Source organism: Watersipora subatra, chromosome 6, assembly GCF_963576615.1.
Source record: "Watersipora subatra chromosome 6, tzWatSuba1.1, whole genome shotgun sequence".
In the NCBI taxonomy this organism is placed as follows: Eukaryota; Metazoa; Bryozoa; class Gymnolaemata; order Cheilostomatida; family Watersiporidae; genus Watersipora; species Watersipora subatra.
In genome coordinates, this window is record NC_088713.1 from 60706490 (window position 1) to 60777875 (window position 71386).

The window sequence follows — 71386 nt, forward strand, 5'->3', positions numbered from 1 at the left end:
TACTCTACCGCTTAATCCCTTCCAGTCTAATAAACTTTCTGTTATATGCATTTGCTGCTAGAACCTTTCTAGAAGTACTCAAATCCTATTTATCATTCTGTAAACTCATCTGTTATAACTAGTACCTATTTATTTTTTCTCTGTCTGAGTAGTATTATTAGTCACATCCTATTCTCTTGTGAGAACAAAACTGCTGTTTTTAAATGGCATTCGTACAGCTAATGGCACTAGTAAAGCTAGTGGTGCTAGTACAGCTAATGGTGCTAATACAGCTAATGGTACTAGTACAGCTAATGGTACTAGTACAGCTAATGGTACTAGTAGAGGTAATGGTGCTAGTACAGCTAATGGTGCTAGTACAGCTAATGGCACAAGTACAGCTAATGTTACTAGTACAGCTAATGGTGCTAGTACAGCTAATTGTACTAGTACAGCTAATGGTACTAGTACAGCTAATGGTACTAGTACAGCTAGTGGTGATAGTACAGCTAATAGTACTAGTACAGCTAATGGTACTAGTACAGCTAATGGTACTAGTACAGCTAATGGAACTAGTACAGCTAATGGTACTAGTACAGCTAATGGTACTAGTACAGCTGATGGTGCTAGTACAGCTAATGGCACAAGTACAGCTAATGTTACTAGTACAGCTAATGGTGCTAGTACAGCTAATTGTACTAGTACAGCTAATGGTACTAGTACAGCTAATGGTACTAGTACAGCTAATGGTACTAGTACAGCTAATGGTACTAGTACAGCTAATGGTACTAGTACAGCTAATGGTACTAGTACAGCTAATGGTACTAGTACAGCTAATGGTACTAGTACAGCTAATGGTACTAGTACAGCTAATGGTACTAGTACAGCTAATGGTACTAGTACAGCATACGGTAATAAAAGTCAGAGTCCCTACCATGCTTGTATTTGTCAGGTCTGTCACAAAGACTGGATATGCAAGAAGCCCAACTTCGTGAACAAGGCAGACAAATGCTTAAGTACAAAAGAAAACATGATGACCAGAAAGACAAAATCGGTGAGCTAATTTCTTATGTCACAACAAATCAATATGAAACAAATAAAATACTTCATAAGTAAACAGTTTTAGGGTCTCTGATCATTCCTCGTTTATATTTTTCTTCCTTCTCAGTGAGATATGAAAAACAACTGGAAACGCTAGAGAAACAGCTGCAATCACAAAAGAAACTGCTGGATACACGGACAAAACAGCTGGATACGCAAGTGAAACAGCTAGATGCGCAGGTGAAACAGCTAGATACACAAGAGGTCTCTCCAACTAATCAGCAAGAAGCATCAGTAAGTCAGAGACCTGAGCAAAGAGAGGATATTCAGCAACTGACCAATCAAGTATCAGGTGAGTTTAGAGACATCAAGAGTATCTACCATGGAGTTCAACATTAGTGTGTTGCATGCTATCTACACCATCTATTGCTAAGCGTTAGCTGAGTTGAATGTGAGTGCTTGCATACATGTATCTCTGAATATGATAAGATTATATGCTATGTCATTGAACGTATATACTGAATATGCAGTCAATCAAATAAGCAGTGATGGCCACCGCAATAATGAGTCATCATATACAGTTTGCATTATAGAATGTGGTTTGGCACTTTCCTAGAAAAGCTTGCAATTAGCTTGAATGTACAATACTGCTTGTAATGTTAACATGTAAATATTCTCAGTCTGCGCACATGAATAGGTTCTTTCCAAAAGACACTTATTACTTACTTTTTTCAGCAGTTTACTTTATCATTTACTGCATTGTCAATAATGATGATGTTGTTACCAAAGAACACGAGCATTGAATGTTTAACTTTGATCAATAGCATTAGCCGCTGTTAATGGCTATGGAAATGTATGCAAGCCATGTCTAACAGAGCTGTTATTTCATGGCCTGTGTTGACACCTTTGTCAATGGGCTCTATGGCTATTGTACAATGTTAGTAGGTGTCTCTTATAGCAGTTGGATAACCATAACATAGATAATTTTAGTTGTAGTAGTAGTAACCAGAAACTGATTACAAGGCTAGTTTATGATAACACTGTAGTTCAAAGCAAATAAGCTAAAGCAAGAACCTGCCGACTTGTCTTGCAATCTTTTTATATATACATGTACATTGTCTTTCCTTTCAGACTTTTATCCTGAAGTTGAAGCTTTACAAAAAGATTTAGATGAACTCAAGAGCAAGTTGAATACTTCAGATGCACAACAAGAGTGGATACTAACAGAAGTCACAGAGATCAGGGGTGAATTAATACGTAAACTTAGTTTGCTTGTTTTTTATACACACTGTTGCAGTTCTGTACACGCTGTTGAAGTTCCAGACAAGTTGTTGAAGTTCCAGACAGATTGTTGAAGTTCCAGGCAGTTTGTTGAAGTTCCAGACAGATTGTTGAAGTTTCAGACAGGTTGTTGAAGTTCCAGACAGGTTGTTGAAGTTACAGACAGGTTGTTGAAGTTCCAGACAGGTTGTTGAAGTTCCAGACAGTTTGTTGAAGTTCCAGACAGGTTGTTGAAGTTTCAGACAGGTTGTTGAAGTTCCAGACAGGTTGTTGAAGTTCCAGACAGGTTGTTGAAGTTCCAGACAGGTTGTTGAAGTTCCAGACAGGCTGTTGAAGTTCCAGACAGGTTGTTGAAGTTTCAGACAGGTTGTTAAAGTTTCAGACAGGTTGTTAAAGTTCCAGACAGGTTGTTGAAGTTCCAGACAGGTTGTTGAAGTTCCAGGCAGGTTGTTGAAGTTCCAGACAGGTTGTTGAAGTTCCAGACAGGTTGTTGAAGTTCCAGGCAGGTTGTTGAAGTTCCAGACAGGTTGTTGAAGTTCCAGACAGGTTGTTGAAGTTTCAGACAGGTTGTTGAAGTTCCAGACAGGTTGTTGAAGTTTCAGACAGGTTGTTGAAGTTCCAGACAGGTTGTTGAAGTTCCAGACAGGTTGTTGAAGTTTCAGACAGGTTGTTGAAGTTCCTGACAGGTTGTTGAAGTTCCAGATAGGTCTTATATACTGGTTTTGTGTTTCTTATCTACAAACTAAAGTAAACATGCAGTGTTGTATAGGAGTGCACACCAGTTCACATGCTTGAGTTCCAAATTCAAGATTTGCTCTGTTGTTGTAGGTCGTCTCAGCAATACAGAGGTTCAGATTGAAGGTGAGGCTTTTTCAGAGCTTTCCAGAACTAGATGTTAGCATCCTTTATGTCTCCTTACAAGTATGGGTACACCATCACCTACCGAAAAAACCTCTATTTGTGCGGCACCTTTATTGGAACACCACCTGTATTTGACCGGCTCTATAAGTGAAGGGTTGAAAAATATAACGCCACCCTTTAATTCAAGGCCACTCTTTAATTCAATGCCATTTCTATATTCGCCCGTCACTTTGACATGCTTTGATCTTCACAAACACATAATAGAAAGTGATCGGTGGAACAGCATCTACAAAAATGTACTAATAATAACTCGGTTACATCAATAACAATTACACTATAAACTCGCATATATATCGATCTCATGTATAAATCGATAAGTGTTTTGAAGACAAAAATTACTCTACTATAGGTTTTACTTATGGATAAGTCGTCCCAGTTATTCCAGATTATTCTAGAATCATATCGATTCTGACTCAAGTTTTGCTATCTAGAATAAAAACATACCGGTAAGTTTCAAATGTTAAAGTTTTTATTTGATATGATAAATAGAGGTCTTCCAAATGTTTTAAACATGGTTTGGGTCGACTCGCTTTCGATAGTATTTGTTCAGCGACTGCTCGCTAAAAGTCGAGTCAAGCGTTGCCTGTTCTTAATGATGTTTTTGCTACTCTGTGGCTAGTAAACTAGCAAAAGCGATCAAATATATCACTAGTTAAATTTGAAACTGGTCGGTGGTAGTAATGTGCAGCAATGGCGGCTGTTACATGTACGTCTTGTATGAATTGCCAATTGAGAATGGCTGATGCTTGGAGTGTGTGTACATGTTTATTCCGTTGACCGCAGAATTGCAAAGCAAATGTACCTAATAAGTGCAGCTATACAGTAAGTAAATTAAACCCACACAACACCCAACAAACTACCATACATTATTTATAAACAGATGAAGCCTATTTACCTCTAGTTATCTGTCCATACAGATGAGAAAAATCTTTGATACCAACAGCGTAGTATGGGCGAGGACAAGTGTTTCCTCGATGAAGTTTGCCTTCATCCTGTTCACAACAGTACTAAAGTGGGCTTTTATACAGCATGGCAAAGATTAATCTTTTTGCTTGTGTTGTAAACCATAAGGTGCTTACTAGATAACGAGAGACGTAGCGTAAATAGTTTTAAAATATTTTTGAAAACAATTTTACAAATGAATTTTTATTATTCCTCACTGCTGGTTTATTGTAAAGTTTTTTCTGCTTACATGTGATATGTATCATAGCATTTCGTTTCCATATTTAACTCTATGAGTAGCTGAATGCTGAAGTAGTAAGTGGACCAGAGGTCACTGAAGGTCAAAAGGATGTATTGCAGAATATTAGTTTTATCAAATAAAGAAACATCGTTATTTGAAGCTTGACCGTTTTGCAACTACCACTTGACTTTAGAAACAGCCTGACTGCCCACCAGCATTGAACCTTATGCCAGCGTTATACCAAAAGGCAGAATAATAATTGGGTCGGTACAAATTCTGCTATTCCATGTCTATTATTGATCTTTGTTGGTCCCGGTTTGTGATTATATTTTACAATCATTTAATACAAATACATCAAATACATGTATAGGTTATAAGCTTAACCTGGCCGTTATAGTGCATAGACCTACTGGAAAAAATACTTTATGAGAGTTTTCATTTTCACAGAACTCAACAGAAGATGGCAAGAAAGAAGGCAAGAAGAGGGTTTCATTAGGGCAAAGCTGTCATCTTTGCAAGAACAAATCATTGGTATGAGTCAGTCATTTTTTTGGTGTCGTTCAGCTTTGTGATGAGTAACTCTATGATTGGCCTTTCCTATGTCTGTCGGCCTATTGAGCATGTCGAATTACTTCCCAGTAAAAGTTATTGGTTTTGGTTTACCGATTCGTGTCTACATGTAATTACTAGCAACCATATAACTCCATTTCCAGCTAGCAGGAGACCACAACTTCTACAGTTTATTTTCTTTTTGGCAAATTCATATATCTCTATTCAAAATCAATGGCTGAAAGACAATTATTTTAAAATTCTACATACTGGTTATAAATGAAGACTATAAAATATAAAACTTTAAGGTGTAAGGGGAGGAAATGTTTTGCCTAACACACTGGTTGAATGATTGCTCATACCTTTTTCTCAGCTGTTCCCCTGTAAAAGAAGTTAGATCTCATTGGACATATGTATGTTTTAGACTTATGTCACCTGCTCAGTCTAAATCCGCAAGAACTTTTGAGTGGAACTGCTGGCTCACGGTAGAAGGAACGCTGCCTAAGCTACCTGTATCAGGCTATGTTAGAATTTCAGAACAAAAGGAAACATGAAGTTTGTCTTATTTAAAATATGGCACTCAAAGACGCTGATAATTGGGTCGTCATTGGATCATTTAATTGAGCCATGTATAGGTAACTGGAAACCGTGGACTGACTTGTCAAAGCTTGTGTATATATTTGTGAAGAATTTTTATGTCATATATCTCATCGAGGAGACTGCCTTCAAGTAGTTTGGTTAATAACTGCTTGATTAAAATGTCAGGTGACTATATCACTTGTATATCCGTTGTCACATCTAATGGTTGTACAGCGGAAAGGACATGGAGGTGAACACTGGGAGTTATCAGACTTTAGTCTGATAACTCCCAGTTTTGTCAGACTAGTCTGAAAACTACTACTGTTCGCATTTTGGATGCGACATTTAGTAAACATTGTTAATTTTATGGAAGGATACATTAATTTTTTATTTCACTTTTTATGTTTTATACTCAGGTTGATATTGTAGCCCTCAGTAAAATGTAATTTAGTACACCGATTAGTAAAGCTAGACATATTTTTATGAATTTTCATATTTGAAATAGGGCATTTGTTATCTTGTTTATTATGCAAGTGTTTGCTTAATGATAACTGCTGTTTCATAATCGATAGGATATCATTACACTAATACGCAATATTTGTCAATAAAATATGGGCTCGTCTTTCAAAATTCAGTTTCACCGATCTTCAGTACATCTTAAAGGGACCATTTTAGGGTAGATTACATGTTCCTATTTCATAAAAAGATACATGATATGGTCACATGACCAGACGAATCTAGCAGTTGTTTTCAATAAAACACGAGTCACTCCAAGCTTCTGATGATTATAAAATGAGTCAAACTGGAATGAATCAATATATGATGCCAACCCGACACTTGTTAACAGGTGCTTGATTGATGAGAATATATATGATACAGACAATCCCTTATTTGTTTGGACTAATGTAGACTGGGCCATGTCTGGACATTAAAAAACTCGGACATTAAAAATTTAGTAGAGTGCGCCCTTGTGTTACGATGACCGTGTTATACGATTTTTTCACCTTCCCCATACAAATAAACAAAAATTTCTCTCGAAATCTAAATTGGGTAGTCGGCTGAATACGTCAGAATAATGAAGGTGCCAATATGTTATTTGCCAAAATCCTTACCACAACGCATGAAAGAAATTCAATGCTCACTCTTTTTCAGTTCATCATTATTAGTTATAGTAAAAAGGAAACCGAAAACAAATAAAATATTAGCTGATGTCAAAATATAAGTTTGTAAAATGCTTACTAAAACTGAGCGTTAAGAATGTGTTTAGTAAGCTAAATTCATCAAAGTTAAATTCAACATTTATGTTATATTGTCTGTCTTAAGTGCATGTCACACACATGCTCCTAGGCTACAATATGTATATACATGTACAGTATGCATGAGAGAGTAACATATGGTTATACCTGCAATAGGGTAGAGTGTAATATCAATAGCAGTAACAATAAAAGGCAAAACTTACAGTACAACACTCACCCCAATCCTAAAGTGCCGCAAGAGCCACCTATCAATCACTGTTGTCATTCTTCGGACAGACATGGCCACATCGAACAATCGTCTGAAGCCCAGACAATTGGAAGCCCGGAGAAGTGAAGTTTGAATAAGCGAGGGTCAGCTGTTTGCATGCATAGTTGAAGTTTGAGTTATGATCACACCAGAATAAACTCTCAGGCTATAGAACAAACCAACTCATTAAGAACACTAGGAAACAGCAGGGCCCTTGGTGAGTGTCTAGCAAGTGGACACTGCAAATTCATGAACTGAAAGTCCTAAGTGAGTTTAGTAACCTTGCTAGTGATGCCTTGGCCCAAAATCTCAAATTAAGCTGGCCTAGGATATGCTTTCTTAATGAACTATATTCTTATACTAGCTGTGCCACCCGGCGTTGCCGGTGTAATAGAAGAGTCTTTGGACACAAAATTGATTTGTATTTAACATATAACAACATTTGCCATTATAACTTTCAAAGTACATATCATTAGAGAAGTGTGTTGCGTAGTTGAAATAAATTAAGAGAAAAATAAAAACAACTGTAAAGGTTTTAAAACTTTGTCAAACAACTGTACCTTTCAAGCTAGTAGCCTGGCATACTGCCAATGGAAAATTCCACTAAGCTAGTTAATAAAGTTAGGCTTCCAATGAAGGTAAGCCATGACTTTGAGTCTGCATTGTTGTCCAGCTCAGCTGTTCAAATAATAGCTATAGCCGGATTTCCAACAGACGGACTATGAGAAATATATATATAGATTACGGTTTCTCAGTGACATCACCACTTATAGAAGACCTTGCTGGCACGAAGAGATGAGGCCTGGAATGGCTCAAACTTGAAGGACGGTGAAGGTGTTAAATAATGCACTGACTACCTTTTTGCGCTTGTAGCAGTATTTGGTGCTCTGGTAATGGGATTTCTTGACAATAATGTCATGGCATTAATCATAATAACATAATATAAGCCACCACATTCATTCATAGATGCATAAATCAATATTATCATTTATAGATGTATCAGCTACAATAAACTATGAATTTGACAGCTCTCTTCCTTTCCTTGAAAACAAACTGGAAAAATTAAGATACATTCAATGTGTCACTTCATGTTACAGAAACAGTACCTTTTACATACCGTATAGAAGAGGAATGGAAGACACTCCGTCATTTCTGGCTACAGGAAAAAAACAACAGGATATCCATGAAAAAAGAAATTACTTCCATATGATTCAAGGAAGTCAAAGTTGGCATTTTATATAGAAATTTATTTCAAATTTGAAGAAATTGTTTTTTCGTAAAATATGCCATGATAATATTTCAGGAAAAAGTTATCTTAAAATTAACGTATGACTTGCAAGGAAACTAACTAAAACTAAAGTTAGCCACCAAATGTGTAACAAAAAATGGTGCTAAGCAACAGGGTGAAAAAACTTCACAAAATATTATTATACATATAATGTGTATTATGGATAAATTTAAATTAAGTTATACAAAGTATCTTATAATCTCACCTTTCCTAGCTGAGACATAACAGATACAGATATCTAAAAAGGAGTAAAGAGATAAACCAAGATAATCCTCTTTGCAAGGTTTATTGTCAGTTTATAAAATCTGGATAGCTTGATATTATACTATTACTATATATAATAATTATTATATATTATATTATTATATTGTAATAGATAAAATCAAATCGTTCTTCACACAACTTTCCTAATAAGATGCCTTGAAACAGCCGACCACTCATTTACAATCAGGTCTAACTAAAATGGACAAACTACTAGTAATGTCACAAGAGTTGTCTTGCTCCGTACATAATGATGGCCAATAGGTCCAGGCATATACTTTTTCTGAATTGTCTCCCCTGTCGAACTGTTATTTTACTCCTTTGGGGCAAATACCAGCATCCACCTCCGCAGTACTCAAAGACTGGATGTTCTGTTAATAAGCAAAGAGAAGATTATTCTATAATCTTCTCTACATTTAACGTAAGCCATTACACAAAAACGAATTCAACTTCTTTGTGGCAGAAATCCCCAACTAGCAACAGATGCGAGTTTCTTATTTTGCCATCAACCAAAATCAGCAACATTGCAAAAGAAAACTATGATGTTTTACTCTTGCATGCACACACTAAATAATACAAACAATATATTGGGGATACAAAATGATTATGCATACATGTGGTTATCTGAAGTCGGAAAAAACTCCAGCCCAGCTTACTTTCATTTGTTTTTCTGTTGTTCCTCAAGGAGCTGAGCTAAGGCAGATTTGTCTCCCCATGTCCCCTGCGAAATATTAATGAATCTCAGTTTCAAAATAGATGATTATGCAAGGAGCTAGTTATAAATAGAAGCCATATGCAATGGATGAAGGCCATATACACAGGGTGTCGACCAAGATTGTACAATTCAAATGTTACATCCTGCGAAAACACATCTGTCAAAAAATGACAACTTGACACATGTAGACACACATTGTCAGGTGTTCCGCATAATGGCTAATGTTACCATATAAACGGTGAGCTGATTCTGTCATTACTGATACAGTAAGAACTACTTGCATTACAGAGTATCACAACTATATAGACCCAGAGAGCAATTAGCCATATATTACTTACAGGTGGAGGGGCGTGTGCATCAAGCCTTGATATATTATGTTGACTAGAGGAAGTTGGCCAGCCAATTGAATAACCTGCAGGGCGCTGTGGGAGGTTATCTTCACCTGATGAGAGTAGATAATTACCAATTAGCAAAGCAACATGCTTGTTAAGAAAACATTGCTAATATAATGGCATGGTGAAAAGTTTGTGCCATAAACTAAATTAATTTTAGAATAATTATAAATGAAATAACGCACTATGATACTAGAGAGACGTTATATTACATTGACAAGATTCAACAGTTATTGTAAATATAACATGAAGCCTGGAAAAACAACATGAATATGACATGACAGAACAAACCCACGAGTAGCCTTAAGCTGATCTAAAACAAACCTGATGTAGCCTCAGGTGCAAGAGCTGCAGAAGGAAAGGACGGGCTGAACAAGCTATACCCACTGCCATGTGTCAAAAAAATTGAAGAATCACTGGCCGAGAAGTTCATCATTGGCTAAAATATTTCAGATGTCTATGGTGAATTAAAACAACGACTTATACACAGAGGTCTTAGATTTCTATGGTGAATTGAACAAATGACAGATACACAGATGATATTGATAAGCAAAAAATTTAATGACTAAATATTCCACAAGTTAACAAGTTGAAACCATAAAATTGTATGTTGAGCAATATCTACTGGACAAGTGTGAAAATGTTATAGAATCAAACAAAACGGTTTCAAAATAAATGTTTGTGATTTTTAAATATCTCCGAATGGTATAGCGGTCCACTATCTACACCCAGTGTCCACTATCCATACCTAATGTCCACTATCTACATCCAGTGTCCACTATTTACACCCAGTGTCCACTATCTATACCTAGTGTCCACTATCTACACTTGGTGTCCACTACCAGTTGATACTAAGTGTAGATACTGACTGTAGATAGCGGACACCTAGTGTCCGCTATCTACACCCGCTGTACAGTATTTAAACTTAGTAATGCCTAGTATATTATTAGATGGCCACAGTGATCACAAAATGGAACTATTATTGATAAAGGTAGCTATGATCTCATAGACTGTAAACCCCACTTACGGGCTGTACAGGATCCGCTGTGCGGGTTGCATCAATCAGTTCTGCTAAAGTTCGAGACCTATTACTAAGCTCCGCCCCAATCGCATCCTGCTGATTTCCTGCTCCTAGAGAAGAATCTTGACTAGGAGTGCCTATCGGTGCCGCTGGACTGGCTCCACGAGATGACAACTCTTCTGCAGAGATAAAACAAAACAGAGCTTGTCATTTCCTCAAACAAACACCAAGTTTTGATGATTAGCAGAAATAGTAGCAGGAATGGCTATGTTAGTGATGGTAGGCTGCCTTAAGATAGGCCTCAAGCCGTTTCATGCCAGTTACTGCTTGATCGCTGAAGATGGTCAAATATTATAGTTAATTATAATGAATTGGTACATGAAAGGACATTAATTACAGTAATTCCATGTTATACAATAATATGGCCTACACAGATCGACCAAACTTTAGCTTGCATTTCTCAGTACTAGTTTTTATATTGAATGGAAGACAACTTTCGTTAAGTCATCCAAAAGTATTTACTGTTACCCCTTTGAGCTTGAGGTAAACCTAGATCAAGGTAGTGACAGTAATAAAATAATAATTCAAAGCCCAACTGGTGAGGTGACACCCATCCCCTGTTCTAGCTTATAGTTCACAGTCTAACAGGTGAGGTGACACACACCCCTGTTCTAGCTTATAGTTCACAGTCTAACAGGTGAGGTGACACACACCCCCGTTCTAGCTCATGATTAAAACCATTTTTACTTTTTATTTAAAATTAGTATTAAAAAATAAAAATACATTTAATGCTCAGAGATGATTAGTTGGTTGAGGGGGCGGTACGAACAACATCTAGGAACAATCAACTAAAACAGTAGAGGACAACTCCTCAGCTCCATATCAATTGGTCGCTGATGATCATTGCTACTTTTATCAACTTAACATGTGATCAGTTGATAATAGTTTTGTTGAGTTAATATTCTTTGCCACGCCATAACATTTATGATGAATCGTACTTTAGCTCTATAACTAAATTACACGATATTAGTAATGAGAAAACAAGAACAATGAAAAAACAACATTTAAAGAGTGTTAGGAGTTGTCACACCGTGCATGAAATATTACAAACACTGTTTTTTCTTTCGATATGTGACAAAAATCACAAAGGGTAAAAGCCATTAATGTTATTTGTATTACATGCAGAAATAACTCTTTAAAACCCAAAAGGTAATGACAGAGAGCTATATCATGGTTATTTATAGAAAAATACATTGAAATGGAGAGGTTATCAACTTCTTCACACTTTAAGAAAGTCATTGAGTTCCGACGGTATGTCAACCATAATAGAGTTGAGCAACATTAGGAGTTGTCATACCATGCATTAAAAGCAATAGACTTCTTAGTGATCTGGGTCTGTAACTGGATAGTGTAGATGCTCTTTTCTCCACGGGTGTGGCTAACCACACCATTAAAATGCATTATTTTCGTAGGCAGCAGCAGCATGTTAGCGATACATCACCAATGCAGTATTGATGCGTCGTTTCGAAATGATCATGTTGGTATATGTCAATAAAGAAGAAACCGATACATCTGTGACTGATCGAAGTAGCTTGTTACTAAGATCTTAATTCAATTAATTCATTAGGAGTTGTCTTAATATGAGTTAAGCCAACCTGCAGGATTGGTGCTGAGACCAAAAGATGTAACAGAAGGGCTGGCACCTCTTATCTCTGCAGAGGTAATGTCAGACTGGAAGGAGGAGTATGAGGAGACCTTCTCTGCAATCATTACAAATGATGATATATATAATGATATATATATTATATATATATATAATGATGACAGTAACAGAGATTACAGTCAATCATTTACATATCAAGTTAACTTGTTTCGAGCGTTGCTTCAAAATTATAGCAGATATTCCTACAGGAGTACGGGGTAGTTCATTTAATTCATTCTGTGACAAGCCCTATCAATAAACACTTAAGGAAAAACTACAGTCATACCTCAATTTTTAACTCTAACACCTAGTAGCATTAGTAGTTGTCATACCATGCATTAACCTACACTAAGCTACAATCTAAAAAGATTCAGTCATACCTCAGTTTTCAACCCTCTTCCCTTCCAAAATCCGGATGAAAAAGCGATTTGTTCAAAATCCAAGACTGTTTTTCTCATTATAATTAATGTAAACAACTTTAATTTGTTCCAAATCTAGAAAACAACTTTCTTATAGTATTTTTTTATTATTTTACACCATAAGCTGTACACACTTGTAATAAGAGAGCCAGTACTATATAAAATGAAGTGATTATCTTATAACAATCTACTAAAAGACTGGATTAGGGAATGTACTGATGCATCTGTATCCAACCATACACTAGCCTTGTTTATTCAAGAGTCTCGTGTACAGTATACAAAAGATATAAAAGTGTAAAATTAAACTGGTTGTTTTATTTTTATAAAAGATGTCCTATCTAAAATATTTGAAAACAAAAAAAAACTGTTTTCTTTTTACCAATTTTAAGATGAGCAAAAGATAAGAAAGTAGTGAAAGCCTATACTAGGTCACAATCTAAAAACATTCTTATGAAAGGGAACAGTATCCTAACAAAAAATTGTGTAAAATAAAAAAGTCCCACCAGAAATGTTTCTTGTCTTCAATTGTTGTTCTATTTCTATGTAACATGAAACTTTCTTCTATTTCTTGTAACATGAAAAATGAAAGTACGATAGGATATGGTTAATAGGATATGAAATAGTCGATGGTCAACCAATAGGATACAGTCAAAGCTGAATTTTTTGGTCGAAGTTCAAGGTGTCAAAATGTCGAACTGTACGATCAAAATTGGACTTGGTTGAGATCAAGAGCATTTAAAAGATGAAAAATATATAAAACTATTTAAAATAAAGGTTAAAAATAACCATGTATAAAAGCTAAATTAGCGAAAAAGTCCTAATCGATAATTATCAATAATCAAAGATGTTTGTTGTTTGTTACATAGAGACAGTAAAGTGGAAGTGTACAGTTGGGAATGATATGCTAGATACAATATGGCGGTAAAGGTGCGTAGTTTAACTTACTCTACATTAAATTAGGTCAAGTCTAAACTAGGTCAAGTCTAAACTAGGTCAAGTCTAAACTAGGTCAAGTCTAAACTAGGTCAAGTCTAAACTAGGTCAAGTCTAAACTAAGACAACTATAAAAGCAACAAAAATATTAATTATCACTGGCTGCTTTACTTTCACTTGCAACTTTTTGAGAAATTTTAAAATTAGCAAACTACTTACAGTAAAATATTTGCTGAAATTTTACAGGATACGTTAAAAAATGTGGGTTGAGGTAGCCGTAAGTAGAGGTTTAACTAGAGGCTTGACTGTAGATGTTTGACTGCAGAGGTTTGACTGTACAGGTTTGACTGGTGAGGTTTGACTGTAGAGGTTTGACAGTAGAGGTTTGACTGTACAGGTTTGACTGTAGAGGTTTGGCTAGAGCTTTGACAGTAGAAGTTTGACTGCAGAGGGTTTGACTGCAGAGGGTTTGACTGCAAAGGGTTTGACTGCAGAGGGTTTGACTGCAGAGGGTTTGACTGCAGAGGGTTTGACTGTAGATGACATCATACAGTGACTAAGAGGAACAGTAACAAGGCGCTTTTGCCAGAGTTTGATCTGTTCGAATTGTTTGTTGGGAAAAAGGATTTTTATACATCAAGCACAAAATGATTATTATATTATTATATAGTAGTAACTTGACACAATATCTTTAACACATTTGAAAGAAACGCTTCTGTAACACTGAGCTACTATGGCCTGCTGGTCTAGAACCCTGTACTGTGAACCGCGGGTTGGGGTTGAAGTCCCAAAGATGTGAGATGGTAAATGAAAAGGTGAGAGATTACTACCTAAGAAACGCTGCCTAAGACATTCTACTATTCTAAAAATCGCTCATATTCAGAATAACTAATAACTTCCATAGATTCTAGGGTGGCAGGATCCTACGCGTGCCTACCAAATCCTGAAGGGAACGAAAGATCTGAGGCTGATGTCAGACCAAGCGGACCTCCCAGCAGCCAAGGTGGTAAATCTTCCTGGGTGGCCTCAGTTGTAGCATTAGTGACAGTGCTAGAACTTGTCTCTTGTGACTTCAGAGCCTGTATCAGCAGATGAGAGGAAATGAGATGACAAACATCAACAAGTGGCAAATAGAAGTGACAAACATCAACAAGTGTGAGCGATTAGTGGCATCTGATAAGTTAGCCTGCATCAATTATTCTTCAAAAAGATTTCAACAAATTTAAATGACAAGAATTAATAAAAACTAGATCTATATATTTTACAGGATACGTTAAAAAATTATGACTGAAATTAAAAAGGTATGACTGAATCTTGCTTGGTAAAAATCATAAATGTGTAAAAAGATAATTCAAGGAGCGGTTAAAAAACTGTACAATGTTAGATTGCAACAAGTGCTGAAATTCTCAAAGTCATGATGAGGCAAGTAAATGGGAACAAATGTATGTATAAAAACTGCAGGCTTTCAAAATTCATTGTTTTTAGCACCTATAGTCACCTGCGATTAACAGAAGACCTACCTGTATAACAGCTATAGTCACCTGAGATAAACAGAAGACCCACCTGTATAACAGCTATAATCGCCTGAGATTAACAGAAGATCTACCTGTATAACAGCTATAATCACCTGAGATTAACAGAAGACCTACCTGTATAACAGCTATAATCACCTGAGATTAATAGAAGACCTACCTGTATAACAGTTATAGTCACCTGAGATGAACAGAAGATCTACCTGCATAACAGCTGAAGTCACCTGAGATGAACAGAAGACCTACCTGTATAGCAGCAATGGTTACCTGAGATGAATAAAGTCTACCTTCACAATAGCTGTCTACCTGAACAGAAGAGCTGCTTACATCATCACCCACTGAGATGGAATGATAACAGCAGCAGCCTTAGACTGAGAAAAAGAACTCACCTGTATAGCTACGTTTCTATTATTGGGGGCCCGTCTGCGCTCAACCTTGATGGCCGAGGAGGCGGAAAAGATCATTTTTGTGTTCTTAGCATTCACCTTGTAGTCAATCAGATTGAGGCTGTAAGAGAGAAGCAGACAGCCTGCAGTTGAATGTAGTATTAGTTTGAGAGGTTTGCAGGTTTGACAGAAGAGGACTGTTCATGACAGCAACTGACAGTGCTTCTCTTTAGTTCAGCACTTTTGACCAGGCAGAATAGATGCCTTCTCTCTTTCCAATCAAGGGGTTTGGCACTGACTAACAGGTGCTCCTCTTCCTCGACCTCACTATGACTAAGTGACTTTTTAGTGCTCTGGGTATATGACTGCAGAGTGTAGGTGCTCTTTCCTTAAGGCCTGTCTACACACACGGATGAAAAGAGTTGTTTTCGTAATCAACAGCAGTGTGTTGGCGATACATCACCGATGCAGTATTGACGCATCATTTCCAAATGACCATGTTGGTATTGGCCGATAAAGGCAAATCCGATACATCTACGATGGGCTGAAATACTTTATCACTAAGATCTTTATTCAATTTTATTAACTTCCAATGCATGCTAGATGAAGCAGTTGAAGCACATTAAAGTATAGCCACAGGTGCCGATTTTTTCGTTGAGTCCGATCGAAATTACGAAAAGAACAAACATCACGAAATAATTCGGCCAAAATTCACAGAATTGTCAGAGCTGTGCATGCACACCGAAATCGTCGACGAAATGCTTATAATTGGTTAAACAAATCATTAGCAAGCACGATTCTAGCAGCTTTCGCGATTTATATAGTCGCTAATAAAGCTGATGCAGCTATGATTAGCTAGAATAGTTGATTGTCACAATCTCGATTCAATTTTATTTCCAACATAACAAGTTGCATGCAATACACTTTCGGTCGACGATGATAACAAGACGTCACACGAACAACTATTTATACACGAACAACTGTTTATATACGAACAACTATTTATACACGAACTGTTTATATACGAACAACTATTTATACACGAACAACTATTTATACACGAACAACTATTTATACACGAACAACTATTTATACACGAACAACTATTTATACACGAACAACTATTAATACACGAACAACTATTTATACACGAACAACTATTTATACACGAACAACTATTTATACACGAACAACTATTTATACATGAACAACTATTTATACACGAACAACTATTTATACACGAACAACTATTAATACACGAACAACTATTTATACACGAACAACTATTTATACACGAACAACTATTTATACACGAACAACTATTTATACACGAACAACTATTTATACATGAACAACTATTATACACGAACAACTATTTATACACGAACAACTAATTATACACGAACAACTATTTATACATGAACAAAGATTTTCTCGCTTGTAACAGCTATGAAAGCTACTACTTAGTTATAACATATTTCAAATAATCATTTCAGTGATTAATTCTATTGAAATCCTTTTTCTATAGTTTAACTTATGGCACGAACTTGAAAGTATTTTTGTACATGGTTGTTTTTATAGGGTTTTCAATTAGCAAAATATTATATTATAAATAACCACACAGCACAGTAGCTATCACAACTCTTTGCTGGTTCATATTACAACACAAACATTCAGACAATACTTCAGCAAAGAATCGATGAACTTCATACGAATTAGGCCAAATCTCATTGGTCGCTCTATTTGTCAACACGGTTTATCGTTTAATAGCTTGGTGTCTGTAACCATAGCAACTATCTACACTACATTATCACTTTTTTTATTAGCTAAAACGAACAAAAAATAGATGGAATATTGTTAATTCCTTTATTGGAGGAAACGCTTTATTGCTAAGGTAAACACAATATCTGGCCAGCCATTAGCAACTTGGTGTGGAACAATGGAAGGGTCAGCCGTCTCAAGATTCTACCTGTGTACCTAAGCAAACTATTCACCGGCAACCTTTCACCTTTAATCTTTCACTTGTTACCAAACTGATGCAGCAATCACAATGAGCACTATAATATCAGATAGGACAATCCTACAACAAGACTGCTCTAACCACACCCACTCAAAGCTCTAAGCACACCCACTCAAAGCTCTAAGCACACCCACTCAAAGCTCTAAGCACACCCACTCAAAGCTCTAAGCACACCCACTCAAAGCTCTAAGCACACCCACTCAAAGCTCTAAGCACACCCACTCAAAGCTCTAAGCACACCCACTCAAAGCTCTAAGCACACCTACTCGAAGCTCTAACCACACCCACTCGAAGTTCTAAGCACACCCACTCGAAGCTTAAACCACACCCACTCGGAGCTCTAACCACACCCACTCGAAGCTCTAACCACACCCACCTGGGGTAACGTTCACTGAATACTTTTCCCAGCTCAACAAGTCGTCTGCACCTGACCCTCGTGACATCATCAGGCTCCCACTCCTGTGTTCTGATCAGACCTGAACATATCAAACTGGATTATAAAATGGACAGAGGAATAGCCTGTGAACTAAGGTCATAATGCATGCAACAGCATGAACTAGATGTAACTAGGTAACCTCAATGCAGGCAATTCCACTTTTACTGTCGTATTAATCCTGAATTCTAAAACAGACAAATGGTCTATGGTTTGGAGCTGATGATCTCAGAATGTGACATTAAAATACATTTGGCTTGTAATCTCCTATAAGGATTAGGTACTTGTAACCAGTACACATCAGAGCAAGTAGTATTTCGGCAGTGACAGCACTAGTGGTAACCCATCAGTACCTGTAGTACCTGTAGTAACCCAGTATCAGCAGTAACATAGTAGCAGCTGTTATAGCCCAGTAATAAGTACACAGACTATGTCTATGCTAGTAGTAGCTAGACATAGTCATAGTAGTAGCACCAGACTCTGCAAGGAATGTAAGTGTCGGGTACAGGGGGAGTAAAACTCATAAACAGAAATAGAAAAACTGCGATGACATTAAGGTTTTCAGTCTATGTCTAAGAACTAAAGAGATCATGCAAGTTCAAGGATCTATTTTAAATATAAAACCAACAGGCATAGACTAAGTTTTCTTAAGCATTGACATACAAAATTTAAAATGCCTGCAAACAACTATGTAAAAATTAAACTCATGATTCACAAAATAAAATAATAAAAACAGTGATTTTTTAAAATTTGCATGATTTGGATTCAGAAAACTTTTGCTTAGAGTTAATGGAGAGAGAGCAATAACAAGCTTCCATCTACTTGATGCTTAAAATGTAAAATTGGAAAAACTATAAATTCAACTCAGCTGACATTATGATCAGTTATTCATCATCATCCCATCTCATCAAATATTCGAGACACAGTTTGGTTCATTGCACTGAGCAAAAAATATAAATGATGAGTAAACACACGTATGGGCGGATGGCACATGTATATAATGACATGCATGAACAAGTGATAGAAGAGGTGGACAAGTGACAAATATAAAGAGGTGACATGCAAAAGCAGTTGTAAGGAGATTACGACCATAAACAGATGACCAGCGTGAACAGGTGACAAATAAGCAGATGACAAGTGTCAGCAGGTGAAGCATTTGAATAAAAAAGACTCACTAAAATCAAGTGACTCGTGGCTCTCATGCAGAGGCAGGAAGCACTGCAACTCGACATCTTCTGGCAGAGGAAGTCGGTCATAGACGGAGAGGTCAAGGGACTTGGAATCCTTACAGTGACTCTGGATAGAGTTGAGAGCCTTGGCCAAGTTCAGCCAGCATCTACAGGTTAGTGAGAAGTTTTGAAGCAGTTTATGAAACAGACAAAAGTAACCAACTGCATCCTACAGACGGCATTTAGAGCTTAATTAAGAAGGACCAGTTGATAAGTGTGTAGTTGAAATGTCTCTTTACCTAGATACACGTGTTCTATCTTATGCATACCTGTAACAGGTGTACAGCGCTAGAATTGATCATCCAAAATGTATAAGGCCCTTCGTTTTTTTACACAGCTATTTAACTCAGTCACTATGAAAAATTTTGCTTGTTCTGACGAAATTAATTTAAACCGAAATTTTGTTGCTGACGTACACTCATTATTATTATTATTATTATTGTTGCTGTAAAAGCAACAACAAGAGTTTCTATCATAGAATCAGAATTTTATCTAAAGATTTTAGAATCAGCAGAAGACTTTGCACAAGATCCAATGCATTTAAAAAACAAATTTTACTTTTTTTAGTTTAGTGAAACTGGATACAAAAGAAAGACGATATCATTTTTTGCAATTGGACTAAATCGCAGACCACCATTCTCTGAGTTGAAAATATACTTACAGGAAATATCTGAGAACCAGTGTTAAAAAATTTCACAAGCAAAAATAAGTTTACGTCCCTGCTCACAATTATCTTTTCATCCATCTTAAACCAAAAAGTAAAGTTTGGATATTATGCTGTGAATTCTGGGTAAAAAAACTAACTAACCCATTTCTTACAAAATGATAACCCAATATCCTAAAGTTATTGTAGCAAATTTGTGGGTTGATCAGGTAACTCTATGACCCGTGATCATGTTTTTGGTACTAAGATGAGCTGTTAACAGCTTTCTGCAGAGAAAGACTTAATCTGTAGAGTATATGACCTCCTATAGAAGCAATTTGCTACAACATAATTATAGCCTGCTTGAGAGAACTACAAGTTATTAAAACTGCTCTTGCTAGAGGACCGACCACTCACTCATAAGAGGTCATATGATGTAGAGCAAACAACTCCTCGTTTTTATTTATTGGCTGATTCCAAGTTAAGTGATACCAAGAATAGCATCATTATTTTAAATAAGCAACAGTTTCATAGAAGAGTAATAAATATTTTAACAAACTTATAAAATAATACGGTCGCTATCTGAGTCACGTGTGACTTGTGTCCACCTGCAAGACCACATTAAACATATTCAGTCTCACTCACTTGTTGAGTAGATATCGTCATGGAAACACTGTATACACAAACAATGTGTAGCTAATATGCAATCTAAAAAAGGATTCTAAATTTTCTAGTTTTTCACGCGCATATTTAAAAACTTATACTTTGTGCTAACATGTATTTTCGGTTTCTATTACGAAACATTTGAGCCGGCTTTACGTTCTGCATCATATACCCTAAGTATGCATCTCGTGTGTATATGGTGCGAGTTGTGACCATGTCAACTCACGATTGTTTGATTGGAACCGATATAAGTCGTAACTCGGATAGTAAGTGTCATTAACTAAGATAGTAAGATCATTAACTAGATATAAATCAACTGCATAATCTTTACAAATCTGTGAAGATTGTAAAGATTTTAAAGACAGGACCTCTGTCTGAAGCTACGGCTGCAGAATGAGAAAAAAGATCGCATCACACAGGATTTGAACTCTCAACATTCAGCTTGGTGGACCTACACTAACACTGTACCAATCGACCATCCATTTGTATTTCAGAATAATTGTACCTATAATTATTACACCTGTTGATCTCTCACGGCTCGCTAATCCGCAGACTGTAATAATATTACTATTGTCACTACTAGTATTATTATTATTACTGTTTAAATATTATTATTATTACAATAATAATAATATTATATACTAGAAATTCCACTGTCATACAGCCCACAACCAAAGTGATATTGGAACAAAAGAAAGGGTACTGATGGTTGAGAAATGCAATATTAGCAGTCAAATGGCACTGCAGTGCAATAGGATAACTGCAATGGTAGCTGTAAGGTACTGGGTGTGGGTGTTATTATATACAACAAACAGCAATAATGGAAGGAAAAGATTATGTTTATATCTCTCTCCCTGCAATAGGAGAAATGCAATATTGACCAATATTAGAAGTAAAATGCACTGATATTATTATAATAACCAATATTATTAATATAGTAATAATAAAAAACCAATGCACAATTTTGTTTACATTTCAAAACGTCATAGCTAACAATATCAAGAAGTTGTGATATTTATATAGATTTTTAGAAAATCTGTACTACGTAGTCATTGTTCTGTAGTCATCTAAACTTATAATTAAATATTGTAATAATCTCATAAGAATCGTTAGAGAAAAATATCATCGTCATTTCCTTTACTTACACCGCGTTGGACATCAGTTAGAATACCAAAGTACTCAACAGGGTCTAAAATGTCAGGGAATTTGAAATCGGCAAAAATGAAACGATTTCAGTACTCTTACGTTAATTACAGAAACCTTCGGCAATTCGACAATGCTATAGACTGGTGAAATGTCTACGTTATTTTTTTGTGAAATGCGCACAACTTAATCGTTCTATTCTCTGTCGCTCAGCGTTTCAATATCCGGCCTTAATTTTGAAAAAAGTAAGGCTTAGCAAGTTTTAATAACGATTTTCGGCCAAATTAATCTGCCTATTTGTGTATAATCCGATCAGATGGGTAAGTTTTAAGATACTTTCGACGGTTTACAAAGACTTGGTAACATATTTAAATAGGCTTATATGTGTTTTGTATCGTTATTATACTTTAACGACTCTACAAAACGATGATTAAATTTATTGATGAGATTTCAAAACAAGGGTTTGTGACGTCATTGATGAATAATTTTCGTAAGTTGTGTGCACATGCACTTATCATAAAAACTCTCAAACTTCGCTCCCGCTCATTTGGTCGTGGGATAACTCTAAATTTTCAGTCACGAACTGAGCTTCTATTCCTATCTAACAATAGTCTATCCACTCCTTTGTTAAAGTAATGAGGTAATCCCGTTGAATAACAGTGTATAACCAGCTGTCAATAATGAAGGCATTCTAAGCCAAAGAGCACCTGTGAGTCTTGACAATGCCGTTAGAAAGATATCCTTCCCTGCAGATTAGCCAATCAAGGATGATCTTTATGGTAGGTAGTGCTATATGCTCCCTTACGTTGTACTTCTGAGCCTGGTTTAATAGCACTTCCAGAAAACCAGCTGCAACATGACAGCAATGTGCAGATGCTATGTAACTAGCATGACACTAGCTAGCCGGTACTATGGCTTCAGAACTTATCTATACCTTCTCATTTAGGTATCTATGCTCCCACTAAAATGTTGTTAACTGATCTTCATATCAAGTAGTGTTACTCAATCAAAAAACAACAGAAGGCATGTATTCACTTTTAATACAAGAACATTCCATAATCTAAGAAAATACTTTGTTTATTGTGCACAAAACTATGTATTGAAAAGAGCTATAACTCAGAATCACTGAATGACCTACTTGAGAACAAAACTGTGTGACCTACTTTAATGTCAGTGAATGACCTACCCAAAAAGCTGACAGTGACATCTCTAAAATGTACTTCATCATCTGTGAGAGCTTTCTCGCTGCCGCTGCTGTCGATATGTGAGAGAGTAAAAAGACTTATCGCAACCATGTGTGTCATATTCTGCGCTGACAGGAGTGAGAATATTGTCTGTGAGCTTAAACACTTGTGTAGCAATTCCACTAGCTTCGATGTTTTCTCTTTGTCTTCAATAGATCATATAGATAGAAGATAACTGCAGTCTAGAAGACTAGGGAGAAAGTGAAAATGCTAATGGGAATTATAGAACATCCACACAGGGCCTGGCCATTACACCGGCAATGCTTTTTGTATTTCATAGCTTACATATACAGTGAAACATGGATAACTCGCCCTCGGATATAGCGAACACATGGTTAACTCGAATGGATTTGCTTGGTCCGTTCCCACGCAATGATAAATGGCTTTATATAACTCGACCTCGGCACCGTTAACTCGAACAGTTTTTTGCCGAATTCACAAACGGTTTCCGTTCAATTTATTTCGAAGGAGTTTCCACTAGTCGCGAAGCTGAGAGTACTCTGCTTTCTTAACAAAAGCGCTTTTAGTACGCGTATAGTGTACATATAATTTCCCCCGTATCGTATAATGGAACCGAAAAAGAAATTGTATAAAAATGATTTATGGGGTCGCTAAGACGTTCGCTTAGCTACGGCCAAGCTATAAACGTAGGAAGGTATTAGCGATAAAAATTTAATAAAGATAGACACAGCATGCAAAAAACATATTGTAACAGTGGTTATATGCGGATACATAAAGATAAAATGTCACAAATAGGCTCGTGGCTTGGCATCCGCTACAACAGACATCCGCTTTACGATGGCATCACGCAAGCAAAGAAAAGCGTAGAAACCTTCTGACAAACTTAAAGTACTCGAGGAAATCGAAGCAGGACAAAAGCTATCAGCATTATCAAAAAGAGAAAATCTTCCAAAAAGTACAGTGTCAACATGGATTAAACAAAAAGAAAGAATAAGATCGCTATGTGACCAAAATTCATCAAGGCTAAGAGATCGTTCAACGTCGCACGATGATTTGGATGGTGTATTATTGACTTGGTTTAGACAAGTGCGTAGTGAAGGCGTACCTATCGATGGACCAATTTTGTTAGAAAAGGCTAACAAGTTTTTAAGGACTATAATAACTGTTTAAAATTTATTTCTACAATAAGTCACACTGTTGATCTTTGTCAAAAAATACCTTGCCACAGACTACACTCGATAAGTTTTTTAAATGAAACAACTGATCAGATGTAAAGCATGCTTTTTTGATTGGTCATAAATGTTTACTTATGTCCAGTTTTAAAAATTATCAGAAAGAATAAATATTTTTCTATTGGGCTGAGATTTGTTTGCAGTTTTAGGTGATGTGACTGACAAGACGTTTTAAGATTAAAATTGGCAAAATTGATCTCGAGTAAAACACTCAAAAGAAAAAATGTCTTCTGAGCGTTTTAACCGCGATTAGGTTTTGCAATTTTAATCTGAAAAAGCTCTGGCAGTCACATCACCTAAAACAACACACAAATCTCAAGTGTATAAAAATATCTATACTTTCTGATAAATACTTTAAAACTCTACATCAGATGCCCTTTGACTTACAACAAACCACCTATACTTTAGTTTTATATATACATGTAGTTTGTATATGTATCTACTGATAAATACATTCACTTGTGAATGTGCTCTGATAACTTGAACGCTCTGATAACTCAAACACTTTCGCTCGGTCCCGTGAAGTTTGAGTTATCCATGTTTCACTCTATATATAACTATATAGCTATATATATATATATATATATATATATACAGTCAAACATGGATAACTCGAACTTCAAGAGACCGAGCAAAAGTGTTTGAATTATCAGAGCGTTCAAGTTATCAGAGCACTGTCACAAGTCCATATATTTACTTATTTATTAGTAGATACATGTACATATACAAACTATAATATAAATCAAAAGCACAAATGGCTTGTTTCAAATTAAATGCTTCTAATGTAAAGTTTAAAACGTTTTCATGAAAAAGTATAGAGATTTTTCTATCACTTGAGATTGGTTTGTTGTTTGAGGTGATGTTATTGCCAGGACGGTTTCAGATTGACATTGGCAAAACTTGATCGTTGTTGAAATGCTCAAAAGAAAAGACATTTTTTTCTTTTGGGGTTTTACCCACGATCAATTTTGCCGATTTTTCTTGAAGTTTATGCAGATTACCTTAATTTACCTGGGATTCGTTAAGAGCAACACTCCGAGGCAGTTCAATTAAAAGTTTTACGAGGTTTTACGGTACATTCTATATCACTCACGCTTTTTTAATAGATACTTATTGAATGTACACACGTATTCTGTGTTTAGGTCAAACGATGAATAGTTTTTTGTAGCTCAGACAACGTATACATTTAATTACAACAATTTTTAAGACGTTTTAAACATTCAACATTCCGACGTTAATTCAACACGGAATCAACGTCGGAAAACTATTCATCACGGGCTAGCCGGGTCACGCACTCAAGGATTTTCGCCACGCACATACAAAACAACATGCGATTTTTGTTTTGTATGTGCGTGGCGAAAATCCTTGCGCGCGTGACCCGGCTAGCCCGTGCTATTCATCGTATCGCAGTATAAATCAAATTTCACCAAACTTTTAGAAAAGTCGTTGACAAAAATATTTTGCCGATGGTGGTAATAACGACGCTTATGAATTACGAAAAGATGAAGTTTACCTCTATGGCTTTGAATAAAGTGATTTTTTAAAGCGATAACAACCGTTTCGGAAGCCGTTGGGCAAAAAAACAGTTCGAATTAACAGTGTTGAGTTCGAGTTATCTATAGCAATTTATCATTACGTGGGAACGGACCAAAGGAAATGTTCGAATTAACCATGTGTTCGAGCTATCCGTGGACGAGTTATCCATGTTTGACTGTATATATATATATATCTAGGAGATATGATTTATATAATGCTTAAACCAGGCCCGTATTCCCTGGGGCGGCTGGCCGGCTGAGCCGCCCCAACTTTTTAGGAATTTTTGGCAACTAAGTACAGTCAAACTAGGATAACTCGCCCTCGGATAAAATGTAAAATTTATTACGAACACTTGGTTAACTCGAACGGATTTGTTTGGTCCGTTCCCACGCAATGATAAATTGCTTTAGATAACTCGACCTCAACAGCATTAACTCGAACAGTTATTTGCCCAACGGCTATAGGAACCGTTTTTATCGCTGTAGAGTATCACTTTATTCCAAGCCATATAGATAAACGTCAACTTTTAATAGTTATTGGGCGTCATTATTATCATCATCGGCAAAATATTCTTGTTAATTACTTTTATAAAGGTTTGCAAAAGGTCAAGTTTTAACAAACATCCGCTTGGCAATAGCCCCACGAAAGCGTAGAAACCTTAGGATGAACTTAGAATAAAATCGTGAAAATTGATCTTTGTTGAAACGCTCAAAAGAAAAAGATGTATTTTTTCTGAGCGTTTTAACTGCGGTCAAGTTTAGCCTATTTTAATTTGAAAACGTCCTGGCAGTCACATCACCTAAAACAAACCAATCTCAAATAATAGAAAAAATGTTTATACTTTCCGATAAAAGTTTTTAAAACTTTACCTGAGATGCCCGGTTGAGGCCCTACATAAAAGAAACTGTTTAGCGGGGCTGACACGGCCCCTCCAAACCCCCAGATGCTCATAACTCGTCGCCTAACATTAGCCGCCCCAACTTGCTTAGCCGCTCCAACTTGCAACCAGGGAATACAGGCCTGGCTTAAACATGTTTAAACTCCTGTAGAACCAATTTATTTTTTGTTATAATTCAGATAAACAGTTACATAGCATAAGTACCTGTCTCCAAGTGTATAAGGGCCTGGAGATATAGGAAAGCCATCACAACCTCGCCATGAGTCCACTTGTTCTTTGAGACAAAGCTAAAATGATCAATTCTTTTAGGGTGAACTCAACTATAAAATAAATATAATGTAATTCATGATGCAAACAGATTAAGCATTTAGACCAAAGTTTCCAAAATCCACCAAAGTTTATATTGTACAATTCTCAACTAGTCTTAGCTGCTCGCTGACACAGCCTATACGCCATCTATAATACATGTGAGACACACTATTCGTACAACAATTATGGTTTGTTGGATGAGACACATTACAAGGGTTGTCTTCTCATTAATTGTAATTTTGACAGCATTTTCTCAACTTTTTCCTGTAAGCAGAAGTTGTCTTCTGCTGGATGAGACATGTTGAAAAGGTTGTCTTCTCATTCACTGTAATTTTAAAGGCATTTATTCAAATGTTTCCTATAAACAAGAATGGTCTCAGTTGGATGAAACACAGTGAAGGGGTTGTCTTCTCATTAACTGTAATTTCAAAAGCATTTACTTAGTTTCCTTTAAGTAAAAAAAACAACCAAATTTGAGAAGTTGACAGAATATTTGTACAATCTAAAATATTAACTATTTTAAGTTTTAATCAACAATCATTTACAAACTTTTTGATTATCTTGAGTAAAAAAATAAGAGATGTGATTAAACTTGAATGTAATTAGATAAAAGAGATAAGTGGAATGGCTCACTTGACACTCTCACAGTCTTTTATCTGCTTAGAATAAAGCTTCTCAAGGTTGGTCGGTGCGACAGGAAATGGAGAGCGAACAGCGATGCTACGAATATAGTAGTAGGTGACAGCGAGCTTGTTTGATCGAGTAGAGCATAGAATAGCTAGCTGATTGTATGGCTGACCTACAACACACAGGAATTTATTCATGATAGGACAACTCATGACACGCTATAACCGCTGCTACTTCTTCACAATATTACTAACATCTTGTAATTTAGCTATATAAACGAGAATCCCCAAAATACCAGATACTACAACCAATTAAAAAACTAATTTACATATTTAAAAGTCACAGAATTACTAAGTCTGTTAGCAGCTGAAGATGTCTGACCAGCGAGCCAATTATAAGATGGCTTTAGAAGTAACCTAGGAAACATATTCATGATTATTCATGATAGGACAACTCCTGACACGAAGGAAACAAGTTAGCAGCAACAGTACCTGGTATAAAATCATTATAATATAATATATATTATGTATATATAATATCCCAAAACAAAGTAAAGAGCTAGTTAGCTGACGCAGACTGTGAATGTCTATTGGATATGGACCTAGAGCTATTCTTATCATATATGTGGCACGTCGATACTGCTGACTTATTTTCCCTCGCAACGCCGTAATGCTGATAGTAGTTTATTTCAATGGAAAGACTGAGAAGTCAATTTTTCAATTGCGATTCGATTGAACACTACCCGAGTAAACAAAAGGTAAGAGAAGGCAACTTTGAAGGTTTCAGGGATATTGATCGCTAACAAGACTGAGTCAGACTTGAGCCTAATTGTTGTCAACAGACACAAAACTGTTCATTGCAACAGAACTACTGATCCATTTTACTAATCTATATATGATTAGATGTGGATGTTTGCGTGCAGTGAGCACAGGTAAAAAGTATGATTCCAAGACAAATGTGGATGCTTCATGTAAATTCAACAAAACTGCTCATTCTTACAAAAGTACTTATCCAGTTTTACTAACCTACATGTACAACTGATATATATATATACTAGCGGAATGCCCAGCATTGCAAGGGTATCAAAAATCAGCTTATAAACAGTGGCAGGTAATGTAGTTGCCTGCCACTGTTTATAAGCTGTGGCAGGCAACTACATTACCTGCCACAGCTTGTAAACACTACATATATAAGCTATTATATATATATTATATATAAATAATATATATACATATATTTAATATACATACATATACATTATAAATATATATAATGTATCTACATATATATAATTAGATGTGGATATTTGCCTGCTGTGATCACAGGTAAAAAGTATGATCCCAGGTCAAAAAATATGGATTTTAGTAAAAGATTCACAAAAACCACGACAATAACTAACCATCAAACAAATAATAAATTTTGCATAACAACTTAAAAAAGTATCTCAACCTGGACATCTGCAATATTCACACAAGAGGTAATAACCAACCAGTTTTCATGAATATCAAGTTATTTTGCTTTCCAATAGATATTGATTGATAGGTTAATCGATTGTGTTAAAGTTTTTGTCAGTTTAGCAAGTTGCTACTCCTTTTTTGTGACAAATAGACGCTGTCATTCAAAAGGGCAGTTGAACCCTTTTGACCAATAGCACGAAAAATACTCTGGTACAGGTACTAGCCTGAGTGCCTCACTTTCAACTAAAGTATTGGTGATTGAAAGGTTGAAACTCGCTACTAAAAACCACAAGAAAAAGACAACTCATTGAGATGGCAACAGAAAGAGATAATAAAAAAATACCACAGGATTGACTCACCATTTGATGGTACATAGCGAGACGCGAGGTTGTAAAAATTCTCAGCTAAGGCTATTCTCTGTAGGTAGCGGGCTAAAAAATATAGCATGATTCTACCTTTGAAATTCTCCATGACTAATATACAGCATACCACAAAGAATTCCTTAGACTAACGCGTCACAGTCAAATTAGGGGTGGAGTGTGCCCCTTCCTTACCTCTTGAACACATGAAAACTGACGCTGCATTCTTAAGCAATAAGCTATTATAAACTGAGGCCACCTGATGTGATTACCTTTTTTAAAACCTCAATTTAATTATTGTCATATTTAAAGGGTCGCTGACTTATATCAATTTTTATCAAACAAAATTTCATCAAAAAATATAGATATTTTCTATCATTTCAGATTTTGTTTGTCGTTTTAGGTGACGGCCATGTTTCAAAAATAAAATCGACAAAACTTAATCGCACTTGACAAAACTTAATCGCACTTGACAAAACTTACTCGCACTTGACAAAACTTAATCGCATTTGACAAAACTTAATCGCACTTGACAAAACTTAATCGCACTTGACAAAACTTAATCACACTTGACAAAACTTACTCGCACTTGACAAAACTTAATCGCACTTGACAAAACTTAATCGCACTTGACAAAACTTAGTCGCACTTGACAAAACTTAATCGCACTTGACAAAACTTAATCGCACTTGACAAAACTTACTCGCACTTGACAAAACTTAATCGCACAGAAGAAACGCTCAGAAGAAAAAGACATACACAAAAAAGACGCGCTAGACTTCCCCAAAAATAGTCGAGCTCGACTATAGGCAGCATTGTCGAAAAAGTCTTTTCTTCTGAGCATTTTAGCTGCAATCAAGTTTTGTTGATTTTAATCTTGAAGCATCCTAGCAGTCAGATCATCTAAAGCAACAAAAAATGTGAAATGATAGAAAAATATCTATATTTTCTGATAAAATGTGCTGATAGCGGTATTGAAAGGGTAAATATGTTATTGTTGAGGCCCAGCCATAGCAAGACTTACCTATGTCCCCAAGATGCACCAAGCAGTACTGACAGATGTACATGCAAGACGTTTTACTGGGGAGCCTAGCCTGAGCTCTCTTGTTCTGTTCTCTCCTTCCTATTCATAGACATAGAAACAAAGCTGACTTTTCTTGTTTACAAAAGGCAACAACTGTGTGTTGTTCCCTTCTTGCAGGTGATAATAACTACTAATAATAACTACTTTGTTCAAGAAATGGATAAACTACAAACATGCAGCTATCACAACCCTTGTAAGGAAACCTGATGAAACTCATTGATGATTAGACAACCCCTAAGAGTGTAGCCTTAAAGTGTAGCCTTAGAGTGTAGTCCAATAATTTAGCAACAACACGAACTAATTTTTATACATTAACTCATTCACACCAAGGCGCGAGTTAACTCGCGTATTTATAACGTTGCTAGGCACTCAACGCGAGTTAACTCGCGTATTTATAACGTTGCTAGGCACTCAACGCGAGTTAACTCGCGTATTTATAACGTTGCTAGGCACTCAACGCGAGTTAACTCGCGTCTGAAATTTACCAATTCTTTGCATCGTTATTTTAAAGTTATAAAAAATGTTTTTAATTAGTTAGAAAGAAAAATTTCTGGCCAATCAGACAAATTTTAAAATATGCCTCTGACGTCTCTGGCAAAAGTTATAAACAAATTAGTACAGCCATCTCGATATCTACCAAAACCGGAAATCATTGTGCCGACTTGAAATTTTATCGTTCGTGATAATTCTTTTGCAACTTCAGAAGCAAATATGCAGATTCAGAAGTGGTAAAACATTGAAAGACTCCATAAATCAAATTAAAACATTATTTGTAATGTTTCAAAGTGTTTATTAATTTTTAATTTTGTCAATTTGAATCGTTATGCGAATAAAAATGCACTCTTCACGCTGCCAGCTGTAGTCAGACTAAGGTTATCTTTCAGTTTCGATAGGATCATATTGATTCTTATAGCTGTCTATGAAGTCTGAAAAGTCAAGAACAGAGTTATTGAACATATTTTTATTATTTGAAACATTTTCATGACGTTGTATTTGAGTTATATTTGCATATAGATTTGCTATGCTTTTGTTTGAAGGATGATACTCATGAGGAAAAGTTCGAAGTTAGAGTTTCATGATTTTCATGTGCATGACTAACTGCATATGTATAAAGAATATTCATAACTATGTATTGTCTGTAATAAATGAGTAATTTCAGTCAAACTTTGTATATTTTGTAATTTTTGTGGTGCAAATCTAACTTTGTTTCAGCAAAAGACAATTTTTTCAAAATTGGAAATTTCTTGAGAATACCTTCTTTGAGGCACGGATCTACATAAAAAGGATACAAGTTGTTTATATGAATGTAATATAATTTGAAAGAGGAGACTTGGCTGGTTCTTGTGAAATTTAATTGAATAAATTATCTCAAGTCTGTCTCCTGTAGTAGTAATTTGAATTACGGCAAATTTCTGAAAAATTGGCGGTATCTGGGGCTAATCGTCTAGAAATTAGTCAGGTGCGAATGAGTTAATGACACAAGGTAATGGGCACAAAAAGAAAACTGACTTTTTTACACATGAATAACAATTTATATATTGGCATATATGAATTACAGCAAGTCGTCGACTTACGACTTTGGTTCCGGCCGGTCGTAAGACGAATTGGACGTAAGTCGATTCTGTATATTCTGTCATATCTGATCTAACTTAAATGAATTTAGCTTACTAAACACAGACTTGAAAGAAGTTTTAGAATGTTCAAACTTTTAACTAAGGTTTTATCACATATCTGTTTGCGAATTCGTTTTTACCATAACAGATAGCGCTGAACTAGCCATGACGAGCAACGTATATCTTTTAATAATGTTTATAATCAGTACACAAATCGCCAAATTCTAATTTTGAAAAAAAATATTGTTGATATTGTGTGGCAGAAAAAAAAATCGCCGAACAAAAAAATAATGAGAAAGCTTAATAAAAGTAATGAAAAACGGCTTTTGCTGCGCCTCGCACTGAGCTGCCTGACATTTCCACAAATGTGGTCGTAAAGTCGGGTGAACGTATATTGCATAGGTCGTAAGTCGACGATTTACTGTACCTTTACCTAAAAGAAATGTTTTGATGTTTCAATTTTAGAAAGTTAATTTTATGTGCTCATTACTACATGCAGTCTGTTGAAATTCAGATGAATACCTTTTGATTTTTTCTTCTCAAATTTCTTTTTAAAAGTAGCAAATATTATTGTCTTTTTATCTGTCACATCAATCAGAACTTCAGATTTGTCAACACCAACTTTGCCTGTTGTGTATGACAGAAATGACATGACAGCTAATGACAGGTGTATGTAGTGCTCACCCTAAATGACAGCTAAAGACAGGTGTATGTAGTGCTCACCCTAAATGACAGCTAAAGACAGGTGTATGTAGTGCTCACCCTGAATGATACCAAATGACGAGTACTTGCGCCGGAAGTGTGGATGGAGGTGGAAAGCTTCACAGATGTCCTCCAGCAGCTACAATAATACACATATATAGTATATATAATAATATATTGCGTATATAATATTGATATATGTATATTCTTACAAATCTCGTTGGCGATAAAAGTCAACTCTGATTGGCAATGGGATTTGTCTCCCTTACCGGCTCTGAGCTGCCATGATGAAGCTTCAATAGCCAAACAGTACTTTCTGTAGCATGAGTATAATAATAATTGTATATATAAAATAATATATATAGTACATAATAAATACACTATAAAGTGTAAATCTGCTGCCCTGTCACATACTCAACGGGATTCTTACAAATCCCGTTGCCGATAGACGTCAACTCTGATTGGCAATGGGATTTTTCTCCCCTACCGGCTTAAAGTGTAAATCTGCTGCCCTATCACATACTCAAGGCTAGGATATGTATGCATTTTAACAAAATAGTTTTGCTAGATTCCTAAAGCTAAATAACCAGACTGTTAATGATAGGACTAATATTTTAAAGCCACAGTCATCCTTGAAAGTTTGTGCAAATACTCTCGTAGGCAGTAACTGCAATGCTATAAATATTAGACCTAACAGTTACAAATGTTAATAGTGGACATGCTATAATAAAAACTGAAAGTATTGAAGTCTTCAATAAATTGAGATGAAAAGGTATGTGATACAAAGTAACCATTCCTAAAATTTAACTAAGAATTCACCACAGAGCTAACACTCCATTTGTGGAAAAAAGAGGATAACTCTCAGAGACAGGATGGTCAACAGTCTGTCTTGTCTATTAGCAAAATGACTCACTAAGAACTAGCAGGTCAGTAAGCAATAGAGCCATGTAGAAGTAACTTTCTCAGGGAGGGTTGAGTCGCAGTAGCACAAAAAAGTTTCGACCAAAAAGTGTTAGAAGATCAAGGTTGTAGCCCAAATGTAGAGCGAAGCATAACAGACAAATTCTACATTACTTTCCACAGAGTGAAGCAGCCTGTGGTTGAACCTCTCGTATCATGATGAAGACAACTGAGAAATGAGACCTGTTCGCACCCTGTGTTAGAACATTGGTTATCCCGTGATTAGAGGAATGGCATATGACTCCCCTAGTTTACTCAGCGAGTCCAAACTAAGCTACCATTTGTTCAGCTAGCGGCGACATACTGCACATAAAACTCTGTGGCAGGTATTCACCTGCATTCATAAAACTATCCTAAATTCTTACCTGCATTTACAAACCCTTAGTAGGTACTTACCTACATTTACAAACCCTTAAAACTACTTACCTGCATTTACAAACCTATAGTACGTACGGACCTCCATTAAAAATGCATTAGTAGGGACTTACCTGCATGTAGAAGCCTAGAGAACTTTCTAGAAAAAGGTGAAAGTCAGCCTGCAGCTCAGTTCTCTTGGTGCTTGAAGACTTGGCCTTGATTAGCTGCTGCAAGGCAGATATTTGGGCCTTGAAGGCAAAATTCCACCTGTTAAAGAAAAAACAAACATTAGCTTAAGATGTAAGTTGATCATATTTTACTAGAGCTATCTATACAATACCTAACAAAAGATGTGTATGTACAGGCTAGAAATCCCCTCAGTTTAACCGTTATCGCTGGTGACATTGTGGACCCGTATTATATGGAACACTATGGGGGCGGGGACTGAATTTTAGGTAAGGTCTAGGCTTCTAAGGCTATTTACACATGAATGTCATACGCATCTACCAAGCAGTATCTAAAATCTTTACTATAATAAGAATTGTGCCTGTTCCAAAGTTCAGATCGTGAAAAAAACTCGCATTACACAGGATTCATACTGGCAACCATCGGCAAATTATTTTATGAGGTTAAGAGTGCAAAACTATTGTATGAGAAGACAACTCCAGAATTTTGTGATAATTTAATGCCACTCGCGACCAACTTAGTAGACTAACACGCTATCAATCATTGCTATAAAATCGTGCTAAAACCTGCATCAATTCTTCACCTTTCAAGATTGTAGAATAATTGTGCACATACATATTATCTGTGCTTTATTGACACACATGACGATCTCTCACAGCACATTGGATTGCTGGACTACTAGTATACTATAACAGCTGATGGCTAGGCCAAGCTAGAAAATCATAGCAGAAAGTTAAGATGTCTTTATATACAGAAACCAAAAGACCTACAGCTCTGTCTCTATCTTCTGGTCAAGCGCTGCTTCCAAACTTGTCAGCAGAAGAGTTCGGCACAAAGTCTGCAGCCGCTGCCGAAGCAGCATAGCATCTGGTTTCAGCAGTTGGTCAAAAGGTTCATCTTTGCTGTCAGACTCTGAACTTGACATGCTTGATAAGTGAGCTTTTATATCCGCCACATTCCTGAAGCAAATAGTAGTAGTTTCAGACGCAGACAAGTCACGGATATTCAAAGTCAAAGACAAAATTTTTACAATCGCAAACATGACATAAAGTTCGGAAAAGTTAAAAAGGTGACTTGCTAATGGCTTTTGAAAAAACAGCTGCAAAACAAAAAAATATTACCGCACTTTTCGACTATGAACCGCACCCCTATATAAGCCGCATCTGGTTTAATTTCCAAAAGACGACAATAAAACAATACATAAGCCGCACCTTTGTATAGGCCGCAGAACTCAGGACGGTGCTTTTTAACGCGGCAGCAACTTCGCTGTTTAAAACAGCTGTTTAAACAGTGCCTAACGGCACTAGATATTCTGGTTAATGCACCCTAGAGGTGAAAGAAAAAGCCACAGAGTAGCCTCACCCTTATATAAGCCGCATGGCTCAAATCATCAGAAAAAATTAGCGGTTAATAGTCCGAAAAGTATGGTATAGAATGAAGCGCATAAAACTACATTTATGAAAAAAAAACATAAAATTATATCGAGACGGTAATGGACTGAATTAAAGACGTACCTAAAGGTTTCTTCAGTAGAGCCAATCATGGTTCCTGAAAAAAGGGAGGCAGGTCATAGGTCAGTGTAAAAGCATCATATAATCAGAAAACTAAAATGGTCTCACACTGGGTAAGACTGGTAAAACTCAGTCTCACACTGGGAAGTTCTCAATAGAGGCAATCATGTTGCACCTTGATTTGTTCTAAACAATAGACATAGGTCTATTCTTCTGTAGGTTTTTCCACTGCATCTTAAACTTAAACAAGATAAATAATAACAAACATAATACGTTACTACAGGAGGCAACTTGTAGAGTGTGTATAGTTAAGAGCAAGTGGAGTATCTGTAAAATGTCCACAGATGGTGCTTCAGGGTCAAGGACAAGAACAAAAGTACCGGCATGCAACTCAAGCAATTTAAGTTTTAAAAAACCAGTACAGAGCAGTAGTTTAGACTCAGAACCATTCAGCTTCTCATGTTAGGCGGCTAACTCAATACAAACTATTTTGATTGGCTTTCATAAACTATTTTCGATACAATATTTGCAAAAGTAAAAACTAATACAGATAAATACTGACAATATGCAGGCAACATTTACGTTTTTATCCGATGATATACTTTAATTCAATATTACCATGTCTGTCCTGTTCGTATATTGTAGATGCACCTAAAGCAGACCTTGCATAATTATAAAAACAGCCACATAATCAATTCATATCAGCAAACAAATCCCAAACATTCAGCACGCATTATAAAATGGAATGAGCTGAACATTAAAAAATAAACACCCCAAATTATAGCAAAGGTTTCAGAGAAGCAAAGAAACTTATCAATAATTGATCATCGATTATCAATAATTATCAATGGGTTCGATCTAATAATAATAAAACTGGATTATGAAGTGAGTGTCAGAGAAAGGTCAATTTAGCAATTAAACAGTCAAACTGATTACCAATGCGCTTTTGTTAACGCAAGCAATGTGATAATGAACAATGTAAGTTTATTTATCCGTGTAGTAAGAACTTCCGTAGTGTTGTGGAGATATCACCAAAACAAGATATCAACAGGGAGTGGAGCCAGACCACAAGATATACACACAATACGTACAAACAGAGAGACGCCCAAAATGTCAAAAGATCCAATAATAAGGAAATCACCAACATGCAAATTAGAAACTCCAAAATGGAAGGAATCCATTACAGAAGATGTGTCAATTGCCCCACAAGAAAACCACCAAAAGAAATTAGACCTCAACTAGACACGACCAAAAAGGCTAAGATTAGTCGTCATTTCCAATCAGTCCACTTCCATGATGTACTTGAGACAAGTCCGCTTACATACTAACCCTCTGCAGCATAAAGAACAGAACCTGAGCACCTAAACACTACTAACATACTGCACGCATACTAACAAACACATCTATAAAAGTTGCAATGACCTTTTCCCCACCGACTGCTGAGCTTCTTTCCCTTCCAACTGCTGAGCCTCTTCCTCTATAGACTGTCATGACTCTCGTTTGACTGTTGAGATAGACAGTCATACAGGCCTGAGCGGAGGCACATGGATGACCGTTCGAGTAAGGGTGTAACTTTTATTATCTATTTTTAACCTGTTGTCATCAATATTATTGTTTTAGAATTTCGTTAGTTTTAATTGTTTCACTTATAGAATAAAGAGGTATCTTTTACTGGTAAGTACAATCAAATTAGTTCACACAAGCTAAGCAAAAGTGCACAAGCTGAAAATAGTCAGATTAGAATAAGATGACAAAGCAAATTCAGCTCTGATTAAGTGGATTCGGATTAATTGTGTATAACATAATTACTCCCTGACATAATTCCACATGACAGTGTTGGTCACAACTTTTGATTTTTTAAGTAATTAATATTATCAAACGTACAAACTTTTTTATAAATGCTATGTCAAACCCCTAACTACATACATACATACAGATGTGTTTAAAAATATATTCAAAATTAAATTAAAGATCGACACATGCAGAGGGCTAATAAGTGCGAGAGCACCATTGTGTTATTGGTGTGAAATCATGTAGTATTCATGCCTAAAAAGTTACTCTAACGCTACATTTCATCATAACATCATACATATTGTGTCAATAAAAGTCTAATCAAATTACACAACTGCTCTAACTAATTAAATGAGTTGATCTCTAAGGATGTGAAATATTTCTTTAGGCCAGACCAAAATCGCTGCAAAATATGCAGAACGGAATCGTTGTAATAGCGTGAATTTCTAGCAGTTATCACTCGTATCAAATGATTCGTTGATTACAACAGACCGAGTGAAGCGTATTGCTGTTTGTGTGCAGATTTGGGCACTTCCGCCGTCAAACCGAGGCGTTGCTACAGTTTACAAAGATGGAGAATTATGAGGCATGTTTTACAAGCATTATTAGTGTAAAAGAACAAATTTGTTTCAAAGTGTTTTCTAATTGTAAAATGAACAAATCACTTAAATATGAAATTATTTTTTATTTTAGTTTTATTTACGTTATTAAGTCTAGGACCTTTTCTGTCACGACATTTGATTGTTTATTCAGATATTTTAATGTTGAATCTCACAGATAACAATTTTTAGGATGTTCCAAAGTATTATTCTAAAGTTTTTTAAAGAAAATATTTGGTTTGAATGTTGTTCAATAGTAATTCAAAACTATTTTTGATAAATATCGCATCAGGGCGTGCTGTTTGAGGTAGCTAAATAAAGGAATGGATAAATATGAACTTAATCGATGCCATTGCCATGTACCATTTATGGCAGACAAGCACAACAAAATTTTGTTTCTTTACAGCTGTATGTTCTCAAGTTTTAAAAGTCAAAGCTTTTGTTTTATTCAAAATACTATTAAAACTCTTGATAGTCTACAATGCTCATTTTAGAGTGCTCGAAGACTGCAAAACATTTCATATTGTTTTCAAGTAAAAACCATTTAAATTTATGATCTACAATGTATTTGTTTCTAAATTACATGTTTATAAAATACTTGGTAGCTGGCAATGATAACAGTAGCAACAAGCTTATGTGCAAAGTGTAATAATAATAATGTTTAAAATGTAAATAACATTTTCTAGAGTGCCTCAAGCTCATGACATCATAATGACTTTTAATGCTTAACCAAATAGTATAATGCAATATTATATCATATTTTTAGATAGTAAGCCGGCTAGGTCGAGGAGCTCAAGGCTCAGTGTTCCTAGTTCAGAGGCTGGATAATGGCAAACAATATGTACTTAAAAAGGTTTGTACACTGCTGCTATGTTTGTGTACCGCTTGATAATGTTAAAACAAAAATGCAATAAATACAATATATTTTTTTATTTGTAGGTAGAGTGTAATGATGAGGGAGAAGCAAATAAAGCTTTTCAAGAGGTTAGTATTATGGTGTAAGTTACTCGTTGCTCATGTCTCTGAATTTCATGAGAAGCTGAAGGTTAAAAGTGTGTCCTTGTGTTTTTACAAGCTCGATAAACATTTTTGTTGTGAAACTTGTAATGATATAATGTCTCTATTTTGCTATTACTACTAGCATATGCATTTTAAAATACACGCATAGAACATATATGGTTGTGTTTAGACACACATTAAAAACATAAGACTAAACAGATAAAATGCTTGAAATGAAAAATAAGAAAAAACTGAATTGTAGCTACTACTCTCTCTGGTCATAATTTTCCTTTTTGTAATTCACTCTTTTTGTAATTTTTGAAAGAAAAACAATTTTTCTATATTTGATTACAATTTCTATTGCAATTCTTCTAGCTGAAATCAGCTTCATTTGTTTAAGAGTACTCACAGATTTATCATTAATAAACTTTGACTTGTGGATCAATGTTAGATTGTCAGTTATGATAAAACACAGTATGGATGTCAAAGCCTTCTATGTTGCAATAGCAACTGTTTTGAATATGCTAACTTTTATGCCCTCACAAAGTTCTGCGCTTTGAATTAAGGATACAACTAAAATGTAGGCCAATATTGGGCTCAACCTCATGACATTCAGCTCACTAGACTAACGCTCTAACCAACTGAGCTACTCAACTGTGTTAATCTTAATCAGCTATTCAAAAACCCAAAACAATCGTTCCAGTCTATATCTATAAATCTCTAAGTCTGTCATTCAATCTTTCCAGCTGTAGCTATTGAAATCTAGTGATTAGTATCTAGCAATGATGAATTCGTATCACAGAAGATTTGATCTCACAACCTTCTGTTCACTAGGTGATAAACTAACTCATTGAGCTACGTGAGATGCAGTAGATTCATTGGGTGATATGAATCACTATCTAGATTAAAATATGCATAGCACTCTACATTACGATGCAACGTCACTAAAGCTAGCTCTCATTACTAAGTTTAGCAATAGGGATACTAGTTTATTCGTATTAGCCATTGGCATTGTGCTAGGTTAATGGCAAGTAGCAGACAACTACATTACCTGTCACTGTTTATAAGCTGTTTTTAATACTCGTGCAACGCCGGTAATTTGGTTAGTCAGAGAATTAAGATTGTTTCCTGACAGAAAAAGCAGATGGATGGAAATTGGTCGATAATAATATTGATATTTGTTCAGTAGTCATTGTTTATTATGGGTACATATCTACCCATAAACCTTCAGACTTGTTCATTGAATTACAATGTTGGAAATTACGACTTGATGTCTTTACAATTGCTGTCTTTTTCCTTCTAATAGTGAGCATATTTATACTATAGATTGAATGCAAGTGTGGTTACCAAAGTTCGTAAAAACAGTTTGCTTGAGATCATGGGCTGACTGGTTACTTATATAGCTAGCAGACTGACTTTTTAGACTAAGTTTCTGTAATTCATGTTGGGCTTTCCGAGAGCATCCACATGCAATAGCACCTCTTTCAAGTCTTTTGCTAAAGGGCAGCTGCTTTATCTGTTAGCTTGACCTTAAGCAGCTGTGAAAAATCAGCTATACAAGCGTAGCTTATACAGTTGCTAAGCTTCATGAGAAGTAAAACTTTATCCAAAATCAATAAATATTCATGGAATGTTATAAATTTCATAATAACACAATGTTGGCTGAATCGCAATAATATGAATCGACAAACCCCATCAAAACTGGATAAAACTTCGTGAAGCTTTTTTTTTATCTCTAAATTGAAACCATGCTTACTGGAAGATAACAGATTAATTCACAATTTACTTGTTGTTGCTCTTCTAGGCAATGGCACTGCAAGAGCTGCAGCATCCATACGTCTGTGGATACAAAGAGTTTTTTGTTACTTGGGATGAAGAAGTAGCGGCCATGTTTGTCTGCATTGTTATGGAGTACTATAAGAATGGTGATTTGGACAGAGTTCTCAAGCAGCGCAGGATCTCCAAGCAGCCTATTGAGGAGCTGGTATGCAAGCAGCAGTTTCTCATTGTCGTAGAATCGGTTTATTTTAATTTTATTTAAAGTCTACGACTCGTTCTATTTAACTTTAAAACTCTATATTACTTTTAATGTCTGTTACTCAATGAGGTCTGTGGGTGTAAAATAAACATACTCTATTACTATTCTAACACAGATAGGGCTACAAGGCTAGAACAAAGACCATAAATATATATTGATATTGATATATAATATGTAATAAATATTGGTTCCAAGAAATATGTTTACTTAGCAGAATAATTTTATAAATGGTAGAATTGGAATTGGTAAAATAGTTTTCCAAATCTTCGCGCAAGTTCATAATATGTTGTGTATACTAAGGTTCTCAAGTTATAGATTTAGTTTCACAGTAATTAGTCAGGTTTCTCACTGTGTTTTCTATGTAGAAGGTTTGTGCTTGTTGCATGTTTTTATCATCTTGCTGGAAATATAGAATTACAATGACACTATAGATTTAGAAGTCTATGGCCACTGCCCAGTAAACTGTGCGGAGGTCAGATCAGGCTGAACTTGGAATAACTTGTGGGCAATCCAAACATGCATTTTACTTTTTCAAATGTTTTGTAGGCATTTTAGACAAAGTATATTTTATCAACTTGAAATTATAGTAAATGCCATGAAAATTTACCTGTTTGTGATGGTGTTTTGACCAATCAGTGTTGCATATGTTTCATCATTCACTCTTTATGGCTCAAAACCTTTTTTTGGAACAATCAGCAAAATGGAGCTTTGCTTACAAATGATTTTGAAAAAAAAATGATTTAGGTTATCTAACCTCCTGTCACTGTTCTCCTGACCATCAGAACTGCCTTCAAGGATTATCCATTCTCCAAGAGCTGGTCTTCAACCTAGTAGAGTTCAGTTTATCTCAACCAATAAAGTCTTTCAAATAAAAACTTCATTTTTACCCAATTTTCGAGTGTTTTGTTTGTAGCACTGTTTGTTTTTGTTTGTGCTTTTTGACAAATTTCGAGACATGTCCATTTCTCAATACCTTAGATTGTGCTCAGAGTTAGGGCTTTCTATAAAGGGGGTGGGTAAAGCTGTTCCCCTTCTTTTGTAGATACTAAAGAAGTGGCTAGGACAGATTGTTGAAGCTCTTATATTTGTTCATAAGAAGCAGGTTATACACAGGTTAGCCTTTGTTCCTCTTAAATATATTTACATTTTTATATACAAACTTTTCTTTCAAGTCTAAGATTGCATTGTAGGGACCTCAAGCCTAGCAACATATTTATGAGGGAAGATCTGAGTATATCTCTTGGAGATTTTGGTGTGGCAACCATAATGGGAGATGCTAAAACACGTACTCGTACCGCGGTTGGTAGGTTTCTAAGGCTATTCAAGTTAGCATGAGTAGATGTCTGTAGCGCTACAGACAGCTGTGTGAATCTTTGAAAACATTGACTTTAGTTGACCTTGGCCTTCCCGTGACTATCTTCAGACCCTAAAGCGGAAGTACGGTGTGCATAGCTACAGTAATACATTGATGTAGAGTTGATGTTGTGTTGGAAAGCAAAGTATCTACATATTGTTTAGCTTGAAAGCGAAAAATACAGTATATTCAAATATACAAACTTTGATAGCTTGCTGGAGGAGTTAGTGGTGTGGCAGAACTAAGTCTAAAAGTGGAACATAGGTTCAAGTTGGCAAATTTTAAAATATTAGTTTATTTGCTTGAAAGAAAATCACAAGACTGGGGATATTTGGTTTGTTTGTTTATTTTCATCTATAATATAACCACAAAAAATAATATGAAGAGTGTTTCTCACAGTATAAACGGACAAGAGAAATAGAAAAAAATGTAACTCCAGGGAAAGTGATGATGAGGTCCCTGTGCGCAATAGCAAGGCTAATCAAGGCGCGGAACCTGAAAGTAGAGTAAGCAGAAGTCTGTCTAGTTGGTTTAGTCTAGTCTGGTTGTCTGAGGTAGCGCTTCAGTTCATTTTTGAAAGAATTAGCATTTACAATTTTACTCAGTGTAACCGGTAGTAGATTCCATAGCAATGACTCTTGATAATCCAAACAACATTGACCAGCTTTTGATTTAAACAAGGGTATTTTTAGGTTTATGTGTGTTTGACGAGTAATTAAATGTGTTATCGTCCTGTTTTTGTTTGTTTTATAAAATGTGTTGTGTGCTTTTATCAGTACTTTGTATTTGTATAACTTTTTAATAGTTAAAATTCTATTTAGGTTGAATAGCGGATTAGCAGAAAAATCATAAGCTTTCTTGTTAATTATTCTTAGTAAACGGTTTTGAAAAACTTTAATTTTGATATGATGAAGTTCTTTGTAAACTAAATACTATTTATAGCAAATATTACTAGTGAAGTCTGAATATAATTTAGTTGTCTTATTTAATTATCTAGCTTAGGATCTCTCTCTCTCTCTCTATTCGCAGGTAGCTGATAACTACTTAAACTATGTTTGGGGTTCCTGAGGCTTAATTTTAACGTTCAAAGCTCTGTTATGACACAGAATACATTTGCTTGCTCAATTATCTCTACATTCATACCATCTAGTATTCTAGGATAAAACTGTTTGTTGTGTAGTGCAAACAACTCTAGTTTTATAATATTTAAATATTAAAATGTGAGTGAATTTTGAGGAACTAAGATTTTGAGGAAATAAGCATGATAGAGATATAAAAGCTATAGAACATAACTGATATATGAGAAACAGAGTTTTTATAGCAAATTAATCAATGGAGCAAATAGGAAAGGGTGACATTGAAAGTTGATGTTTTATTAGGCACAATGAACTGGATGGCTCCAGAAGTGCTTGAGAGGCCCTACGATGAGAGATCTGATGTATGGTCTGCTGGATGCATAGCGCTAGAGATGGCTACGTGTGGTATCCTTGACAGAGATCAGATGTCTAAGTGCCTGTTTGACATAAAGTCTAACCCAGCTGCTCTTGAAGAAGCTCTGACCAAAATAAAGGAGGTACAGTCAGGCTTGCCTACATATTTGGTAGTTAAAATTTATTCTACCAATTCTAACAAAATTTATACCAAAAATCACTCATCAGTAAAGAGTGTAAACATAGAAAAACTAGTGTCGCATTATAGGAGTAGATAACTCCAAAAATGAAATTGTTTAATGAAAAGTGTGACAGCTATTGATTAAACTAGTAGTGTTGTAAGAGTAGATAACTCCAAAGTTGAAATTGTCCCATGAGGACTGTGACAGCTATTGATTAAACTAGTAGTAAATAAGATTAACTCAGATTTATTTACAGTGCATCAGAGTCACCATGCCTTCAGCTCCTGTCTTCATAGCCAGTAAAATATGTCATTGATAGCTTGACCACCACTCATTAAAATCACCTGAGTGATTTTAATGAGTGGTGGTCAATTATTACACTCATTAAATTCACCAGAGTGATTTTAATAAGTTTAGTCTTGAAATAATAAAAGACAGTAAAAGACACAGGCTGAACTTATCAATCAAAGATATTGTGCTATTCCTTTAGTATCCCGGGCGCAGGCTGACAGGCAGTCCCATATGTAGACTTTTTTTGTAGAAATACCCAGAAGATCTGGCTTCTGTCATCAAAACCATGCTCCAACATGACTTCAGTCAGCGACCATCAGCGGTTGAGCTGCTGTCGCTGCCATACATCAGAGAGTGTCTCTCCATTAGCTCCTCTCAGCTTGTTGACAGCAAAAGGAAAGATGTAACTAGTGTGAAAAAGAGTGAGTCATGCATACAATCATGCTAATCATTTACTTCGACCATTCTAATGGAAAGTATAGGGAACCTGCAACCCCTGTCATCACAATCCCACATATAACCTACAACCTCTTTCAACATAATCTCACATAGAACCCGCAATCTCTGTCTTTATAATCTACCAAAGAACCTGCAACCCCTGTCACCACAATTCGACACGCAACCTGTAACCTTTGTTACTGCAAGTTCACGTATACTTCACGTATAGAACCTGCAACCCCTGTCATCATAATCTTATCTTTATTGCCGTCTTCATTTATCCCATTCAATGCAGACTTTTCATTCCTAAAACTTTATCGCTATAACAGGTCTTGCAGCAGAATACAGACAAACACGGAAATTTATGTATGTAGATTAAAGGTTATGGTAAGATTATGATAGGATTATGATAAGATTATGATATGAATATGATAAGATTATTATAGGAATATGATAGGATTATGGTGAAGTTGGTGGACTCTCGACCCGGGAATGACAATAGCGCTCAAAATCTTAAACTTTCTTTTAAAATTGAAGCTTTAGAGCTGTTGTAACTGATGTTTTTAGTACTAGTAATTTATACGATGCAGCAATGATATACAGCCCCCTTCTGTGGGTCTGTATATCATTTGATGCAGTCTGTCTTATCACAGCTAATATAGATATTGATTTATATTAATACCTTGGCAGTCTAGTGTGCCGTGAGTGATTGACAGGTGTCCTGATAAATCACCGAGAACTAATATTTGCACAACTATTCTCCGCGGCACCAAGAAGTTTGATTGGTGCAGTTGGTAGATTGTTAGTTAATCAAGATGATTGTTCTGGGATCGAATCCTGATTGATGAATTCTGTTTTCCCTTTAACCATGGCTTTGGATGTGCATGGCTCTTATTATAGTAAAATATATTAGGTTTAGTTCAGTTGGCTGTTGGTATTTTTTGTAATAATCGAACCGAGATTAAATTTATGTTTCACAGTTTTTACATAAAAATCTAATGCGTGAAATTATGTATACATTCAAATAAGGTGCACTCATTGATCTCTTTGGTTCTATTATTTACCAGTATTATACTAAATGACCTAGGAGGTAGCGGAGAAAATTGTATGAGAAAGTATGCGGGGCCTCACGCTTACCCTATGATAGAACTTATATTTAGAACTCAGGCTTATGATAGAACGGAAAAAGGTTTTGGTACTGATTTTTTAATGAATGAAGTTCTGTTGTTTCTTTTTTTAAATGAAGTTTTAATACCACAGAGGTCAATAAGTAAAGCCTAGGTTCTCAAGAATGTTAGAGACGATTCGGAAAACTAAACTTGAATAATGTCTGTTTCATCTAAACATGGCGGGTGCATATGAGAAGAGATGAGGAATGTTGAGGACTCACGTTTTCTATTGATTAAACCTTTCAGCTCTTTTGCCCAAAAGGCAGTAAATTCAACTGATAGTTTATTTTTCGCCTACTAATTATCATATGCGTCATTTTTTGCTATGATAAAAGCTGGCATTGCTAAGGGGCTCAGATGAAATCAATAACGTTGGCCAATACTCAGCGCCAAGTGAGAAAAATGAAACTTGGCATTCCTGGCAGGTTGTACCAGTTTCAATATGAGTAAATCTGAAGCAAACAAAGTTTGTTTCTATTGAATTCCATGAGCTATACTTAGTGTTGTGATCATTGGATGAAGTCTGTATTGCTAGTAAGTTATCGTACAAGTTATCGTTACGTCTCGTTTCAGGAGAATCAGGCTTAGGGATTACTCAACTATGAACAATGTTCATCGTCTATCTTAACAGTAGGTACATGTATACCTTAATCTGTTTCCTAGTTATTATTGCATATGTCTACAGATCCAGTGCCTAAAGGCAAGGGCTGCCCTGCTGTCTTTGAATATATCAAGCAAAATCATCATAGTGAAAATTGCGTGAAGGAGGCACTAAAATACGTCGAGGAATTGTCACGAACACCAAATAAGCATCCGGTATGTTGGTTGATTACATGTTTATGTCTATTCTGCATTAATAAGTTTTATAGAAGCAAAATAAGGCCTGCATTTTCATTCCATTACACGCATGAAAAGCAGCTAAAAGTAAGCAGAAACTTTGGAGTTGTCCTCTTTTGACTTTTTCTATTGCTAGTTCTGCCATCCCAAGCATTTGCTCATTTCATCTTTAGGTTATAATATTATAAGCTGTATTTCTTATATAGCTAACGGTGTTAGGTAATAATGATAGTGAGGATAGTAATAATAGTAATAATGAACTGTGCATTGAGTGCCATAAACTGGCACAAACTGAGCATAGAAAATGACCTGAAAATGGACACAACTAGTCTATCGGAACCTGTGCAGGAAGTATGGATCAGAACATGCTATCAGATGGTATATACATACCGAGGAGAGGGCTTTAGTGAACAACAAATAGATGATTCTGTAGGACTTTTCATTACAAATAGAAGATGTAATTCAAGTCCGCAGACCAGACATCATGGTGAAAGACAAGGAAAATGACCACATATAGATTATAGACATTATACTTCCTGGTGATCATAGAACAGAAGAAAATAAGAAGGAAAAGATAGAGAACTGTCGAGAACTCACAAGAGAAGTAAGACAGTTTTGGAAAACATCTGTACCAGCAATACCTAATGGTGGGAGCAATGGAAACTGTAACCAAGCTAAAAGAATACTTGGCTATCAAGAAGGAGGCAGACAAAGTGTAGTTCTCTGCTCTGCTAGGACCAGCCACTATACTGAGAAAGGTGATAGACGTCATGGGTTAGGAGTTCTAACTTGATGCCAACGAAAACCAGCGTAAAGCTGAGAATATTAATTCATCTGTTTAACATTTTCTTAAGACAAAGCTATCCAGTTGGACTGTATCACTTAGCCTCCATTTAGTAACTCTTTTAGTTACAATGAATAATTTTTGTGGAACTTTTGCCCGTAAATGAAATTGTTTATCAAGGCTTGCTTGCTTATCCATTTGGCTCCCATGGGTACAGATGCTCCAGTGGTGCAATCGGTTAGTGCGCTGTACTTATAGACAGTATGAGATGCAGAGGCTGTGAGTTCGAGCCTCACCTGGAGCAGCTTGTTTTTGCTGTATTACATATAAATGTACTTTTATTAGCAGATATTTGCGCAGTACGATTGTTCTTAGATTTGTTCAGCTGGCTGATGGAAAGTTTCCTAGTAAGGTTGGTGCTGTCAGCAGTTGTGGCATCAGCTTACGAATAAAAAAGACAGTATTTCGAAAGATAGTGTAAGACTTTTCTGGACAAAAAGGTGTTTTTGCTTTTAAAAGATTTATCTTAATACAAACATCCCTAATTTGGCTGTTGCCTGGCAACTGTTAAATCTCTAGAGGCAACTCACTGTGAGGTTTCTGCGAACTATTGAATCTCTAGAGTTGCCTCCACATCACATCAGCTGGCACAAGCAGCAGCCACGTTAATCGGGTTGCTTGAAAATGTCGCTACATCGCAACTTGTGAAAAAAGAATAGCGACAAAGAAACTTTTGCTATCTAACATCGAAAAAAGAACACTCATTAGATGTAGAGAAAATACATCCACACCATAAAGCCTGCTATTTCCTAAAGGACGTCTTTTTTATTCAAGGAATCATAACTCCCAATTTTTTTCAAGTTATGTCATTTTTGTAAACATTAAAAGCAGCGGCGCTAAATTTAGATATACGTATGCTGTTTTTAACATGACTAATTTTATGTAGGTTGCTCCAAAGTTGAGAGTTGTAAAACTCTGCTTTTCTCACTCCAGACGGAAAAACAAAAACTTTGTCTACTGCGAAGCTTCATTTTAAATAAAAAAACATTTTTGTCTTTATAATTAGCGGAATAGATTTTAGTTTGTATCACTAACTTTAATACTTACAATTTATACCTACTTTTAGTTACTTACTTTTACTTACCTATATTTTAATACTTACTTTTATTCATATTTTGTTTGTTGACCTCAAAACTTTGTTTGGAATATAAAAGCTCAACATTTTTCAAAATCATTTAGTGTTTTATTTTTGTTGAACTAATTTTGTATTCTTATACAAAATTATAAGAATAATTATAGTTCATTATGATTAAATTATAGTAGATTAAAATTGATTAAATTTAATACATTATAATTTATTATAATTTATAAATAAATTATAATATTATAATAATATTATAATTATGTATATTATAACTATATTATACAAATTATAATTTGTTATAATAATTTATAATTTACTATAACCATTAAAATAATTATAATAAAATATAATTTAGTATAATTATTCGCGTATTTTCACTATCTTTTCTCTCTATGTGCTGTTTATAAATAGTTCTATTGAATATTCTTCAACTAATTTTGTTGATTCATTAATTTCGCTGCAAAGATTTTTGGATTTTTTCTATGATCTTTGTGTTGACAGGTTGACACGAGTGAAAAGAAACTGCTGGTACAGGCCATGAAAGATCACCTCAAGTGCACTGAGATACAGACTCTTGGCTATCAGATAATCAATAACCTTATCGTGGGTGGTGAGTGTCACAGCTGCAACAACTTGCAAGCACTTGCTGTTGCTGTCAGCAGTCACTATAATACGCTACTACTGTAACCTCTAGTTCATGTTAGCTATTGATGTTACTTGTCACTTCCCCTGCTGCTATGATTAACTGGGTCTCTCATAAACTTAGTTTAGCTAATCAGCTTGAACGCCCCTCTCATTGAGAACTCTGTGGTTCCACAATAAGTAAATATGGTTTGGCAGTTGTTTAGGGCTGCTTTCTTTGTTGGTGGTATTTACAGGCAGTAGGTAAAAAGTTTTGAAGTTTACGCTAGTTTTAGGATGTTTTGTTCTAAGTAGAATACACCAAGAACAGTTGATTATATACAGTTTATGAATACAATAATACTACCAGAGGGAATCTATTGGAATTTTGTGGAACAGCAAAGCTATTGTTGACAGGCACTTTTAGTTTTGATGGCCAGACTTGGTAGATTCTAAACTTGTTTTTCTACCAGTTAGAGACGTGGCAGTACAGAGTCTAATTTCATCAGTTAAATCTATCCTGTAAGTAATTAGATTAAACAGTGAACATGATGCTTTATATGTGCTTGGGATCACTTATTCATACTTTCACCAACAAAATATATATTAAAAATTATTTTTATTTTATCACGCGATGCTAACAGATTTCCTGCTGTAGCAGAATTGTAAACTCCAATAATTTTTAAAAGGCCAAAAGTGTGCTCGGTGTTAACCAAATTAGCTAATTACATATGAAAAAAATATATTGCAAACATGGCATGCTTGTAAAAATGCCAAGTACACTGGCTCTCGCTTCAGTAAGGGCTGTTGCTTGGCCAGCCTCATTTTGTAAGCCAGTTAATATGGTTATTGTTGAAGACAAGCTAGCGCTAGTTATTGTAGACTGTTCACAGCTAATTAGTATGTGATCCTATCTGCTAAACCGGTGGCTATCTCTTTCCCCCCTCCTAGCTCATCTTCCTTATTACACAGCACAAACATACCTAAGCTAAGGTATACTACCAACACGCTATTCTGCTCTTGCTGAGATGCACTGTAAACCTTCCCATATGCTAGGCGCTTGTATTTGAATTGTATTGCTTGTAGATGTTCATAGAGCTGCTGTGATTGGTAAGCTGTGTTCAAACGCTCTGTTTGATTGGCTGTTAGCTGCATCTACATATACGTGTGCAGTAATGGGCAGTAGATTCTTATCCGTATATAAGCCTGAACCAGTCAAATTGAAGTGTTTGAATTTTGATGTGTTTCACTTGTGGCAGTAAAAAATTACTGGCTGAAAAAATATCCATGGTGGCAAATTTTGAAGTTGTTTGTCTCTGCCCTAATTAAGCCATGGAAACTTTCACAATTGTGATCTTGGTTATTGGTGTCCATACTAACTTCTCATATGTGCGTGGCTCATCGTATGCTCTTAGTCTAACTCAAACTTTGAGGCTGATGTGACGTGACCCACTTTTCACTTTTCACATCTTTCATAATGTTTTCTGTGAGATTCTGATCTCATGACTTTCTCCTACTGTAACAAATTATTTTACTTTTTTGCCTGGCTGATATAGTCTTTTACCTGTGACTGATTGACTACTTGAGCTGGGTGTAACACTTGGTGGTAGTGGGTGTGGCACTTATTTGTAACGGGTGCGGCACTTTTTTGATGGTGGACGTGGCACTTTATAGTAGTGAGTGGGGCACTTAGTGGTAGTGGGTGTGGTATTCAGTTGTAGTGGGTGTGGCACGTAATGATAGTGGTTGTGGTATTCAGTGTTAGTAATTGTGGCACTTATTACTAGTGGGTGTAATACTTAGTGGCAGTGGGTGTGGTACTCAGCTGTAGTGGGTGTGGTACTCAGCTGTAGTGGGTGTGGTACTCAGCTGTAGTGGGTGTGGCACTTAATGATAGTGGGTGAGGCACTTATTGATGTGGGCGTGGCACTTTATGGTGGTGGGTATGGCACTTATTGATAGGGGTGTGGTATTCAGTGGTAGTGGGTGTGGCACCTAATGATAGTGGGTGTGGCACTTATTGATGTGGGCGTGGCATTTTATGGTAGTGGGTATGGCACTTAGTGTTAGTTACTAACAACTGTGTGGTTGCTAATAATGTATTATAGTTTCCTTTATCTCTTTTTAGTTTAGCAATTCAATAACGTAACACGACAGTGTTAGGCTAGTGTTAGACACTGTCAGTGTGTTACACAGTGTTAGGCTCTTTCCCTTTAATGGAACCAGTTGAATATTTAACCTTGACCTTGTTAGTGCAAGTATAATGCAACTTGTGAAAGTAATATCTGAAGGATATCACAAAAACTCATTAGCAAAAATAACGTTTATTTAGTATGGATCTATAGCATAGATCAGGGATGGCAAACTCAATTGCATGAAAGGACAAAATTCAATACACATTTCACGAGTCAAGCAGAGGTTGCGAGTCAAACAGGATAAACATTTATTGAACTAAAACTAAATGATTTTGGAGCATAAATATAAATAAAAACAAATGAAAATATTATTCTACAGCAAACTTAAATTTTAAATAAATATAAAATAGATTTATTTAATTAAAATCACATTAGCTTTACAAATGAGCCACACGGGTTTACCGGCATTGTCAGTAAACATATACCCACCCTCACATCAGTTATTTAAAACTCTGTTTTCAGAATCAACTTTTCTCTTCTTCATCATAAAGGGTATCTCCAGCTAATGGCTAGCTTTGTAATATCTTTTAATATCTAAGGTTAATTAATGAGAGAAATACACAGCAAGGCAGCTGAAGCGCTGCATTATGGGATATGTAGCCCTGCTCACTATTGCTTCATATTGATGGGTCATGACAAATGATAGTGTGAAATAATCTTGCCGGATATAATTACACGGCGGGTTGCATTTAGCTCGCAAACCGTGAGTTTAACACATTACATAGATGGTAAAAACTTATGTTTTTAAAAAAATGCAGCACAGTTTAACAGTATTGTTGGGCTGATCAAGAGCACATAACTCCAAAATCTACTCATTCACTCAGGCTTAATTCTCAATTCAGCTTAGCTACTCATGATCAAGAGCACAAAACTCCAAAATCTACTCATTCACTCAGGCTTAATTCTCAATTCAGCCTAGCTAGTCATGATCAAGAGCACAAAACTCCAAAATCTACTCATTCACTCAGGCTTAATTCTCAATTCAGCCTAGCTAGTCATGATCAAGAGCACAAAACTCCAAAATCTACTCATTCACTCAGGCTTAATTCTCAATTCAGCCTAGCTACTCATTTGTGTTGTGTGATAGTGAGAAGCTGATTGGATGGCGTGTTAGCCGATCAGTTACATTCGATATCTAGCATCCTAGTATATCATTATATATCAAAGACCGGTGCGCCATTTGCAATTTGCCAATAGAAAAGTTATTTTCTTTATTTTTCTTCTTAAGTGCACATTCTTTCATTTCTTTTTAATTCTTTTCTAAAAATCTCATCAATCAATCAATCTGAATCAATTTAAACTTCTATCATTCCCTTACTCACTATTACTCTAAAAATATACTTATGTCTGTCCATAAACCCGCTCGAATTCATTATCATAATCCACGTATTAACTCCTGTGTCTATGTCCTGCGTTTATGGACAGATTTAAGTATATTTCAGAGTAATAGTAAGTAAGGGAATGATAGAAGTTTAAATTGATTCAGATTGATTGATGAGAATGTCTAGAACAGAATTAGAAAAAAATGAATGAATAGGCACTTCAGAAGGAAAATAAAGATTATAACTGTTTAACTGGCAAATCGCAGTTAAAAGTCTATGCTAAAAGCATTCGCAAAAAATTGCCTCACACAGGAATTGCACTTGGGTACTCTTATTTAAAGGCCGACGTTCTAACCTCTACACCACTCAGCCGCCTTAGGACTTCATGAATTGGTTATAGATATAAGGATTTCTCACTGTACACAAGACTGCCAAGCGTACTAGTGCATAGAATAACAAAATAAATGATTCCAACTATGGTCACATTATTTTATTTTTTATGAGTTTGCAGGCAATTTAGTTTGAAGTTTTAGTTTGCTAGCGACAGAATTGATTATGTTACCAGCCATATTTTGTTTATTTTATTAGATGTCATCAAATCCCTTACTAGTAATAATAGGAAATAACCAATGTATGTGTATTTGTTTTGGTTACTATAAGACGATGTTCAAGGAAGCCGCATTCTTGTAAGGAACACTGTTAGAAGTAACGAGTCCTGTAAAGCCATTTCCTGTTGTCAAAATCTCTCCACTTACTACTAGATGTGTTTTACTTATTACGGTAGTTGAACTGCCTGATGTTGTTGACTGCAGCGCTTACCCTTTGACTTATACAGTGTAAGTACTGTAACATACATAGATGTATACACTGTATTTGTCATAGACATGTGATATTGTAGCTAAGGACAGTGACATACTTTACACAAGAGAAGTGATCAATGTCATTCCTCTGTCAATGAAGGCTCACTCAGACTCTCCAACTCTACTCAAGGCTGCAGTAGTCTTGCTGACAGCACTCTCCTCTGATGGTGAGCCACTACGGACTCTATCTCACTACCCGTCGTTTGTTCGTATTACCGGAACGTAACTCTCAGTCTGTGTACTGTGCAAAAGTACAACTATTTAATGTAATGTATTTTACAATTGTGATCATAGGTCATCTTTGCAATCTGTTGGCATGGAGGCACAACCCTTTGTATAGACACTTTTTAGAAGCTTAACCGATTGACAAAAATTCATTTTTGACTAGCACAAGTCCAGACCACTATTTTGCTAGTTCCTGTTTATAATAACTAGTGTGGCATGCTAACTGGTGTAAAAGTGAAGTGTAGACAGGATCTGGAATTGAAGCCATGTGTTCTTTAGCTGATGGTTGTAGGTATAAATATTATTAGCATCTTAATGTATTATTATGTAATCATTATTATAATTATTATAATAATTATTACATAATTACATAAATGTAATCATCAAAAAAATGACATTTTTTGTTACATACAAAAAGAAAAGAAAAAAACGAAAAGACAAAAATCGGGACTTGGTTGAGTTGAACCAACGTGTTTTAAAATTTTTTAATCTAAGAGTATTGTGTAGGAGTCGGGATAGTGAATCGTAAGCTGTAGTAACAGAAAGTTCATAATCTGAAACAGCGATGGTGGACGTAGTATGTTGGTATCATCACATAGACAACGTTTCTCAGGTGTCGGAGAATAAATAGTTGGTATTCGAGGAAACTAGCCTGGCAGCAAATTCTCTTTGCTCTAAGAGTTATAAAATATTTGACATAAGATAACAAATCTAAACACTTGATTTAGACTTTTTTTATATTAGTTGTTTAATACTGAACTACGTATACTTTTTGATACAAATTGTTGACAGAAGAACTAGAGCATGAAAGGAAATTTGAAGGAATGACAACTCCTACTAAAAAGGTGCATGAGTCTTACATGTTTCTTCAAAGGTCATGCTACTATTTGTAGCTAATTTTCACTGTTCAACTAGCGGCAGTCAATAGATGGTCTTGTAGAGTCAGCGACGCAGGCTATCGGCGCGTGTGGGGGTATACAAGATATCTTAGCCTGCATGAGACGTCACTCTGGGAATGCGGAGCTCGTCGCAGCATCATGTAATGCCCTCTGGAGCCTCACAGTCAATGGTGAGCCTTTACTTTATTAACATTCGCTGTTGTTCTCTTACGTCCCTTATAACGCATCGGCCATATTTGATGAAGCATAGCCTTCAAGGTCTACCTCATTGGAGGCTCAACTGAACTGGTCCTGTCAAACAATTTGGTATTGATTATCTTATGCCAAAATTGTAACAATCCCTTTCATAATAACACATTCACTGCGAAAATACTTAGTTAGAGTTTAAACAAGCTCTTCAGGAGACCATCCTATCCGATAGGTATCCATGAAAGACTTCTGTTACTATTGCATTCGCAGCAGTTCAACTTCAACACTTTTTTCCATTTTATGAACAACTTTTAAACTGTCATTGTGACAAAAGCTTTTTAATGTAGAGTTCATGACCTTTTCAAAGTATAGTTCATGACCTTTTTAGGGTATAGTTTATGACTTTGTTAGGGTATAGTTCATGACCTTTTTATGAATTATTTTGTAATCATAATAGATTGCCGAACGTTACAAAGCACACTTCTAAAGTTATTGCTCTAAGTCTGTTCTCACAGATATGCCAGAACAGGTGACATCGTGCTTGCCTTTTTTAAACACATTAGAATGAACAAAATGGTTACAGAGTTATTTAGAGACCTAATCTACTGACTGTATTGCTGCATGTTACAGAAGTTGTTAAACTTGAGCTGACCTTGAAAGATGTTTATTCGTTTTGCAAAACTCTCAATTTTCCATTTATGCAGTCGGCTTCGACTTGAGCAAATTCAGCTTATAGACTTAGAGGTTCTTTTTAGGCTTGTACATTTACAGTCTGCTTTTAATTCTATAGATAGCTTATAGATTTTGTTTAGTTTATTGATTTATAGGTTTTATTTATAAATTTATAGATTCTGTTTTGACGCAGTTACTCTTTGTCATTTGAGGCTTTTATCAAAATTTTTTTATTTATGGTGTATCCTGTTTTGTTACACTGCTGCTAGTACTCTGATGAGACGACCATTACAACGCTTGTATACAACTCTCTTTACGTGTACTTGTCATTTCTCTGTCTATTACTTGAAGTTTTTATATATCCATGTTCGTTATATACATTGTAAATACATCATATTTTTGTGTTGTTTCTAGAAGCAAATGCTAAGATATTGACAGAAGAGCATGGTCTGCCAGATGTAGTAACAGCAATGGCTACTCATCGTGACAGCGCTCTAGTCATAGAGTCAGCAGCGGCAGCACTTCTCAGCCTCTCAATGGAAGGTTGTTTTATTAACTCATACATAAATTAGTTATCACCAAATAACTATGGGCATGTGGAGATTTCAGTAAAGCATGTATTTATTTCCTCCCGCTGACTTTGATTAAATTTTTCTTTCAAATCACAAGCTTTTCAGATGTGAGAATTGTCTTATTTTGAAAAAAATGCAGATGAGGAAAAAAGCAATCCTTAGTTTGTTAGTTATTATTATTTATTGATTAATTATAAAGGGCACTCTACGCAATTAATCTGCTTGAGATCTTCATAGATACCTGGTTGTATGAAGGTTTATAAAGATTACACGGCTGTCTATTGATGTATAAATGGTAGCGCTTACATGGAAATACCATCAAGTGATCATTGGAAATACTACCAAGTTAGCGGTGGAAATGCCACCAAGTGAGCATTGGGAATTCCACCAAATAAGCTGTGGGAATGCCATTGAGTGAGCATTTAGAATAGCTCCGAGTGTGTGTTGAGAATTAGCGTCTTGGCAAACTGTTGTTTTTGCGGAGTTGCTCCCCCGTCAAGCGGGCGAGCAACACAACAGCTTGTCACAAGACGTACTGCACCTGATGCATCAGCTGCACTTATAGGGAATTATTCTTTTCCGTCTATGCGGCTTGGCTGCGATGCTGTGGTGGTCGCTCCATTGGTAATCGTAACGAATTTCGTGCAAAAATTTATGTAGAAAAAATAAGATTACAACGTTTAACCAGCGACTAGTCTCTGCGGTAAACTTTAGTAGAACTTGAGAACTTAGGCAACAACAGCGACTAAACACGTCGTTATTTGTGCTCTCAGTCAGTTTTATTTCTATTTTTGTATCAGTCAGTTTTATTTGTTCTTATAGATTTTATTTTTAATTTATTTTATTCTTAAATTCTACTAACGTTTACAAAAGAGACCGGTCTTTGGTTAAACGTTGTAATCTCATTTTTTTCTACATTTCTTAACTTTTGCGTGAATTCCGTTATGATTACCAATGGAGCGACCGCCAAAACATTGCAGCCAAGCCGCATAGACGGAAGAGAACAACTTCTTTTAAATGCAGCTGATGCATCAGGTGCAGTATTTCTTGTGACAAGCTGTTGTGTTGCTCGCCCGCTCGACGGGGGAGCAACTCCGCAAAAACAACAGTTTGTCAAGACAGGCTAGGTGGGAATGCCACTGAGTGAGCATTGGGAATACCACCATGTGAGCAGTAGGAATGCCACCTAGTGAGCATTAGGATTACCACTAAGTGAGCATTGGGAATACCACCACGTGAGCGGTGAGAATACCACCAAGTAAGCATGGGAATGCCACCAGCTGCATTTCTGTTTGATGAGACTATCTTATCACTCCTGAATGTGTTTTGTAGATGGTAACGCTGCAGTCCTCTCTGAGCAGGAATGTGTCACTCACTTGGTCCAAGCGTTGCAGACGCATATCAAGCAAGCAAAGGTCGTTAAGAATGCCTGCATGGCTCTTGCCTCGCTGGTCGAACAAGATGGTAGGTGCCTTTTTTCAATATATGAAACTATTCAAGTTGGCTGTTACTCCACATACTCAATATATAGTTCTGGTACTTTTAACTACTGACCAGTGTACAAAGCTTGTACTCTTAGCTGCTGACTAGTGTATAGAGCGTGTACTCTTAACTACTGACTAGTGTACAGAGCTTGTATTCCTAATTACTGACTAGTGTACAGAGCTTGTACTCCTAACTACTGACTAGTGTACAGAGCTTGTACTCCTAACTACTGACCAGTGTACAGAGCTTGTACTCCTAACTACTGACTAGTGTACAGAGCTTGTACCCCTAACTACTGACTAGTGTACAGAGCTTGTATTCCTAACTACTGACTAGTGTACAGAGCTTGTACTCCTAACTACTGATAGTGTACAGAGCTTGTACTCCTAATTACTGACTAGTGTACAGAGCTTGGACTCCTAACTACTGACTAGTGTATCAAGTTGTTGTTCGTTCTAAAGACACCTACATGTATATATATATATATATATATATATATATATATATATATATATATATATATATATATATTACTCCATGTTTGACCTACTTGCTGTAGAGGAGAGTGCGTACAAGGTGCTGAGTAACCCGTCCATAGATGGCACAGCAGTAGCTGGAATTCCCATCATCATAGCTGCATATAACAAGCATAAAGACAATGCCGATGTAGTAGAGAATGTCTGCACTCTCTTTATGGAGCTCGCGGAGTACAGTAAGTTTATTCTGTCATCCAGAGCTCAGTGAAAAATAAATGAATCAATAACATTATATATCTATCTGTATTGGTATATTACTTGTGTGCTCACTTATTACTTATTTGTGTGCTCACTTTTGATTGTTAGAGGAAGTGTGTTTGTACATGCTCAGTGAGACAGCTGACTCTACACTCTTTGAGATAGTGTTTTTCTACAAATACAACAAGGTGACAAACTAGTTTATGCTATTTATGTTGCTTTTCAGCGTAAGTTGTCTTCCCCTGTTTGTTGGCTGCTTTTGTTATCATTTCCTGCAAGTCTACTGCCAAAAAATAGCCAAGAGAGCAGACAACTTGCATTATGTTCACCTGTTTAGCTTGGCTATGAAAGGTTGTACATGTATGTTGGTGTTGAAGTGTTCAGTTTCTATGTTATTTTTCATCTGTTACTGTTAGATGACATTTTGTCTGAAATGGGAGCTCTCAAATGTGAAAAGGTGATGGCTGATGTAATGAGGAGGTTTAAGGAGAATCAGGCAAGTACTTGTAGGTGCTCGTAGGCACTCAACCTGATTTCTAGAAGCCGGGTTGCTTTGGAATCTTTCAGTAAAAAGATTTGAGCATAATCATGTATTAAGACAAGCCTGTTTATTATGGCAAATGTTTAGTATGTCTAGAATTACATCCAATTAGATCCAATTAGAATAATATCCAATATTTTGAAATGCTGTTTGGATAGAGACCCATTACAGGAATACGGTTTTCAATCTGAATCCATTTTTAAATTTACATTTAAATTTACAATTAAATTTTTAAATTTGTTGTAAAAAATTAATTTCTTTTTTTCCAAACTGTATGTACGCTCCGCTTTGCAAAAATACTTTTCTAGTGAAAAACATTTTTTTGAGTAATTTTTGAGTTCTGCTGTAACCAAAGGGTTTAAAATGGCTGAGGAAAAAGGCAAGAGTCTTTCAGGTTATTTATTTAATTTTAATCAAAGTAAAATATATTGTTTGTTGTAAAATAAAGAATAAAATAGTATATCTCAAGAGTGTTTACAAAAGCTGTCTGTGTCATTGCTAGCTCACTGCCATAGTCTACAACAAAATATTTTTTATAGTTGACCTTATTTTTATTAAAAGCAAATAATTATGAAAATGAATTTTGCTAATGTGATTACTATTTTTTAAATAGAAATACTTTCTAATATTCAACAAGCGTAATTGCATTTGAACACTTGCCAATAATTAAACTCTGAGAAAACACATACATCCATCATGCTACATGTATCTATCTTAACAAGCACGTTATGTTGACAGGACATAATGACACCGTGTATGGCAGCACTAGACAAGCTCTCTGCGCATAAGTGAGACACATTTTGGATCATTCTTACATAACTTACGGTTAGTGACGCAGATGGCTCCCTCCAACACAGCATTTGTAACAAGAGACAGAAACACTTGCTATTTGATCAACGCTATGTTATGATTATGCATAATTCTTATACGATTGACCAAGTGCTTTGCATAGCTTTTTGCTTGCTGTTTATTCTACAGGGTGTATTCCTCTTCCGTCCAGATAATTTATAATACTTTTCAATCATGACCAACAACGATATTACAATCAAATATAATCCTGTATGCTAATATTTAACCATTTTTGTGAATGTAATGGTAGAGGAGCCTGTATGCGGCCAAAGAAATGCTAAATTCAAGGATGCAAAGAAATAATAACTCCAAAATAGCAGAGGGAGGATAACTCTGAGAACGTAGAAACATGGCCTAGCCTATATGTAAATACAAATCTAGCCCAAAACAAAAATATTTTAGATAGTAACTTTTTTGCTTTGAAAAAGTTGATTTGAATACAAAACCATAGCGAGCGAAGTGCTTGACCCATTTTATTAGCTGGCTAAAGGTTTGATTACACGTAGAAACATAGAGTTATTAGGACATTGCCAACTAGATATGAATTACTAGTAGCCGAAGATAACTAGAATTACTAACAAGTTATTAATAAACCTGGAAGGTACGGATAAGTCTCGCACTCCATTGGTGAGAATATTTATCACATAGACCTATTACCTATACTATTAGGGATATGTAGTTAATAGGTCTATGATTTATCATAAGTAATAATTGCTATCAGAGATGGTGTTCATGCAAATACAGAAAGCAGCCATCACATGCATATTATGCAAATCAAAGTGAAATCATAAGGCAGGTAAAACAGGTGACACTGCTACACAGGTGAAAAAAGTGATACCACTATGCAGGTAAAAAAATGATGTCTCTATGAAGGTAAAACAAATGACCCCTATCCCAGTAAAACAAGTAACACTACTATGCAGGTAAAACAGGCCACACCCTGTTTTACTATGCAAGTAAAACAGGTGATATCACTATGCAGGTAGAACAGTTGACACCTCTGTGGAAGTATAATAGTTGACACCACCGTGCAAATAAAACAGGTGACACCACTTTGCAAGTAAAACAAGTGACGCCGCTATGCAGGTAAAGCAAACTTCCTTCTAATATTCATAGGTAGGAATATCTACTTGTTTGTGGTAATATTTCTTCTGAATTTGTGTTGCAAATTCGGACAGTTTTCAAGAGTATGTACTCAGTAAAATTAGTTCACAACCTTGAGGCCCATTTACCCTTGAGCTCGACTTACCCTTGAGCTCGACTTACCCTTGAGATTGACTTACCCTTGAGGTTGATTTAACCTTGAGGTCCACTTGCCCTTGAGTTTGACCCACCCTTGAGATTGACTTACCCTTGAGGTCGACTTACCCTGGGCTGCAGATATGCATACTATTAATGTTACTATAATACATAGTATGTTCTCATAATAGAGACCCAATTTACTCATACAAAATATCAAACACAAGAAGACCTTTGTTAGAGACCGGCACAAATCGTTCGCTTTTTGGACACCTGATGAAATGTTTGTGATCAACATTCTGTAATTGACACACAAAGTTAATTGTTATTGCAGTGCTTGCTCTACGTACATCTTTAGACAGCTAGTTTACTAGTAACTGTTAGACATTTAGACATGGAGCATAAACTTTGTTATAGAACAATACTAACTGAATGGCCGGCATTGCATTAGTATTAAAAACAGTGGCAGGTCATATGTAGTTGCCAGCCACTTGCCATTAGCCAAGCACATTGCCAATGACTTACCGTAATTTGAGTTAGCTACTATTTGTATTGCTACACTTACTAATGAGAGCAAGCTTTAGTGACGTTGCATAACGCAGACTGCTATTATGTGTATTTTAACAAAGATAATGACTCATATCGCCTAATGAATCCGTTGTATCTCGTGGAGCCAAAATGGTTAAGTCATCGCCTGGTGAACGGGAAGTTCCGAGATCAAATCCAGCACGAAGCGGATCTTACATTCCTAGATTTCAATAGCTATAGTTGAACAGACCGAACGATGGATATTGAAATTTATTTATAACGATTAGCTATGAGCTGTACTTGTGATAAACTCACCAGTATTGTACCTACGAGCGACAATATCAGCGTATTCTCTCACCATATTACACTGTTATCAACATGACAAGCATCGAGATATACTTGCTGTGTTTATGTTTTTATTAAATGTTTGATATGTTTACAGTTGATTGCATGCTGACAAAAGCAGAAATCACCATCAGCTACTCTGAGATACGCTCCTAAAAGCCTACGTCTCTGTTCATTGCAATCTCGAGCTATTTCTACAGAGACGTTCAATCTACAAGTACTAGCATGGCACGTAACGACTGAGTGTATCGCATAGATGAAAGCTTTCATGTTGAAGGCTGTCAGGCGGTACTAGTCTCAATGCCAAGTCTACATTTCCTATTGTGATATTTCATTGGTTCCTTGTATTCTGTTTCCTCATTCGAGCCCTGAAATATCCACAAGAGAAGATAAATCATAATATGAAACTAATAATTTAATAATAAATAAATAATTAATCTATAAATTCTTAATATATTATTAAATAATAATAATAATGAACAATAATAATAACCTCTAAATAATTGACCTACACTTGCCCTGACTCATAATAACATTTTGGCAATTTTTGACTAATGAGCCAAACTTTAAGTAGATCACCAATTGTTGTCGATGCGCTGCCATAGCAAGTCAACCGTGGCTAGTTGGTATTTTGTCAACTTTTTTACATTGAAGAGAACATTAGATTAGTGTTTGTTGAATGTAAAAAATTTCACTTTGTGAAGATTTACATCATAGGGATTTTACGTTAAACCAAGTGTAAAATACATGTAACTAATTTAATCCATTCCAAAATCTTCCCAAACTCAACCCTTTGGCTCATCGAAATGAAAAAGCTAAACTTAACTTCTTAATTTAAGGAACAGTAGCTTTAGTATTAATGATTTGTATCGACAACTTTTCCCTTTGTTCTTAACACATACGAGGTCTGATCCAAAAGTTCCCGGAATGGAGTTGTATACTCGTGCATATTTGTGCGATGGAAAAACCCATTGCAGGGTTGGCTGAGAAACACCTCTGGAGTGTTGTCACAAAATTTCAGGTTGCTATGACAATGCGTTCTCATGTGAGCTAACAATATGTCAAGGTCGGTCCGGTTCTTCCGTCGTTTTTTAACAAATTTATCATCATGTCTAATCAATCGGAACAGCGCATTTGCATTAAATTTTGTGTGAAATTAGGGAAAACAAGTACTCAGACAGTTGAAATGTTAACTGATGCTTTTGGAGATGCTGCTCTGAAGAAAACACAAATTTCTGAGTGGTAAAAACGTTTTTGTGAAGGTAGAGACAGCACTGAAGAAGACGTGAGGTCTGGCAGACCAGCGTCGGCAAGAACCTGCTCGTAAATTGACAGTGTGAGGTCACTAGTCATGCCAGATCGACGTTTAACCATTAAAAATATCTGGAGAGACTGGACTTAGTTTTGGAACTGTTCAAAAAGTTTTAACTGACAATTTAAACGATTTTTTAACAATTTAAACGAGTCGCAGCAAAGTTCGTGCCAAGCTTGCTAACTGATGATCAAAACGAGCACAGAATGCACGCTTGCAACAATTTTAAGGAAACTTTCAGGAATGATCAAAACTTTATTTTAAAGGTCGTAATATCCTTGTTTTTCCTAATTTCACACAAAATTTAATGCAAATGCGCTGTTCTGGTTTATTAGACATGACGATAATTTTTTTTAAAGCAACGGAAGCACCTGACAGACCTTGAAATATCGTCGGCTCACGTGAGAACCCGTTGTCATAGCAGCTTGAAATTTTGTGACAACGCTCCAGAGTTGTTTCCCAGCCAACGCTGCAATGGGTTTTTCCATCGTACAAATATGCACGAGTATACAATTTCATTTCGAGAACTTTTGGACCAGCCCTCGTACACATGGTTTAAGGTTCACGATTGCCGTAATTTTATATTAAGTTAAGGGGGCGCACACCTGCAATGTCAATTTAAATTGGTTTTATACACCCTTTATCCACAACAAGGCCTATGATACACAGAGAAAATAATTTGCATACCCAAAATAAAATAAAAAATGGATACCTTAATAAATCCTTTTTTCTCCCAAGTGTAGAAAGAGGAAAAACGATATTTTTAAGATTGACTATCAGACCCTCGTCTGATAGTCAATCCAAATCTTCACATGATTTCTTTACATTAGGCGAAATTGTACGATAAGAGCATTTACTGTACCTTACTCTATAGACATCCCAACTAAATGTGTCACAAACAACATTTTGATGCCAATTTCAATGAACAGTAAAGAACGCCTTAATACACAAGGAACAGTGATATTATATAGAATACCCACCTAGCCTCTGTTCTGACTTGACAATACTCAAACCAGAGGGTGTTGGGTATGAGGGTGTAATCTCTTATCAGAAGGAATTCACACACCTTCCTGTAAAATGATAATACTATATGAATCTAAATGAGTTATTACAAGTTTGACAAGTGGTGACAAGTGGTGACAAGTGGCTTTAGTCTGACATGTGATAGCAAGTAGCTTTTGTGATATGAAACGAGGAGAATAGTAACTGACAAACAGAGAAACAAAAGACAAACAGAGAACATTCATATAATATCTGCATATATCACAGTTAAGGTATTGCCACACATGCCAATTTTTTTGTTGGCTCAGACCAAAATCACGAAGTAAACGAAAAACACAGAATTATTCGGCCGAAATTTACAGAATTTTTAGAACTATGCATGCACATCGAAATCGACGATGAAACGCTTTTAATTGGCTAAAAAACCTGATAGCGAGAGAGATTTTAGCAGCTTTCCCAATTGGTGTACCGGCGCAATTCAACATAGTACATGCGGTGGTGCTACTTAGATTGCACTATCGTTGGTTTTTTATCGTTCGGACTACGAACGGCTACGAATCGTTTCTCTTTTAATAATAACAATTTTTATTTAGCACAAAAAGTTCCGTTGCAGATAGATTTGCATTCAAGCCATCACTTTAGCGCAATCAAGTCAATTGCATCGTATTACTATGGCGAATTGCGTTAGTATTTTTCTTGTGTGTCCGCGCTATGAACCTCGGACTATATAAATTGCGAAAGCTGCTAGAATCATGCTGGCTAATAATTTGTTTGGCCAATTAAAAACATTTTGTCGACGATTTCGGTGTGCATGCATAGCTCTAACAATTCTGCAAATTTCGGCCAAATAATTCTGTGTTTTTCATTCATTTTATGATTTGGGTCAGAACAAACGAAAAAATCGGCTCGTGTGGCCGTACCCTTAGACTTGACAATACATGGAATAGATTAGAGTGAGATAAGCAGCATGCTGGTCATTGCTTACGACAACATGTCAATGCTCCACTATGATTGAATAGTTCTTTATAGTGTACTTTAGTTCAAAATAAATTTACCTATTCTCCAGCTTGATAGACCGGAGCTTCAACAGATATCTGAACATGGTAACAGATCCTTATGCGTGAGACATTAAACTATGGTAAAGTTCATCTAACCTGGTTGAATGATAACGTCCAACAACAACAACTAGTGAAATAGAATGTTGGCAAAAACTACCGGGTGTAAGATAGAAAACATGTTGAATGAGCGGTAACCAGAAACAAGAAGGAGCGACAACTCCAGGGGACAAATAATTCCAAGTTTTGGCAACCGCATAACGTAATATTTGTATGACAAAAATGAACCCGGAAAAAAATTGATGCTCAAAAATAGCTCATTTATCTACCGGTTACTAAAAATATATTCTTGTAGACATTATTCTATCTATTTCATATAAAGACAGAACATTGAATACTCATAAAATAGAAAAGACAACTTCAAACCGACATTAATTGAAGTTTAGAAGAAAGCCTGAACAGCAAAGCATCTAACAAACTGAGGCTTTTTCAGTTTTGACTAAATGGCTATCTACAACCTAATAAACACTGTGAAAACAGGAGTCACCCACCCACATTAATCCACAACATAAAAGAAGATAATTCCAAAGACTAATAGTTATGGTGCGCTTGCATAATCACACAAGTTGGTATTTGGAGCGTAGAGAGGCTTACCACGAGGTTATGTATGAGAAATGAGGAGTAAATATAAGATGGACACAGATAAACCAGATGAGACCTGAAAAGAGGCCAACCAATATTCCACCATAGACCTGCATGGCTGTATGGTAGAGCAGGTAGTAGCGACTAAAACGAAAACACATGTGTCTATGAAGGAAACCTATGACAAATAACTTTACTACAGACAACTTTGTTAAATACATGTCTTATTATTTATAAGTCTATAATGGAAAGAAAATAGTATGTTGTGAGTATATCTGGTAATATTCCATCTCACTTGAAGGTCAAAAGGTCAGTCTTCTGCAGTCTATATAGAAGGCTAAAGGAGGCCTCTATTTCCACTATGCTAGGTTTGGAGGTATCATTCACTATCTCACTATTACATATCATAGATATAATGATAAGTATAAATGCTAAAATAAACTACACAAATAATAACAGTAATAATGTAGAAATTGAGAGATACATAGAGTTATCCACGATAAAATACATAGATATATGTATATACATAGAGATATCCATGGCTCAACTCATATTAAGATACATCGAGATATACATAAAGAGATACAGGAGAAATAGATTATGAACAGCAAAAAATGCATAAAGAAATGCATGGTAGATAAAGAGCTACATCATGAGATATTTACATCGATGTGTACATAGAGAGATCATAGTAGAAATGCATAGACATAAACATAGAGCGCAAGTGTTCTACTGGTGCAATGCTTCAGATAATTTAGTAGAAAAACAAACTGGTTACTGAAGAACTGACCACTCTCAGCACAAGTTCTTCCAACACAGGTAAAAGATGTAAAGCAGCTGGTTCATTTCCAACCAGCTAACATCTACTGTAAAACCTCTAACTGAACGCCACCTCTATTTGAAGGCCACCTCTATTTGAACGCCACCACTATTTGACCACGCATAGTAATGCATACAAATGAATAAACATAGTGAACATACCTGTAGCAGCAGAATGCCGCTGCCGCTACAACCGTGGTTCCCATTGACACCTTCCAAAACTTTCCTATAATTGTATCTGTTCTGTGAGTCCTGCAAACAGAAACAATTGTCAGCGAGGTTATGCAGGCAGTTCAATCTAAAGATAGGGAGAGACAGACGATTGCTTGAGAAATCTAATTTCATTGGCCTATCCATCGTTTTTTGTCATCACCCTGTTTGCACATGTGCTCGTCCATGAAAAAGCCACCATCTCTGTAGAAAACGATCGTCATTCTCTTGATTAATAGTATTTTTCGGTGTTGTTTTGATACTATAATAAAAAAAGTGCAAACAAAAGCATCGTTTGCAATAATTAATTGCAGAAACTTCATGTTTTTATTCTTGTTTTTGCTTAAGCTGTTCATAAAGATGCCAGACAACGATAGAATGACGCCACGAAAAAACGAAGGATTGATAGGCTATTCACATCATTTCTCATCACATGGCACCGGCCATCCGTCAATATCTGCCATTTACAAGACTTGCCACTTGGGCCTAAACGGTAAACTATAAACATATTATGGATACACAAGATTTTTTGTATGAAATCCAAAAAATCTTTTTGTAGGTGAACAAAAGAAATTTCTGGACAGAGATGGATTATAAAACCTGGAAAAGAAGGCCATGCTCACCGAAAGTAAAGAAATAGGAGACAATAGAGTGAAAAGAATGCCATATATTGCGAGTGGTCTGACGGCATGCCGTAACCATGGTGATTGTGTCTCCCAGGCACCAGGGGGCGCTCATCGGCTATCAATCTCTTTAGAATTTTATTCAAGGCTTCATTCAGTAGAACACCAATGCCCATACATATCTGCAAGATGACGAACAAATTAGTAAAATAGTAGATGACCTATATCAGCTCCTTTTTAATGAACCAATGTTAGTTCTAACAATACCATAGTTCATTTATAACAGTACATAAATAGTGTGACATAACAAATGACCTATATCAGGTTCTAAGAATATTTGCTTCAACATAAAGCGGTCTCCACATGAAAAACAATGGATTAATTTCATGTTGAGATTTGATAATTTTATTGCTGCTAAGGAAAATGTCAAAACAATCGAGAAATGAACAGAAAACACACCATCACTAGAGAAGACTTACTGAAACCCAGGCTACGGGTGTAAATAAGAGTACGAATGCAAAGGTCTCTGATGGAAGCTGAGCTCTAAAAATGAATAAATATGACTCAACTAGGTGAATGCCCGATTTTGCAGGGGTGATAAAAAGGTTTTAGATTACCTTATGAATTTGTTTGAAATCATGAATATAAATTGTATGAATTTTGAGCGACTTGAGCTCAGGCCTGTATTCCCTAGCTGCAAGTTGGGACGGCAAATGTTAGGCAACTAGTTATGAACACTTAAGGGTATGGGGGGCCGTGTAAGCCCCAACGGGGTTCAGGGCAACGCCCCGAAGCTCTGGACCTTTTAAGCGTCGATATATGCATAAATGCAATCAATTGTAAGCATCAAAATCTACATAAGTATATTATTTATGGTTCATGAAGGCAAAACATTTTCTTTATTCAACAAACGACAATAAATTTATGATATAAAACTCATGACACTACAGATTTCTGTAATGGACATTGACAGAACAAGAGCTATTACTTTTTTATTGTAACATTTCTTGTTCTGTCAATGTGTCCATGGCAGAAATCTTTCACAACTGATTCTGTATCTATTTCAACATCTTTACATATGTGTAACATTAGTAGATTATTTAAACGAGCCTGCCCTGTAGTGCTCCTCATCGATGTTTTGATTCGGTTATGTTATCATAAGGAAAATGCAAGTTTGGCGGTCTTCTTTACACCCCCGCTATAAACAATAAAGTTCAGTTTCCAAGTGTTAACAAAGCCTTACAAGATCACTCATTTGGGGAGACCACCAGACAATATACATGTAGAACGCTAGTTGGTAGTAAATTAGTTGTCAGAAAATCCAAGTGAATGAGCTTAGACTGCAATTTTTAATACTTAACCGTCGAAAATCACTAAAAAGTTGAGGTGGCTCAGCCTGCCAGCCACCCCAGGGAATACCTGCTTGACTCTAAATCTTTACCATAATAAGAGCCCTTTTTTCCGGGCGTTAAGAAAAAAGATTGCACCTCATAGGAATCGAGCCTGCACATTCAGTCAAGCGCACTACCGCTCAGCGGCGCAGCCAGTTTGCGACGGTTTAGAATAACTGTACTTACAATCGTTTTGCATCATGACCTTTCACACAATCATGATCTTCAAGCATTCTAATTAATTCAAGCATACAATAATTCCATAGTATGACAATGTGGCTGCACAGCGTAAGGGTCAGCGCGCCTCTCTGCAAAACCGGTTTTATCATTCCTATAATTTTATCGCTATAGCTGGACATACGTAGAACAGACAAACAAACACTTGATTATATAAATATTGTCACCTGCTAGATTAGAAATAAGTAGTTTCGGAAGCTTTACTTATAAGGTATTAGCTTTGTATGAGCTTTACCGATCTCTCAAGTATTTCAATCTTATAAAATAAGTTACACAAGTAGTCATAGCGATGCTTTATAAGTACGCTAAGGAGTATATGAAACAGATATGAAAGTTATCTAGAGGTCAAAAGCAGCTAGCATGAAAATGACAAACGACAAACCATAACTACTTAGTTTAGCCATGGCTACTTATGCTACATTTTAGTTACCCAATAAATAGAATTAGCACAAAGTCTACACAATGCAACTAACTACCGTAAGATTAAAACACCTAGCGCTGTATATGGTTCCTATAGCATTACATAATGATTGGACAACTCCTAATTCTTACTGCTACCTCTGTGATTCAGGTTTAACATAACACAGAGATGCTTTAGACAAAGAGAGGTAACACCTGTTTACCGTATGGAGATCTCTCCGGAAGAGTATCAGAGTGCTTATGGATACAAAAATGAATATCGGCAGTAGACTGGCCCAAGCTAGCACATAGCCAATGACATCACCTGCAAATAGATAAAAATTTGCTTTGTTGAGAACTATGTAGCATGTAATGTCAAACAAATTATTTTGTATTTTGAACATAAGATTTGATTCACGATCCACCTCTAGGTGATTCCTGAAAAGATCGAAATAGAATTCAGAATTCCATTGCGGCTAAAACTTCCAACCAATCACCTAGTCAGTTAGAGTAGAAATATACTGTTCTATCAATAACATCCAACTCAAATAACACAGCTACCAACAGTTATGATCATTTTCTTCAATAATGCAAAAAAGTGTATTTCTCAGATGATCTTCTACGAGAAAAATTTTATAAAGATAGAATATTTGGGTTGAATAGCAATTCTATAAGCAAAACTTTATGAATGGAATGTTAAAACAAAATATCTCATTTTCAAATTTTAATATATTGTTCATAAAAATTCCAGACTTGGTAGGAATATTTTCAATTTGTTAACTCAGGGTTGGCTAAATTATCTTTCCTGTTTTTCTATGAGCTGTTTGGAAGTGTTTATGAAAAGAGAACTGCTTTTAAAGTAATGTCGTAACCAGAACTATATCGTTCTCGGCTACCAATATGCTCGATATAAAAAGTTGTAAACATTTCAGATTATAGATTGATAGTGCCAAAAAACTTAAGTGTTCAAAGTATCATTCACAAAGACGCAAAAACAAGATAGAATGACTGAACTAAAGTCTGTCATAGACACTAGTGCGTAAACATCTTGATTAAATAATTATTGTGCTCTCAGTGAGAGTAACGTGCAGCTATAAAAATATTCCTGGGTAAGTAGATGTTATTACATATTATGTTATTACATAACTAAAGAGTGACATAAACAAATGCAATTTTAGTAAAAAAGAATTGCAGTAGCGTCTACCTGTTGGATATTGAATATGAGTCAACGAAACGCTAGACCAGCTATTGCTAGCATCTTCCATTGAACCTACAGTATGTGCAAAGGCGGCGAAGCTGAATCAATTTTCTTTTGCCGATACAAGGTCTTTTCAATGCCAAGAAAATTAAGGCTAAAACTGGAAACGCTGTTGTTTATCGCAACGTCAACGTAATGCAGTTGCTTGCTTTACAGATCTAAGGCTATGTAACCCGCTGTGGTTGATCTGAACCTCTTGGGCGAGCAACGCCGACCAGCCCACAGCAGGTCAGCCTACAAGTATGCGCTCTGCT

At 35.9% G+C, this 71386-nt stretch overlaps 3 protein-coding genes and 1 long non-coding RNA gene across 4 annotated transcripts; 1 reads left to right on the forward strand and 3 right to left on the reverse strand.

Annotated features, from left to right (window-relative positions):
- Positions 1-8335: 8335 nt before the first annotated feature.
- Positions 8336-35884, reverse strand: LOC137397929 (nonsense-mediated mRNA decay factor SMG7-like). The gene is made up of 20 exons (XM_068084017.1): positions 35856-35884; positions 35112-35300; positions 34287-34422; positions 32899-32977; positions 30464-30562; positions 29440-29511; positions 27630-27795; positions 26892-26974; positions 23003-23206; positions 22524-22665; positions 19314-19474; positions 18082-18181; positions 15689-15806; positions 14705-14846; positions 12369-12473; positions 10720-10892; positions 10017-10131; positions 9639-9742; positions 9242-9306; positions 8336-8956 (listed from the first exon to the last, which is right to left on the reverse strand). The coding sequence occupies exons 1-19, from the start codon at positions 35882-35884 to the stop codon at positions 9244-9246; spliced, it is 2280 nt and encodes a 759-aa protein (XP_067940118.1). The 3' UTR covers positions 8336-8956; positions 9242-9243.
- A 2330-nt stretch (positions 35885-38214) lies between these two features.
- Positions 38215-60267, forward strand: LOC137397930 (serine/threonine kinase-like domain-containing protein STKLD1). The gene is made up of 17 exons (XM_068084018.1): positions 38215-38229; positions 39009-39095; positions 39182-39226; positions 41046-41225; positions 42322-42392; positions 42470-42582; positions 44013-44206; positions 44787-44958; positions 46829-46959; positions 49410-49518; positions 53945-54073; positions 55072-55200; positions 56306-56434; positions 57796-57927; positions 58508-58660; positions 59099-59178; positions 59962-60267. Exons 1-17 carry the CDS (start codon positions 38215-38217, stop codon positions 60013-60015), a joined length of 1923 nt encoding a protein of 640 aa, XP_067940119.1. The 3' UTR covers positions 60016-60267.
- On the reverse strand, positions 55201-58879 carry LOC137397951 (uncharacterized). The gene is made up of 3 exons (XR_010978933.1): positions 58778-58879; positions 58499-58582; positions 55201-55321 (listed from the first exon to the last, which is right to left on the reverse strand). It is a non-coding gene; the product is annotated as an uncharacterized lncRNA (long non-coding RNA).
- A 1979-nt stretch (positions 60268-62246) lies between the features above and the next one.
- Positions 62247-71208, reverse strand: LOC137397943 (dolichyldiphosphatase 1-like). Its single transcript, XM_068084037.1, has 7 exons — positions 71079-71208; positions 70099-70199; positions 67848-68029; positions 67177-67266; positions 66208-66339; positions 64477-64566; positions 62247-62552 (listed from the first exon to the last, which is right to left on the reverse strand). Exons 1-7 carry the CDS (start codon positions 71137-71139, stop codon positions 62516-62518), a joined length of 693 nt encoding a protein of 230 aa, XP_067940138.1. The 5' UTR covers positions 71140-71208; the 3' UTR covers positions 62247-62515.
- Positions 71209-71386: the final 178 nt, after the last annotated feature.

Excerpts from the sequence above, each read along its gene's own strand:
- LOC137397930 (XM_068084018.1), top strand. Across the intron at positions 44,207-44,786 it reads CTCTGACCAAAATAAAGGAG|AAATACCCAGAAGATCTGGC; the intron begins GTACAGTCAGGC and ends CTTTTTTTGTAG. Across the intron at positions 56,435-57,795 it reads TCTCAGCCTCTCAATGGAAG|ATGGTAACGCTGCAGTCCTC; the intron begins GTTGTTTTATTA and ends TGTGTTTTGTAG.
- LOC137397943 (XM_068084037.1), bottom strand. The coding sequence starts at position 71,139 with ATGGAAGATGCTAGCAATAGCTGGTCTAGCGTTTCGTTGACTCATATT. Across the intron at positions 68,030-70,098 it reads TCCGGAGAGATCTCCATACG|ATATGTATGGGCATTGGTGT; the intron begins GTAAACAGGTGT and ends GTCATCTTGCAG. Across the intron at positions 66,340-67,176 it reads GCGGCATTCTGCTGCTACAG|TCGCTACTACCTGCTCTACC; the intron begins GTATGTTCACTA and ends TTTTCGTTTTAG.
- LOC137397929 (XM_068084017.1), bottom strand. The coding sequence starts at position 35,884 with ATGATTGGCTCTACTGAAGAAACCTTTAG. Across the intron at positions 18,182-19,313 it reads CCACGAGTCACTTGATTTTA|GTCTGATCAGAACACAGGAG; the intron begins GTGAGTCTTTTT and ends TGATATGTTCAG. Across the intron at positions 12,474-14,704 it reads TTCGTTCCCTTCAGGATTTG|AGAAGGTCTCCTCATACTCC; the intron begins GTAGGCACGCGT and ends TAATGATTGCAG.